The 51,660-nt window shown below is 56.5% G+C and overlaps 3 protein-coding genes and 1 pseudogene across 3 annotated transcripts; 3 read left to right on the forward strand and 1 right to left on the reverse strand.

Moving 5' to 3' along the window:
* Positions 1-10,269: 10,269 nt before the first annotated feature.
* COL1A1 (collagen type I alpha 1 chain) lies at positions 10,270-26,447 on the forward strand. Its single transcript, XM_060082261.1, has 51 exons — positions 10,270-10,505; positions 11,989-12,183; positions 12,310-12,344; positions 12,444-12,479; positions 12,568-12,669; positions 13,529-13,597; positions 13,832-13,876; positions 14,036-14,089; positions 14,271-14,324; positions 14,844-14,897; positions 15,015-15,068; positions 15,398-15,451; positions 15,538-15,582; positions 15,699-15,752; positions 15,868-15,912; positions 16,063-16,116; positions 16,366-16,464; positions 16,553-16,597; positions 16,695-16,793; positions 16,923-16,976; positions 17,102-17,209; positions 17,288-17,341; positions 17,609-17,707; positions 17,865-17,918; positions 18,005-18,103; positions 18,727-18,780; positions 18,980-19,033; positions 19,150-19,203; positions 19,303-19,356; positions 19,802-19,846; positions 19,938-20,036; positions 20,310-20,417; positions 20,850-20,957; positions 21,166-21,219; positions 21,434-21,487; positions 21,714-21,821; positions 21,909-21,962; positions 22,064-22,117; positions 22,257-22,418; positions 22,507-22,614; positions 22,744-22,851; positions 22,958-23,011; positions 23,118-23,225; positions 23,650-23,703; positions 23,818-23,925; positions 24,262-24,315; positions 24,607-24,714; positions 24,806-25,088; positions 25,195-25,385; positions 25,673-25,915; positions 26,031-26,447. Exons 1-51 carry the CDS (start codon positions 10,403-10,405, stop codon positions 26,175-26,177), a joined length of 4,392 nt encoding a protein of 1,463 aa, XP_059938244.1. The 5' UTR covers positions 10,270-10,402; the 3' UTR covers positions 26,178-26,447.
* An 8,855-nt stretch (positions 26,448-35,302) lies between these two features.
* On the reverse strand, positions 35,303-44,232 carry SGCA (sarcoglycan alpha). Its single transcript, XM_060081978.1, has 10 exons — positions 44,196-44,232; positions 43,161-43,283; positions 42,903-43,057; positions 42,643-42,715; positions 42,101-42,299; positions 41,509-41,671; positions 40,397-40,605; positions 40,169-40,195; positions 35,687-35,879; positions 35,303-35,383 (listed from the first exon to the last, which is right to left on the reverse strand). Exons 1-9 carry the CDS (start codon positions 44,230-44,232, stop codon positions 35,699-35,701), a joined length of 1,167 nt encoding a protein of 388 aa, XP_059937961.1. The 3' UTR covers positions 35,303-35,383; positions 35,687-35,698.
* Positions 38,917-39,435, forward strand: LOC132478664 (spermatid-specific linker histone H1-like protein). Its single transcript, XM_060081979.1, has one exon. It carries the CDS (start codon positions 38,917-38,919, stop codon positions 39,433-39,435), a length of 519 nt encoding a protein of 172 aa, XP_059937962.1.
* Positions 44,233-48,645: 4,413 nt separating the features above from the next.
* On the forward strand, positions 48,646-49,038 carry LOC132478871 (small ribosomal subunit protein eS17-like; annotated as a pseudogene).
* Positions 49,039-51,660: the final 2,622 nt, after the last annotated feature.

The following is a 51,660-nucleotide window of genomic DNA, read 5'->3' on the forward strand; positions in this document are numbered from 1 at the left end:
GACTCTCAACCACTGTGCCACCAGGGAAGCCCGATGCTATGATTTTTAGCCTACATGCACACAGATGAAGTACATGTGTTTGTGCAAATAGCCACTTCTTCACACTGTGGGGAGTGCCCCTTCCATCCTGGGTCTCTTGGACCTGGCGAGAACAGTGGTTAAGCCAGTGAGCTCTGGAGCCAGGCTGCCTGAGTCTGAATCCCAGCTCAGCCATGTCCTAGCTCTGTGACTTCAGGCAGTTGACTTAGCCTCTCTGTGCCTCTCTTTCCTCTCCTGAAATTGGAGACAATAACGGCACCCACCTCAGAGGGTTTTGTGAGCAGAACGTTAGTTCAGATGCGTGTTACGGCACCGCCTGGTACAGATGTTTGCTGTTATGCCCAGGTCGAGCTGGGCCTGAGGGCTGTGCTCCGCTGCACAATTCCCACGCCTTTCCTGGCTAACAGATAGCTCATCCCCTGGAATAGTCCTTTCCGAGCTCTGACCAGTCTCCCTCAGGCAGGAGTTCCTAGAAGGGTGCAAGCTGGGGCAACATGGCCAGTGCAAGCTGCGAAAATAATCACGCTTCCAGGGAGGCCCCAGGAGGGACAGACATTTTGGAAAGTGAATGTTTATGAAGCTCAGCTCCGGGGCGGGGGGCGGCGCAGGGCGGGGGACAGCGCAGGGTGGGGGACAGCTCAGGGCAGGAGAAGAAGGAGCCTCTCTCTACTCCTCTCCCTTCTCATCCTCCCTCCCACGGAACCTCAGAACAGCCAAGGGACCTCAGGGGGTGGTGGGAGTGGTCTTTGGCAGGGTCAGAGGTCTGACACTCTGAGGTTCAAATCTCATATCTCACTGTTCCTTCCTGCCCTTGCCCTGCCAGTGACATCAGGAGGAGAGACCGCAAAGGGGCAGGAGGGCAGGGCGGTGTGATGGGAGTGAGGGAAGAAAGCAGCTGTCAGAGATGTAGGGGGGCTGCTGCGCCCAAAGGAAGCAGGAGGCCATGTGCACGTGCAAAGGGGAGTATATGTGAGTGTGTGAATGGATGTGTGTGAGAGAGAGCCACGTGAGTTGGTGGGTACAGGTGAGTGCATGTGTGAGTGCCTGCGTGTCTGACTGGGAAGAGAACCGTAGACCAACCTCACCAGCAGGGACTTTTTCAGTCCAGACTCCTATTTTACAGATGAGGAAACTGAGGCTCAGCAGTGGGAAGTGAAAAAAGGCCCAAAGTCACTAGGCAAGTCAGGTCCTAGACCCCAGTCTCTAGACAACGAATCCAGGGCTGAGAAGGAGATGGGGGAAGGTGGGGGCCAGCAGACACATTTGAAAGGGGAGGATTGGAGACTTTTCTGACTCCAGCCCTTCCCCTCCAGCTCCTGTCCACCGCCAGCTGTTTCTTCAGGCTGGAGAAGGAGGCAGGACAGGGCTGCCCAGGAGAAGAAGGAGGGGAGGAGGGGGCCGGAGGCGGCTTTGCAGGGTGCGGGCACCCCGTGGGAAGCGTCCAGGCACCGGCCCCCTCCTTCCCTGCAGACGCGGACTCCCCAGCTCATCCGGGCCGTGTGGTCCTTGGGACCCTCGGCAGTGGCAGCGGCCTCTCTCCAGCTCTCTTGCCAGACCCAGCCTCCAATGTGGGGAGGGCCTTCCAGAAAGAGCTTGGGGGGCTTCCCAGCTTGGCAAAGCTGAGCCCTAAACTGGAGGAGAGGAGCAGCCTAAGCCCACCAAAGTCCTGGCCTTCCCCTACCTGCCCCTCCTGCTTCCCCACGTGGGAAAGGGAGAAAGGACAAGAAAGTCGATCTGTGTGTGATGTGCGAGGTGGCGTCTGGGGGAGTCCCTTAAGCCTCTCCTCCCAGCACTGGCGGAGCAGGGCCTCCCTCCCCCTCCTCCAGAGCCCCCTGCCCGGGAGGGGCTCCCTCTGCCCTTTGTCTGGGGGAGGATGGGAAAGACGGTCCACGCCGGCGAGGACGCTACAGCCAGAGCAGGCGCTCCCGATGACTCACAGGCCCGGAACGCCTTGGAGAGAGGGAGCCGCGGCGGGACAGCCCCCTGTTCAGCTGGGGCCGCTGGAGAGGAGCCAGGGCCTGGGGGGCGGGGAGGCGAGGGGGAGGCGGAAGGTCAAGAAGCAGAGCCCAGGAGAGGCTGCAGCCTGGAGCCAGGACTGAAGGAAAGGTCACTGAGAGGTGCCCGAGGGAGGGGAGACAACGCGCCTCTCCGCTGCCATCCTGGCCATACATCCCACTCTCTACAAGCAGGAGCGATGAAGGCGCCATAGAACAGAAGACGCCCCCGCCTGGCCTTCAGGAAACTCCCTGTCTTGAGAACCGTTTGAGAAGAGGGCCATGTCCTGCGCAACCCCTTCCTGGGTCTGAGAGTGACACCTCCGGTCCTGAGGAAGCAGGGGGGCTTCAGTGACCTCCCTTGCTGCTTACCCACTCCAACATGCTCCCCTCCATTTACGGGCCTCTTGTTTGGGAGGGGAAACAGGCCCAGAGTGGCTTGGGGACACAGGGAACACCACTGCTCCCCCAGGTCTGCCTGACCGGGCAGAGTTCTGGGCTCAAGGGGCCTGTGTCCTTCTGCTCTTCCTCTCCCAGGCAGAAGATGCAGCTAAAGACTTCAGTCTACGTGGCAGGCAGAGGGGGGCCTGCGAGGGAGAGGAGCTGGGAATGAGGTCAGCGGGTTGGATAGGCCAGGCCGTGGCTGTGAAGGCATCTGGGCTGCAGCAGTCTGGAAGGTAGGGGCCCCTGGGCCAGGCCACTCCCAGACCCAACCCGCCGTCCACCCGCCCACCATGGCCTCTTTCCCGTCTGCCGCTCCTCCCCTCTCTGCAGCCCGCACTCCGCCCAGGCCAGATGGTTCACATCAAGCATCTTCCATGTGGCAGTTCCACCCTGCCCACCATGCTCCCTTCCCCCTCTAGCCACATGGCTCAGTGTAGGGTTGGGAAGCAACTCTCTTGCCCGGCCCCCCCCAACCCCAGGTCTGGGTGGGATCCCTGTATCGTATCCCTGTATCATGTTAACCTACCCCCCAATCTCAGCTGCTTCCCTGGCCCCTCCAGCTCCTGCCCCCCCACGCCTCCCCCACCACCACCACCGCCTTCTTGAAGTACAGCAGAGATCTTACCTCTAATCCCTTAATCTCAGCTGTGTGACTTTAAGTAGGCCACTTCCCTTCTCTGGGCCTTGGTTTTCTCCTCTGCAAAGAAGGGAGGACAGGGCAGAATAAGCTCAAAGTTTCCTTCCAGCTGAACATCTATTGTTCTATGATATTCCCACCTTGAAACTATAAGGCTCTGGACCTAGTGGAAATTGAACACCAACCTTGGAGGGGTCATCTGGTCTACCTCTTTGCCTGTGCCCAAGCCATATTTTCTTGTTGAGCTGAGATCCACAAATCTCACTCACTTACCTTGCACATCCTCCTCTTCCCACGGGCCACAGCCTTCTAACTTGAGTTTGTCTGCTGTCAAGGTGTAGGTTCTCTGGACAAGTCCTTGGCAAAAGGCTCACAACCATACCTTACTCAAAAGCAGTAACTGGCTCTCTATGGCCACCAAATTGATTATGAATTTCTCTCCTTGAATTCCAAGCCTCTAGAAGTTGGCCCCAGCCTATTATTTTTTTTTTTTTTTTTTTTTGCGGTACACGGGTCTCTCACTGTCGTGACCTCTCCCGTTGCGGAGCACAGGCTCCGGACGCACAGGCTCAGCGGCCATGGCTCACGGGCCCAGTCGCTCCGCGGCATGTGGGATCTTCCTGAACCGGGGCACGAACCCACGTCCCCTGCATCGGCAGGCGGACCCTCAACCACTGCGCCACCAGGGAGGCCCCCAGCCTATCTCTTATGGCCTTCTCTTCCACATCTCCTCTGCCCAAGGTGCGTTCTCTCTCTCTCTGTATGTGTGTGTGTGTGTCAGCCTTCCCAGGTTTGGGGTTGCCTTCCCTCCCATTCCAACCTTGCATTTCAAACCCTCCCAGGCCCAGCTCAAAAGCACACACTCCTCCAGGAAACCTCCCTTGTCTCCCACTGGCATCCTCATCATCCCTTGCAGCTCTCTGGAGGCTTCCATTTACCTTGCTGGATGAGGACGTCTTATTACTACCCTATTTTACAGATTGGGAAATCGAGGTCACTTACTCAAAATCACACAGCCAGTGCTGCTTCGGGTGAGAGGCATTTTGGGGTTTATTTTATTTCCCTTCCTGACTCTGCACTCTCTGAGGGCAGAAGCTGTTGTCCCAGAGCTCTCCCCAATGCAAGGCTGGCCCCAGGAGGTCTGCAGTAACCATGCACTGAATAGAATTGACTAGAATGTCTGCCACAGGCAGCAATCTCAGGATCATCTTCCCTAAACAGGGTCCCTGTCCAGCCTCCTCTCTTCCAGGGCACCATACCATTCAGTCTCCCTGGTCAGAAGAACAGGGGTCATCCCTGCTGTTCACCACCACACTCCCTCATCCAATCTAATCCCAATGCCTATAAATTCTGCCTCCCAAACCCCTGTTGAATCCACCCCCTTCTCTATCTTTATCCTCTTCCACCTGGTCCGGACTCTCATCAGCTCTCACCTGGGCACCTGCAGTAGCCACTTTCCATCACAGCCATCTTTCAGTACCTGCTCCCCTGAGTGACCATGGTGACCTTTGACAAATGCAGACCTGATTGTGACCGTCCCTGCTTCAGACCCTCTAGTGGGGCCCAAAGCTGTAAGGACAAAGACTAAAACTCCTGATGTGGCTTCTTTGGCCTGCCTGGCCTTTGCTTCCTGTGCTCCAGCCACACTGTCCTTCTCTGGATTTTATTAGCATCTAGAACTTGCCATGCTCCCTCCTGCCTGAGATGCCTGCCAGTCAGAGCTCTGTGTTCCTTTCCTTCCTAACCTTTACGGTTGCAATTACATGTTTATTTACATGACTTCATTCATGTCTGTCTCTACTAGACATAAGCTCCATGAGAACAGGCACTGAGTGCCCAGTGCCTAGCAAAGTGCCTGGCATATAAGGATGCTGAACGAATGATTCTGGATCCTTCCTGTGTCCAAGCCAGACTCTGTCTAAAGGGGTGCTCTGCCCAGAGCTGGTGCAATTGAGCAGAGTGGGGTCCACCCTTGCTCACCTTCCCATCCAGGCAACTCCAGAATCCCAGGTTTGCCCAGAGGAAGAACTGGTGGCTGACGTAGACGAGGAAAGACACCAGATATCTGTGGCTGGGGATTCCTTGTGGGAATATGGGAGTGGAGGTGAAGTAAGAAGATCAGGACTTGGACAGGTGCCTCTGGCTCACACAGGCTGCCCCTTCATTCTTTTTTTTTTTTTTCAAATCCAAGCGTCAAAGAAACCTTTGCATCTAGCCCCTGAACACTGCAACCAGACAGCCGGTGGTGATGCAAGCCTTACCCCACCTTGATCCCCCCTCCCCTAGACTGCTGAAGCTCTCTCCTCTGGTGGAGAGCATGCACACAGGAGACAGCCACCACCCCCCAGGAATGGATGGAGCACCGGAGATGCCAGAAGAGAATATGAGAGAAACAAGAGGGAGGGAGAAGCAGTGTGTGGTGGAGGGGTGGGCCAATGGGACAGAGGCAGAGGAGAGAAAGAAAAGAACGAAGAAAAAGAAGAGAAATAGGTGAAGAGGAAAAAGGTTAAAAGGTGGGGGGAGATAAAGGAACAGAAAAAAGAAAAGAAGCAGGGGATGGGGTAAAACAAGGGCAGAGGTGAACCAAGCCAGAAAGGGGAAAGTAACAATTCAATTGATTCACTCACTCAGCCTTTAACAAGAATTGACTCTGTCTTCAGACACCGCAAATGGGTCCAGTGATCTGATGATGACCTTGACAGGTCCCTGCCTGGGGAGCTCACACTTCAGCAGGAAAGATGGGCTTTGACCCCTCACTTGTGATCACAAGAGTGGACACTAGGACTGTGGCCCCCAAGCCTGACAACATCCCCATCCAGCACATTATTCTCACTTGGGACCTGGCTGCAACCTGGTGGGGCTGGAGTGGGCCTGGGGAGTCCTAATGCCACCTAAGGACCATGCTCCATCCCTTCTCTCCCAGCCTGTCCCAGCTCCTTCCCTGGCTCCTGTGCCCCAATTTCTCCCTCTTGGCCTGGGCGGGGGGGTCCTGGAGAATGTGACGGGATCTGCAGGACTAGAAAGGAAGCATCCTCTTTAAGAGCATGGACTGAGGGTTCGCTCTAGAAGAAAATGAAGTGGAGGCAGGGACTGGATGTGGATATTTGAGAAGAGGGAAATCGAAAAAGTCACCCTGAAAAAGAGCTCTAGAGAAAGAAGCCGAGTCCCATGAGACAGAAAGAGGAGGGAGGCCAGGGACAAAAAGACAGACAAGAGTGGGGAGGGGGGATGTCAGGAAAGAAAGGAAAAGAGAAGGAAGGAGGGAGGGAGGATGAGGCATCTTACAGCTCTCCTCCCTTCAGAGCTAAACCCCTCCCCTTCAGAGCTAAACTCCTCCCCTGAGCTGTCTGCACTCTGACCCCGTTTCCGGGCCTCCCACTCACTCCTCAGCCGGCTCCAGCCGAGCCAGGTTCCTCGTCTGTCACTCCACCAAAACAGCTCACACTTAGGGCACCAATCACTGCCATGTTGCTTAACGCAGTGACCATTTTACTCCCTATCATACTAAGTCTCTCTGCAACATATAGCTCTCCCTCCTTCTAGAACAATCTCCCCCCCGCATACAGGACACCCCCAATCCTCTCCTCCTGGCCCTCCTACTTCTCCCACTCTCGTCCTGTCTCCTGTGCAGGCTCCTCCTTCCTTTCCCAACCCTTAAACCCTGAGGGTCCTCAAGGCTCAGTCCTAGCCCTTCATATTCCGCCCCCCGCCCCCCGCTCCCTACTTTCTCGGGAGATAACTCCGTCCACACCATCACCCTATGGAGGCGGGGGTCCCACATGTGTCTCTCCTCTGGACTCCAGACTCAGATACCTAAGGGTTCCCTCCATGTGTCTGACTGGGTGTCTCATAGACACCTAACACTCAACAGGGACAAACTTAATTCATCATCTTCCCTCTAAGCCTGGAAAGGATGAAGAGATGAAGGGAAATCTCAGGCCAAAGGACTTGGGTTGAGGCTGAGGCATAGAAAGCTGTGCCTGGAATCTAAGGCCCCTGGGGTCTGTCCCCAGCTCTGCCTGCAGGGGTCCTCAATACAAAGCGTGCGGGCTCCCTGATGGGGACCCATGGAGACCCAGTTCTTTCCTGCAGGCTCACTCTTACACCCCCTGCCCTTCCCTGTCCTCAACCCCTCTCCCAGGGACGCTCCCAGTCTGGGGCAGGGCATTCTGAAGGGTCAGATCAGGGAAGGAGGGCAACGGAACCTCAGCAGGGGGACCAGAGAGCTGGAAAGGGCTGACCAAACTGCTCACCAGGTACACCAACACCTGGGCTGCCTCTTCTCTTTTACCAGACACCATGCAGTCCAGACCGGGACTTGAGGGGCTCCGGGGGGAGGGGGAGCTGGGGAGCACAGGCGCATTGAGGGAGGGCACTTGGGGAAATTTGGAGAAGGAGCGAACTCAGAGCTCAGCACTTTCTTCCTTCTGTTTTTCTTCTTGAGGAATTTTTTTCCCCTAAGTGCTGATGACTTTACCATTTCTTGGGGGTGGGGGGGGGAGGAGATTTTGGCTTTTCCTCCCCCCACTCCAAATGCCAGACAAAGTCTTACATTCCACAAGAAGCCAGAGCTTCAGAGTTTCCTAAAGATGAGGTGGCGTCTCCTCCCCCTCCGGCCTCAGCTCCTGCTCTCCTTCCTCCCCCACCAAGTCTCAAGCCCTCAGTTCTGGCCAAGGAGGCCCAGCCAGGCTGGGAGGAGACCCCAAGCACATTCTTCCTCTCACTGTCATGCTGCAGAAATTAAAGACACATCTTGGGGCTGGGCGCCCGCCAAGCGTTTCAAGTCGAAAAGTGGCAGAGGAAGCCCTGGGCCTCAGCTCTGTGCCACGTGTAAAGGATGCTTGGAAACCTTCTGCCCACAACCCCTGGGATGGGGGTCTGAAACTGGACATTGGGGCGGTGGCTATCGCACACCATGCGCACAAAGCCCACCCCCCAATCCTAGGGGTCGCTAAACATTCTTCAGAACCACAAGCCCATGATGTAGCAAGTCCCAGTCCACGTCTCTGAGTCTTAACCTCCTTTAAGGTGGTCAAGTGAGCACGGCCTGAACAGGGAGCATGTGGGGAGGGGGCTGTAGGTGGGAGTACTTCTGGCTGCAAAAACGCAGCAAGCAGGGAGGTGGGCAGGTCGCAGCAACCCTCACCTCCAGCCTGCGACTCTCCACCCCAGACAGCCATTCCAAAGGGGTGACCACTCTGAGGGGCAGGGCTCGTGTCCCCCGTTGGGGAGGGGGTGCTCCTTGTCCCTGACCCACACGGGAGGGGGCAGGAACTGCCATCTCAGCACCTCAGCCCCCAGTCCTGCCCTGCAGTAGCTGGCACCAGACGGGGGCAGATGCCGGGCCACAAGTTGCTACCACATGGTGGGGATGATTGATGAAGGCCCCGTCGCTCCATTGCCGTCTCCAGCCCTGCCTCTCTGGAAACTCTATATTTTCCCTTTAATTATAGCCCCTGCCGTCTCCCTCTGCCGCCCCACCCGCACGGCTCATCCTGGCTGCCCACGGCCAGCCGGCCAGCCGACGTGGCTCCCTCCCCTTCTGTTCTCTGGGTCTTTTTTTTTCCTTTGCCTTCGTTGCACAAAAGCAGCTGGGGGAGGGCGTGGAGAGGGGCAGGGGGAGGCAATGGAATCTTGGATGGTTTGGGGGAGGCGGGACTCCCCACTTCCACGTTTGCAGCTCTGGAGTGGTGGGGGTGGGGCTCTGCAAAGGAATCCTCGTTGCCTTCTCTTGGGTCCACAGATTTTGGCAGGATCAGCGGCCTGGATAGATTGGGGTTGGGGTCGAGCATGGTTAGGAGGCTGGGACATAGAGAAGGGAGGACACTGGCTTCTGGAGGCATCTCCTCCAAATATAGCCTGTTGATGTTGGGGTCCCCACTGCCTTTCAGGGTGTAGATGATTCTCTCCTGGTTCCAGGGGCAAAGAGCAATGCCCTGGATTTTCAGGAAAAAGGTGAGGCTGTGGGAAACATCCTCTAAAATAAGGTCACTCACCTGCAATCCCATCTCACACTCCCAAGGCAAGTCTCCCCCAGACACCCAGATTCTCCCATATGTTCCCAACCCTGAGTCCAGGTACAGACAGAGACAGATCTTTAGGCAGCCCCCAGAAGGAGAACCCTCTCTCTGGCCAAGTGCTCTCCAGCACAGTTCTCTCCCGTTTGGCTGTGTCGGGTAGAAGGGTCTCTAACCAGGGCCTGGCCACTGGCCATGACAGACCCTAACACAGGACCCTTTTCTAAGTCGCCAGTGACCACAGCCCTCCCCATGCACACGTACTCCCCCCAGCCCCGGGGTGGATGAGTTTTAGCAATTTCCCGCCACCACACTGCTGCTCCATCACTCAACACCAAAGCTTCCTTCTGGAGAGACCGCGGAGCCACATTTCTCAGCCAGTGCCTCAGCCTCCCCACCCCATCTCTCTCAATCATGCTGAGGTCTGGGGAGAGCATTTCACTTCATCGTGGAGCCTCGGGCATGGCCGAAGAACTGACATCCTCAAATAAAAACCCTCTTGCTAGCACCCATCCCCAAGAATCTGATCCTTAACGTCTACAAATGAGTCCCTAACTTGTTCCCCCAATATTCCTAAGTTCCATACCCCAGCCACACCAGAAGACACCCCTAAACAGGCACATCTTTTTTTTAGGTTCTCCTGCTTTAGAGGGGTGCCCAGCTGGCCTCTTCATGCCCATCCCCTAGCTCTTGCCAACGGTGTCAGGAGGGTGAATGAGGCATGGCCAGCAGGACTCCCTGCCAATCACCCCCAATCCTTCCATCTTTCAAAGGTTCCCTAACCAGCTCCCCAATTCCAGTTCCGCCCCCCAGGTCGGGGGTCCCAGGAAGAAAGCCGAAGAGGCGCCCCTACCCACTCTTTAGCCCACACTATATTGAGGACCTAGCCGCATCCCAGCGGCATCATCTCTGGCCCTGGCTGGGCTGGGGGGCTGGGGAGGCAGAACTGCGAAGGGGGGGAGGTGTGCGGTGGACTCCCTTCCCTTCCCTTCCCTCCTCCTCCCCCTCGCCATTCTCACTCCCAAATTGGGGGCCGGGCCAGGCAACTCTGATTGGCTGGGGGACGGGCAGCCGGCTCCCCCTCTCCCAGGGGCAGGGTTCCTCCCCGCTCTCCATCAGGATGGTATAAAAGGGGCCCGGGCCGGTGGTCGGAGCAGACGGGAGTTTCTCCTCGGGGTCGGAGCAGGAGGCACGCTGAGTGTGAGGCCACGCATGAGCGGACGCTAACCCCCACCCCAGCCGCAAAGAGTCTACATGTCTAGGGTCTAGACATGTTCAGCTTTGTGGACCTCCGGCTCCTGCTCCTCTTAGCGGCCACCGCCCTCCTGACGCACGGCCAAGAGGAGGGCCAAGAAGAAGGCCAAGAAGAAGACAGTAAGTCCCAAACTTTTGGGAGTCTAGGGCTGCTTGGTATCTTGCCCTGCGTTTGGTCCCAGGGGTCCGCGACTTAAACTGAGACTCGGGATGCTCCGGAGGCTCAGGAATGGAAGGAAGTTGGTGAGGGCTCGTCCTCGGCGCCCTGGGATAGAAGGGACCGCACTCTGGGTCAGGGTGTAGATGAACGCCCCCCAGGAGTGAGAGGGGAGGATGCTGCACGGCGCGAGTTGGCACAGGAGGAGTTCTGAGCGCGCACTGTGAAGTACTGCGGGGAAAATGGGGTCTGGACGCCGGGTGGGGGGAAAGGACGTCGAAGATGGGATGGGGGCGCCGAGTTGGGAGTTTGGAGCCCAAGCTATGAGTGATTAGAAGGGCTATGAGATGATTCATAAGGAAAGATTGTTTACCCTCTCTGCAGGCTAGACAATGTTCCTGGGGCCGCGGAGGTGCTGGGCGGAGCGGGGGAGGGGGCGCGGAGCGTGGGCGGGATGAAGGAAGAGAGTCTTCGGCGCGGACTTGGTCAGGCAGAGTCCTTGCGCCCTCTGCTGACCTACACTGGGCAGTGCGCCTCCTTGTCCAGCGCTTCCCCGCGCAGGAGCCGGAGCGGGAAGACCGGGATTGTTGCCCGGTGTGGACCCCACCTCTAGACCCGGAAAATAAAGTTGGAGATAGGGTAGCCCCGTCTCTAGAAGAAGTAGCCAGTCGGGGGAAATTGCTTAGTGTCGCCCGCCACCTAGTGGCCGTCTGGGTAGACGATCCGCGGTGGGCGTGGTTAACTAACTTCATTTACTCTTTGCGGACTTTCTGGTTCTTTGGCTAAGGAGTGACCCAGAGGCACTGGCTGGCTTTGGGAAACGGGGGTTGTCACTGAGAGAGGCCTTTTGAGATATCTGGGCGCTGGAGGTTAGGGCATATCCTACTTTTACGGTATGCTTCAAGTCTCTGGGCGGGATCCCACGCCAATCAGCCCCTCCCCCATCCTCCTAGCCCCGCCCACGCCATCCCACCTGCGCCGGGAATGGGGCGGGATCCGGGCTGGACCTCTTGTCTCTCCTGCCGTCCCCTCCTCCTGTCTCCACCCAAACCACGCCCCACAAGCCTGCCCTCTGGTTGGGGAGCCTCTCTTCCCACTCCTCCACCCCGCACTCTCCCACCCAATGGCTTTTTATTTCACTTGGCTTCAGCGCAAATGGTCTGGGGTTGGAGTTGGAAGCAACCCCGGCCTAAAGCTTTGTTTAAATCCCTGAGAACTGGAAGAGTTATAGCCGCCCTGGCCAGGCGCCTCGGCCCTGTCACTGGCGCTGATGAGGAGCAGATGAACGTTTAAGGATTGGGGGAAAGGGAAGGAGAGGCGGGAAAGGGGAAATCTAAACGTGCCTCTAAGACCGAGGGGAAGGGGCGGTGGGGTTGGGGTACCTGGAGCCCCGAGGTGGGGGACTCGCGCGCCGTTGACAGCCCCCATCTCCCCCTCTTGCCCCAGTCCCACCAGTCACCTGCGTACAGAACGGCCTCAGGTACCATGACCGAGACGTGTGGAAGCCCGTGCCCTGCCAGATCTGTGTCTGCGACAATGGCAACGTGTTGTGCGATGACGTGATCTGCGACGAAATCAAGAACTGTCCCAACGCCAAAGTCCCTGCGGGCGAGTGCTGCCCCGTCTGCCCGGAAGGCGAGGGTATAGCTCGGGGCCTGGGCCGGGGCGGGGGCGGGGGCTCTCCCTTGCCCCGCGCAGGGGAGGCGTCTGTTGCCGGAAGCACCTAGAGCAAACTTTGCCTCTAAGCCGCGTCTCTTTCCCCCCTAGCGTCACCCACGGACCAAGAAACCACTGGAGTCGAGGTAATCCTCTGCCCTCGACTTTCGCCACCCCGCCCAGGACTCTGCACGGTTCTCCCTCTCTAACCCGCTTCTCTTGTTTCTTCTGCCCCAACCCCATAGGGACCCAAAGGAGACACTGGCCCCCGAGGCCCAAGGGTAAGCGGTGCCCTCTCCCGGCTGTTGGGGCTGGAGGTGGGCGTGGCTCCTGGCCTGCGCTCACCCGGCCCGCCCTCTCCCGCTGCAGGGACCCTCTGGCCCCCCTGGCCGAGATGGCATTCCTGGACAACCTGGACTTCCCGGACCCCCCGGACCCCCAGGACCTCCCGGACCCCCTGGCCTCGGAGGAGTAAGTGGAGAGTCGAGGCGTTCGTGGAAGGCCTTATGTCACCTCACCCCCACCCCCACCCCCCCACCCCCGCCACCGTGGGGTTTTTGGTTTGTTTGTTTGTTTGTTTGTTTTGGCAGATGGCATACTTCATAGTATGAAGTAACTTCAAACTCACAGGGAAAAAAAGAGAGAAAAGTTGCAAAAATAATGCAAAGAACTTTCACATATCCTTCACGATTTGTCACATTTGCTTTATCAGTTTCCATGTATAAATATAATTATCTGGGGTTTGTTTTTTTTTTCTAAACCATTTGAGAGTAAGTTGCTGGCATTATGTCCCTTTACTCCTAAATACTTTAGCATGTATCTTCTGAGAGCAAGAACATTCTCTTAACATGAGCATTGCACAATGACTACATTTTGGAAATTTAACATTGATACAGTACTATTTATTATCTAACATGCAGTCCATATTCAGACTTCACCAATATTCCCAATACTGTCCTTTATAGCTTTTTTTTTTTCCTGTTCCAGGATCCAAGCCAGGATCATGAATTGCATTTAATTGTCGTGTCTCTTTAGTTTCCTTTCACCTGGAACATTCCTCGGACTTTCTTTGTCTTTTATGACACTGAAATTTTTTGAAGAGGCCTGTTGTTCTGTAGACTATCCCTTAAATTGGGTTTGTTGGATGTGTCTTCATGATTACATTCCAGTGATATGTCTTGGGCAGGGCTATGCCACAGGTCATGTTGTTGTCCTGCATAGCACGTCACATCAGGAGGCACATGATATCACTTTGTCCCATTACTGGTGATATCTTCTGCCTTTCAACTCACTGCCCTGACCCTGCTTTCTCATGCACTCTCTCTTCTAGAACTTTGCTCCCCAGATGTCTTACGGCTATGATGAGAAATCAACAGGAATTTCTGTGCCTGGCCCCATGGTGAGTCACCAGCGAGGGATGTAGAGGACAGGAGAAGAGCAGATGAGGATCCAGACAAGATAGGCCAGGGAAGGGCTGTGGGGTGGCGTAGATAACTTAGGAGCTCAAGAAGACCTTTGGGACCTCAGAATCCAGAGAGGGTGCCAGGCAACTGGGTGGTCTGAACGGGAACCATGGGAGATAACCTTTCCTACAGAGGCTTCATTATGGCCTCCCTTTCTTTTTCTTCTGTAGGGTCCTTCTGGTCCTCGTGGTCTCCCTGGCCCCCCTGGCGCACCTGTGAGTATCCAGGATGTCTACACCGCTGTGGGCTCTGGGCTTTTGGAAAGAGGATTGGCATGAGGGCAGGGAAGGTGCTCAGAGATCTCTTGGTGAGATGGGGGACAGGTTGGCAGGTACCTACTCTTCTAACCCTACTCCTCTCTCCCTGTCTGCCAGGGTCCCCAAGGTTTCCAAGGCCCCCCTGGTGAGCCTGGCGAGCCTGGAGCCTCAGTAAGTGATCCCCAACTTGTACTCTCTATGCAAATACACACTCCCTCTACAAATACATGGATTCTCCTATTGAAGGACCACCATCTGGGGTCTTTCTTTCCTCCTTCTTCCAATCCTAGCCTTGCCCTTCTTTTTTCCTTATCCTGGCCATTCTAACATCCTCTCTTCCTGTCTCCTCTAGGGTCCCATGGGTCCCCGTGGTCCCCCTGGCCCCCCTGGCAAGAACGGAGATGATGTAAGTAGCCCTGGTAAAGAGATACCATCTGACCCCCACCACCTCTCCATGTGTTAGGTCCCTGTAATCTCTACCCCAGTGCCCCCACCACCTTTGGGGGTGATACCCAGAGAAAGGAGGGCATGTTCTCCTTGATGCGTGGGACTGCCCTTGAACAAGGAGCCTCCTGGGATGTTTCCCCATCTTCCTAACAGAGGTGGCTGTCCCTCCCCTCACCCCAGTCACCTTAAAGCAGTCCCCAACCCCATCCCCTGATGTGAATGGCTTCCCTAGGCTTAACCACTCTGGGTACCTCAGATTCTCACTCCACGTGGTCAGATTAAGATGCTGGTGACAGAAATAAACAGAAATCCCTTTGGAGGGAAGCAAAATTCAAGCAAGGGTTGCGTGGTAGATGTAAACTGAGATAAGATTCTGGGCCCCTAAGCCTGACCCTCAACAACCCCAGGAAGACCCAGGCCTTCCATACTTTTCCAACTCAGGGGGCACGGGCACGATGGCCTTTTCTCTTCCTCTCAGGGTGAAGCTGGAAAGCCTGGTCGTCCTGGTGAGCGCGGGCCTCCTGGACCTCAGGTGAGCAGGATGGTGTGGCTGCCTCCAGGCTTTGCTGCATTTGGGCTTCATTTGGGAGCTGTGTCCACAGTGGTGTCTTCTAACAGCCCTGCCTTTGTCCTCTTCTTTTCTCTCCAGGGTGCTCGGGGATTGCCCGGAACAGCTGGCCTCCCTGGAATGAAGGGACACAGAGTGAGTCCCCTTTGTGTCATCTAAGTTCCCAAAGTCCCAGCATCGCATTCCAGCCCTTTCCCCAAGGGATCCTGGTGTGCGTCGTGGTGGGTGGCAGCTCTATAAGTTCCAAGGGATAGAGAGTAGACATCAAAGGGAACTTCCCTCCATTGGGAAAGAAATCCCAATAAAGGGATGCAGTGAGATCTTGGGCCACTTGGGGTTTAGTCGAGCTCAGACACAGGGAGATAGCTGTGATGACTTCCTGAGGCTCCTCCTCAGGTCTGGGTGGCTGTCGAGGTTGTCCACAGTCTCCACAAGGTCTCACTTTGGCCCTCTCCCTACCTTAGGGTTTCAGTGGTTTGGATGGTGCCAAGGGAGATGCCGGTCCTGCTGGCCCCAAGGTAAGTGGCTGTGTGACTGTCACGGTCCCCCACCCCCCCGCAGTCCCACCATGAACGAATTTCTAACTCGATTCTCTGCTCTGTAGGGTGAGCCTGGTAGCCCGGGTGAAAATGGAGCTCCTGGTCAGATGGTGAGTGTGTCCAGGTGTAGAAGCAAGAGAGGGAACAGGACGTAGGGGCAAGATGGGGGCTTGGGGAGAGGGGTGTGTCTCCTGTCTAACTTGGCTTCTCTTGGTGTTGTTGTCAGGGCCCCCGTGGTCTGCCTGGTGAGAGAGGTCGCCCTGGAGCCCCTGGCCCTGCTGTAAGTACTCCTGGCCCCTTGGGGGACTCCAGGCTCTGGAAGGGGTTCCCCAGGAGCTCAAGGGACGGGCCAGTGCTCAGTGAATGTAACCGGGGCTTTCCCCTCTCTCCTGCAGGGTGCTCGTGGAAATGATGGTGCTACGGGTGCTGCTGGACCCCCTGTGAGTCCAGCCCTTAGACCTCAGTGCCTGGGACTGCGGAGGGGTCTCAGTGTCAGCTCTTGGGTCTGATAGCGGGGGCAGGACTGAACCCCAGGGTGTGACTCGCAGCCGCCATCTTCCTTCTCACTAACATCTCCCTTTCATTCACAGGGTTCCACTGGCCCCGCTGGTCCTCCTGGTTTCCCTGGTGCTGTGGGTGCTAAGGTGAGACCCCCACCCTCCAATGAGCAGAGGTCCCACAGGCCAAGGGGTGGGCCTCTCCCTGCTCCCCAAACCAGAGGGACCCAGAATCAAGAGAGAAGCCCAGTCCCCAGCACCTTTGTCCTGGGGTCCCCTTCTCTGATCTTGGAGTCCTGACTCTTGGTCTCCTGTCATGGCCCTTCACCCCCTGCCATCCAGACATGAGGTTGGACTCCCAGGGTGGCTCCTGACATGTTCTTTCTTCCAATCCAGGGTGAAGCTGGTCCCCAGGGATCCCGAGGCTCTGAAGGTCCCCAAGGTGTGCGTGGCGAGCCCGGCCCCCCTGGCCCTGCTGGTGCTTCTGGCCCTGCTGTAAGCGTCACCCCCTCAGTACCCCCCCGTGCCTCTCCCTAACTCAGAGTCCTTGCCTGTCTCTCACCCGCCTCTCTCTGGGTCACAGGGAAACCCTGGTACTGACGGACAGCCTGGTGCTAAAGGTGCCAATGTAAGTATCCTGCAGGTTTCAGAGCCGCCCCTGGTACGCACCTTCCCCCCACCCTGTGCCCTCCACTCCTGGACTCAACTTGTCCTGCCTCCCACAGGGCTCTCCTGGTATTGCTGGTGCTCCTGGCTTCCCGGGTGCCCGAGGCCCCTCTGGACCCCAGGGTCCCAGTGGCGCCCCTGGTCCCAAGGGTAACAGCGTAAGTACTGCTCTCTCTCTCCTGCCCCACCCCATGAGCTGGTTCACGCGGCCCTGGTCTGGGAAGTAAGAAGATCCAGGCCAACCGAGCATCCCCACTCTCCACTCACCTTCCTCTCCTCCCGCTCAGGGTGAACCTGGTGCCCCTGGCAACAAAGGAGACGCTGGTGCCAAGGGAGAGCCCGTAAGTCCCCCAGCAGCCCCCTGGGGGAGGTCCAAGGAGCAATGGGGGCCCTGGTGCTGGCCACCCAGCCTCAAGCCCGCTCGGGAGCAGGTACCAGGCCGCCCCCTCCTCTCTGCCCTCTCCAGGGCCCCACTGGTATTCAAGGTCCCCCTGGCCCTGCTGGGGAAGAAGGCAAGCGAGGAGCCCGAGGTGAACCCGGACCTGCTGGCCTGCCTGGACCCCCTGGCGAGCGTGTAAGTGGCCCCTTCTCAGCCCCAGTGCCGGCCTGGTGCCCACGTGTCTGAGCTCACTGACCTCCTCTCTGCCCACAGGGTGGACCTGGTAGCCGCGGTTTCCCGGGCGCAGATGGTGTTTCTGGTCCCAAGGTAATCTCTCTTCGTGGGTGGGAGGCTCGCCCTGCTGCTCCCTGGGCGTGACCTTCCTCTCCCAGATGTGGTCAACCGCCTCCCACTCCCACCGCCCAGTCGTTAGTGCCCCTACTGGGGCTGCAGACCTCTCTCTTCACACTTAGCCTCACCTTGACCTTCCTACCACCACCAATGCCTCTCAAAGCACCCCCCACAGCCCAGGAGGCAGCAGAGGGCAGCCCGTGATAAAGAGACCCTAACGGTCGCTGTGACTCCCCCAACCAGGGTCCCGCTGGCGAACGTGGTGCTCCTGGCCCCGCTGGCCCCAAAGGTTCTCCCGGTGAAGCCGGTCGACCTGGTGAAGCTGGTCTGCCTGGTGCCAAGGTGAGAGCCCGGCCCTCTGCCCAGCTTGGCCCATGACCCTGCCCATCCTACGAGGGTTCTGGAGCAGGGCCACAGATCCACCTTCTAGAATGTCCTCCACCCCAGCCTCCACCCTCCTTCTCCCCCTCCCCACTCACACCTCTCTGCCTCCCCCTAGGGTCTGACTGGAAGCCCTGGGAGCCCTGGTCCCGATGGCAAAACCGGCCCCCCTGTAAGTGTCACCCCCCCCGGCCCACACCGGTCTCCTGACCTCTCACCCGCTGTCCTCACCTCCGCTTCTGTACCTTCCATCCTCAGGGTCCTGCGGGTCAAGATGGCCGCCCCGGGCCCCCAGGCCCTCCTGGTAGCCGTGGTCAGGCCGGTGTGATGGGTTTCCCTGGGCCTAAAGGTGCTGCTGTGAGTATTCAGTGAGGCGTGTCACAGGGACAGACACACTTGGGGCGAGGGTGGGGGTGGGGGGAAGAGTCCTCGCCGCGGGCCCAGCTCTGCCACCGACTTGCTGTGTGGCCTCAAGCCACTCATTGCCCCTCTCTGGGCCTCAGTCTCCCTATTCCATAAAATGAGAGACCTCTCCTGGCTTTACTACCATTGCTCTATCCCTGGAAATAAGTATCGTTGGCCCCCAAACACACACACACACACACACACAGACACACACACACACACACACACACACACGGATAGGATGGGCCTTTTGCATGATAGTCAGCCCCAAATCTTGGTGGGTTCTTTGAGGTTCAAAAGGAGATATCAGAAGAGATGAAAGCCCTTTGCAGCTCAGGTCACCAAAGGCATACAGTGGAGGGAGGGGCCTAAGGGGCAGGTCGTCTGGGAGGAGAGGGCTCAGGGAGAGGCCAAGAGATGGAGCAGCCGAAGCCAGCAAAGGCCTTCCTCAGGGGCCAGAGCTGATTGATAGATTAAAAAGCTCCTTAAAAATTCCACCAAAGGAAACGGGAGGGACCCAGGAGGCCCCGGTTTTCCACTTCAGCTTCCTCAACCCTCACTCTCTCTCCCCACAGGGAGAGCCCGGCAAGGCTGGAGAACGAGGCGTTCCTGGACCCCCCGGCGCTGCTGTACGTTTCTCCTCTTGGTCCCCGTCCCCTCCCTGCCTCCGCCCGTGTCTCGTCCCTACATCCTGCAGGAGGGATGCAGGAGGCTCCAGCCCACCCCCAGGGCGTCAGGACCCCCCGCCCTCAGGCCCCCCACCTGTGCTCTCTTCCTCAGCTGCCCGCCCACCTCACACCCTGGCCTCCTTTCCCTCTCTCCCCATAGGGTCCTGCTGGCAAAGACGGAGAAGCTGGGGCTCAGGGACCTCCCGGACCTGCTGTGAGTGTCCCTGACGGGGAGGCCTGGGCAGGGGTGCTGTGGGGCAGGAAAGGGGAGAGAGCCCCCGTCCCTCTTCTCCTGAGCCTTCCCGTGACCGCAGCATTGCCTCCGTGCAGGGCCCTGCCGGTGAGAGAGGGGAACAAGGCCCTGCTGGTTCCCCCGGATTCCAGGTGAGGCCTCGCGGCTGTCAGGTGTTGGGAGAGGGGCACGAGGAACACCTCTTCCAGATTCTAATCCCTCGTTTCCCGCCCCCCATTTCCCACCTACAGGGTCTCCCTGGCCCTTCTGGTCCTCCTGGTGAAGCAGGCAAACCCGGTGAACAGGTAAGGGGTAGCAGCCAGCTGAAGAGATGGGGCGGTGCAGGGAACACAGAGGGAGAGTCCAGCCCCCGCAGCCAATCAGACAACCTGCAACTAGAGGGATCAAGGTTAGACTCGAGGAAGGACTTCCCATCATGAAGGGTGCTACGCAGAGGGGAGCAAAGAGCTGCACCTCAGCATGAGAGGATCTGGAAGGAGCTGCGTGGCTGCTGGTCTGGATGACTTCTTTTTAGAGCTGCTGGACTACTCTGGCTTTCCCTCAACCCCAAGTTTGGCGAGGGTGACGCATTCACGCAGAGCAGTAGAGGGATACTCCCGGCTCAGTGCTGAGGAGGGCTTGGTCTCCAATCACAGACCCCAAGGGCTAGCCCCGAGGTGGACACGTATTCTTTCTAGTTGGGAGGACCGAGGTGGGTTCTGCTCACTGGTGTCCCTCCCTCCCGCTCAGGGCGCTCCTGGAGACGTTGGTGCCCCCGGCCCCTCTGGAGCAAGAGTAAGTAGAGCCTCTTGCTGCTTCCACCGACGTGCCCCGTGCTTGGCCCCGTCTCTGCAGCCACCTCATGGGCCCTGTCCTTCCCTTCCAGGGCGAGAGAGGTTTCCCCGGCGAGCGTGGTGTGCAAGGGCCCGCCGGTCCTGCAGGTCCCCGTGGGTCCAACGGTGCCCCTGGCAATGATGGTGCTAAGGTAAGGGCGGCACAGGGACCAGGTCTCACCCTTCCTGTGATGGGGGATGCCTGGCTGTGGCCAAAGCCAGCTGGATGTTGGGGAGGGATGGGGGGACAAGACTGGGGTGGGGTCCATGTGCAGCCTGCATTTCTGGGCTGTGAGCCTTTCCCCTTCGCTAGTACCTGTCCTTGGCCTCGGAACCAAGCCTGGGAGAAATTAAGAGGGGGCTCAAAGCTGTGACCCACTTCCGAGACCCCAAGCCTCACTCGAGTCTTCTTGGTTGTCACACAGGGCGATGCTGGCGCCCCTGGAGCCCCTGGTAACCAGGGCGCCCCTGGCCTTCAAGGAATGCCTGGTGAACGAGGTGCAGCAGGTCTCCCAGGCCCTAAGGGTGACAGAGTAAGTCGAACCCCCCTCCCTCGAACCCTGTGTGGTTCCCGTCTCTCGCTGCTTCAGATCCATCAGCATCTCCTTCTACTCCCTTGGGTCTTTCCCTCTTCTCCTTAATCCTGCCTTCTTCTTCTCTGGCCTCTTGGCTGATGCATCCTTACGTGTAGTCCAGGCCCTACCCTTCCCATGTGTTACCATGGCAACAAGAGGTGGTGGGGGGTGCCTCCTGGACGAGGAATCCCTCTACACAAAGCGGGAGCTTCTTAATCTAAGTTCCCCGGAATCCCCACACAGACACCTTTCCCCCGAAAGATCTTGAGTCCTTGGCACACATCGGGGCAGGGCAGACACAAACTGGGGAGGGGTCCCAGACACAAGCGGGATGCTCTAGGTCACCTCCTTGCCCCACACTGGAAGTCTCAGGCTTTCCCGTGTCTTTAGGGCGATGCTGGTCCCAAAGGTGCTGATGGTGCTCCTGGCAAAGATGGCGTCCGTGGTCTGACTGGTCCCATTGGTCCTCCTGGCCCCGCCGGTGCCCCTGGGGACAAGGTGAGATGGCTGCCTCCCCACCTTCTTCCCCAGCACACAGCTTCCCCAGCAAGCCTGGGCACAGCTCTGCAGGGGAGGCAGCTCCTACCACTCCCAGCTGGTGCTCCGAAGGTGGGGGGGCCAGGAGGGGGGCGGACTCTCCTGGGTTACCTGCCAGGAGTATTCAGCTTGGGCCCCTGACCCCGAGCCTCTTGTCCCTCCCCCTCAGGGTGAAACTGGTCCTAGCGGCCCTGCTGGTCCCACTGGAGCTCGTGGTGCCCCCGTAAGTACAGAAGACCCGGTTAAGGCTCCATACTCCACACCTCTCTCCCTCCATACTACCCCTGGCCCTCTTTCTGGCCCTCCTCCACCTTGGCTCCCACCTGCTCTGGTCCCTGTGGAGTGCTCCTCAGGCCCTCCTTCCCCACCCTCCAGCCCATCCCACCCCACCTTCCCCCAGATCAGGGCATCTCTCCACGTGCCTTCTTTTCTTCTAGGGAGACCGTGGTGAGCCTGGTCCCCCCGGCCCTGCTGGCTTCGCTGGCCCCCCTGTGAGTACCAAGATCCCTTTCATCTTCCATCTCCAGCTAGGCCCCGGGGCCTTGAGTGACCGGATGAGGACAGAGGCATTGGCCTGATTCAGAGAAGGAGGGGTGTTGGGGGGTGGATTGTCTCCCATTCACGCATCTTCCTGCCCGGACTTCCTGTCCTTCCTCGGCTGACTTCCTAGGCTGGCACAGCCCTCTCCTCCACTCACCGCACTCCCTCCGCCCCCAGGGTGCTGATGGCCAACCTGGTGCTAAAGGCGAACCTGGTGACGCTGGTGCTAAAGGCGATGCTGGTGCCCCCGGCGCCGCTGGACCCACGGGGCCTCCTGGCCCCATTGTGAGTATCTCGCCGTCGAGGCCCCGAGCTGGCAGCAGGCTGGATCCAGGACGGGCCCAGCCGTGACGCCTCTGTGCTCCCCTACAGGGTAACGTCGGTGCTCCCGGACCCAAAGGTGCTCGTGGGAGCGCTGGTCCCCCTGTGAGTACCTCACTCTGATCCCCGGCCTGTGCTTGGAGGGGGGCAGCTGGCCAGGTGAGGGGCTCTTCTCCCTCTGATTGCTTCTTCGTCCTCTTCTCCAGGGTGCTACTGGTTTCCCTGGTGCTGCTGGCCGAGTCGGTCCCCCTGGGCCCTCTGTAAGTGTGTGTGGTGGAGACTCCACCGGTCTGGGAGGGTCTGGGGCACAGGCCGCCGGGAGCGCGGTGGGCCCGACTCCGGCTCCCGTAATGCTCCAGAATCCGATGGGTTCTGACAGCCCCAATGCTCCCCACCCAGGGAAATACTGGACCCCCTGGACCTTCTGGCCCTGCTGGCAAAGAAGGCAGCAAAGGGCCCCGTGGTGAGGCTGGCCCTGCCGGGCGTACTGGTGAAGTCGGTCCTCCCGGTCCCCCTGGCCCCGCTGGTGAGAAAGGATCCCCTGGTGCTGATGGACCCGCTGTAAGTGCACTACGCTCCAGAGGGGTCCAGAGTGCGGGCAGCATCCCTGGCCACTGGAAGTCACCTCACCCCCACCTGTCCCCCACAGGGCGCTCCCGGCACTCCCGGACCTCAGGGTATTGCTGGACAGCGTGGCGTGGTCGGCCTGCCCGGTCAGCGAGGAGAAAGAGGCTTCCCTGGTCTTCCTGGCCCCTCTGTGAGTGCCCCCTCACCTTGAGGATCCCGAGAAGAACGGTCGCAGGACTTGGAGGGCGCAGGATAGGGGTGGCGGGTCCTAAGGCCCTCGCCCACCCCATCCCTGGCCTGACTCTTTCTTCTCCCTCAGGGTGAACCCGGCAAGCAAGGTCCTTCCGGAGCAAGTGGTGAGCGTGGCCCCCCTGGTCCCATGGGCCCCCCCGGATTGGCTGGACCCCCTGGCGAGTCTGGACGTGAGGTAAGCGGTTGCCGGCCCCATGCCAGTGCCCTCAGTGTGGTCATCTTGGCCTTGGCCTGAGCCTCCCTCCCCTTGGCTGGCGCTCACCTTCCCCCGCTCTCTGCAGGGAGCCCCCGGTGCTGAAGGATCCCCTGGACGAGATGGTTCTCCGGGCCCCAAGGTAAGACGGCTGCACCCTGGGGCCACAGCCCCACCTGCCGCTCCACCTGGCCCTCTCAGCTAGGGCTGACCCGGATTCCCCTCCTCCCCTCCTCTTCCCCTCTCAGGGTGACCGTGGTGAGACCGGCCCTGCTGGACCCCCTGGTGCTCCTGGTGCCCCTGGTGCCCCCGGCCCCGTCGGCCCTGCCGGCAAGAGCGGCGATCGTGGCGAGACTGTAAGTAGCTGGGCTCTGGCTTCACCGTTTCTGCTCAGGCCAGGGGCTCTCCAGGCGGGCCGAGGGGTCTGCAGGTGGACACCTGACTTCACCTAAGCAGGGGGGAAGAGGAGGCCTTGCAAGATGTCTGGGCCCCTGGCCTCCCTGAAAACACTGAGCCACAGCTCAGCCTCGAGACCCCTCCTCCAGACAGTCCCGTTTCCCCCGAGGAATGGGGTTTGTTCCCAGCTGCTCGCCCCAGCTTACGTGAGGCCTGAATTTACATGAAGATTCACCTGGGGTCAGGAGTGAATGGATATGGTAGGAAAAGATGAGAGGAAAGAGGGATTTGGCCAAGGGGAGGCCTCCCCTGCAGCTCAGGCCGTGCCAGCCCTCAGCGGGGCTCTCCCTGACCAGGATCTAACGCTCTCCTTGCTCTCCCCAGGGTCCTGCTGGTCCTGCCGGTCCCATTGGCCCCGCTGGTGCCCGCGGCCCCACTGTAAGTGCCCTGCTCTGGCCGTTGTGTCCTCCGAACCCTTGTCCAGATGTGGACTGCACCCCCTCAGTGCTAACAGAACTTCCACCTGACAGCCTGTCCCCATCTCTCTTCTAGGGACCCCAAGGCCCCCGCGGTGACAAGGGTGAGACAGGCGAACAGGGCGACAGAGGCATTAAGGGTCACCGTGGCTTCTCTGGTCTCCAGGGTCCCCCTGGCCCTCCCGTGAGTATGCCCAGCCCCTCCCCAGCCCCCAGCTGCCATCTTGCCTTCTTTTATCGTCTCCCCAAGTCCTGCTGTGTGATGGGGCGGGGGGGGGACACTTTGCCTCGGTTTCCCTCTCTGGACCGTCCTTCTCCTCCCTGGTGGGGACTGGGGTCTGAAGACTAGTGGGTATTTCCCAGTAGCCTCTGAGACAGTGAGGAGTGCACAGCGAGGTGGGGTCGTGGGAGGGGCCTCAGCCTATGGACACCCTGGGGCTAGACTTCCAGAGTAACAAGGTGGCCGGCAGGGGGGCCGTGGCTGGCCCCATTTGACCTACACTCCGCATCTCTCCTTCAGGGCTCTCCTGGTGAGCAGGGTCCCTCCGGAGCTTCTGGTCCGGCTGGTCCCCGCGTGAGTTGCGTCTCCCGTTTATCTGCTCTTCCTGGGTCCCTCGCCTCTCTGGAGAAGGGTCTGGGGCGGGGGATGAAAGAAGGGAAGGGGGCTCTGGACAACCTCACGCAGCCCTCGCCTCCCCCTCCCCGCTGCTTCCTCCCACAAAATTTCCTGGCCCAGCTGTGGGAGTGAGCCATGATGAGGCTGAGGAACCAGAGCCAGGCAGAGTGGGTTGTGGGCTTCTCTGCCAGAGCTGGGGTGGGCCCGTGCTCTCTGGCAGGCTTTCTCCAACCAGCTTCCTCTCTGCAGGGTCCCCCTGGCTCTGCTGGTACTCCTGGCAAAGACGGACTCAACGGTCTCCCAGGCCCCATCGGTCCCCCTGGTCCTCGTGGTCGCACTGGTGATGCTGGTCCTGCTGTATGTGGTCCCCCACCTTGTCTGCCCATGGCCCTCCAGCCCCGAAAGCACTGAACCCCGGTAATCCCCCCTCTCCTCCCTCTCTGCGCAGGGTCCCCCCGGCCCTCCCGGACCCCCTGGTCCCCCTGGTCCTCCCAGCGGTGGTTACGACTTCAGCTTCCTGCCCCAGCCACCTCAAGAGAAGGCTCAGGATGGTGGCCGCTACTACCGGGCCGATGATGCCAATGTGGTCCGTGACCGTGACCTCGAGGTGGACACCACTCTCAAGAGCCTGAGCCAGCAGATCGAGAACATCCGGAGCCCTGAAGGCAGCCGCAAGAACCCTGCCCGCACCTGCCGTGACCTCAAGATGTGCCACTCCGACTGGAAGAGCGGTAAGGGCTGGCCCAGCCGCGCCTCCTCCTGCCGCGATGGGGCTGAGCCCTGAGGTGCCCACATCCCGTACCTCCCCTGACGCCATCTCACCCTGCCCCACTGCAGGAGAATACTGGATTGACCCCAACCAAGGCTGCAACCTGGACGCCATCAAGGTCTTCTGCAACATGGAGACGGGTGAGACCTGCGTGTATCCCACTCAGCCCAGCGTGGCCCAGAAGAACTGGTACATCAGCAAGAACCCCAAGGACAAGAGGCACGTCTGGTACGGCGAGAGCATGACCGGTGGATTCCAGGTGTGTGAGCTCGACCCTGTAGCCACTCTTAGGAGATGGGCTGGCCCAGGGCTCAGAAGGGCCTGAGGGTAGGTCCTGGGTGGACCAGACCTCTGCTAAGTGTGATCAGCTGGGAGGCAGGAGACCTGGGTCCTGGATACGGCGTCAAACACAGGGTGCCTGGGGGCAAGGGGTGCCACCTCTGGATGTAAGGTTCACTAGGATGCTCTCAGGGGGACCCCAGGGAGCGAGGCCAGGACTGGAGGCTCCAACACAGCCGCTCACTCCTCGCTCTTCCGCTCCCACAGTTCGAGTACGGCGGCCAGGGCTCCGATCCTGCCGATGTGGCCATCCAGCTGACTTTCCTGCGCTTAATGTCCACCGAGGCTGCCCAGAACATCACCTACCACTGCAAGAACAGCGTGGCCTATATGGACCAGCAGACAGGCAACCTCAAGAAGGCCCTGCTCCTCCAGGGCTCCAACGAGATCGAGATCCGGGCCGAGGGCAACAGCCGCTTCACCTACAGCGTCACCTACGACGGCTGCACGGTGAGTCCAGCAGGGCCCCCGCTCTGGGCTTTGGCTTTCCGGGCAGGCCCAGTCCCCCCACCCCCTCACTGCTGCTGGGTGACACCCCTCTCCCATTGTCTCCCTTTCACCCCAGAGTCACACCGGAGCCTGGGGCAAGACAGTGATCGAATACAAAACCACCAAGACCTCCCGCCTGCCCATCATCGATGTGGCCCCCTTGGACGTTGGCGCCCCAGACCAGGAATTCGGCATCGACGTTGGCCCTGTCTGCTTCCTGTAAACTCCCTCCACCCCAACCTGGCTCCCTCCCACCCAACCCACTTGCCCCTGACTCTGGAAACAGACAAAGAACCCCAACTGAACCCCCCAAAAAGCCAAAAAAATGGGAGACAATTTCACATGGACTTTGGAAAATATTTTTTTCCTTTGCATTCATCTCTCAAACTTAGTTTTTATCTTTGACCAACTGAATATGACCAAAAACCAAAACTGCATTCAACCTTACCAAAACAAAAAAAAAGAATAAATAAATAACTTTTTAAAAAAGGAAGCTTGGTCCACTTGCTTGAAGACCCACGTGGGGGTAAGTCCTTTTCTGCCCGTTGGGCTTATGACACCCCAACGCTGCCCTTTCTGCTCCTTTCTCCATGCCTTCCTGGGGCCTCCCCTCCACTGCTCCCCAAATCTAAGTCTCCCCAAAAGACACAGGAAACAATGCATTGTCTGCCCAGCAACCAAAGGCAATGTTGAAACACCCAAGTGGCCCCCACACTCCCAGCCTACTCCCTTCACCCAGAACCCCCAAGCCCTGGGGGGACCCGGAGTTCTCAGACTGCCAAAGAAGCCTTACCATCTGGCATCCCTGTTGCCCCGGCAACACAACCCTCTTTGTTTTTGAGGGGAGCGTACCAAGGGCACCACTGGCCCTTCACCACCGGGTTTGGAGAAAAGTCAGGAGGGGCCACGACAGAGCAGAAACGTCGGATTTGAGAAACATGCCAACCCCCCCGCGCTACCCGGCTGGGTGGGAGAGACCGCTCTGATCCTTGTGTAATTGTGTTGCTGAAAGACTACCTCGTTCTCGGCTTTGGTCTTTGTGTGTCACCGGGGCAACTGCATGGGGGGCGGGAGGGGGGCAGGGTGGAAGGGGCTCCCCATTTTATATCCAAGGTGCTACATCTCTGTGATGGGGTGGGGTGGGGAGGGAATCCTGGTGCTATGGAAGTGGAAACGCACCCCCCCTTAGGCCAGCAAATGTTCCTTTTTGTTCAAAGTCTTTTTTTATTCTTTGTTTTTTTTTTTTTTTTTTTTTTTCTTGTGGATGGGGACTCGTGAATTTTCTAAAGGTGCTATTTAATGTGGGGGAGAGCGTGCCGGCTCCAGACAGGGTCACTTGCTCTCCACCCTCTCTTCATCCCCCTCGGCGCCTCTCACCACCTCAGGCCTCTCTCCTCTCTCTCCCCACCTCTCCCTCCTCTGAAACCCTCTCCTCAGCTGCATCCCGTCCTCACGGCCTGTCTTTTAGTCTGTTCTGCGTTTCTCTCTCACTGGGTTTCGGAGCACAATTTCCCAAAGCACAAAGCAGTTTTTCCCCCTAGGGGTGGGAGGAAACAAGAGACTCTGTACCTATTTTGTATGTGTATAATAATTTGAGATGTTTTTAATTATTTTGATTGCTGGAATAAAGCATGTGGAAATGACCCAAACCTATCTGCAGTGGCCTCCTAATTTCCTTCCTTGGAGTTGGTGGAGGGGCGTCCTGGGGAGGGAGCTTTGGGCGGTGGGCGGGCTCTCCCTCAGTGTCCGCCCCTTCCCTCCCCCTGTTCCTCCAGCCCCTGGATGGACCCTCCCCCTCCCTCTTGCCTTTCTTATGCCTTTACCCGTTCTCTTAACTCTCTCCTTCCATCTTCCTTGCATGTCTCCCATACCCTCTTGTCCCTTACAGTGCCAGACAGGCAACCCACTTGTGCATCAACACACACACACACACACACACCCCTCCCTGCAGGTCCTGCCCTGCCCAAACCTCATGCCCATGCCCATCAGTGCCATCAACTCTCGCTGCTCCCCCCTACTGCTGGGGGCATCCTGCAGGGTTCGGGGGCTGTGGTCAGGGCTCTGGGAGGCCCGTGGTTGGGGGAGGGAGGTGGGGCAGGGAGGGGTCCCTGGGAGCCCCCCTGGGCAAATGCCTAGGGTCATCTGGCCTCTTCTCCGTCCTAGCCCCCTCTGAGCTCCTCCAAGGGAGCGATGATCAGTACAATGTGCGACAGGGTCGCTGAGCCTGCCCTGAGGGCCAGAGGAGACCTGGAGAAAGCATGGCTTCCTTCTCCTTTTTCTGGTCTCCCCCGGGAGGGAAGGAGGGAACCACCAGCCCTCAGGAAAACCTCCCCAGGGCCTTGGAGAGCTGCAGTCCAGGTACTTACCAGCTGCAACCAGGAAGGTGACAGGCCTTCCTGACCATCCCTCTCGGCCTTCTAAGTCCCCCAAACATGACCCCTGGGTGTGTGGTGGCCTGGGGAGGTCATTTTGCCCAGCCCCTGCCTCCTGCCCTTTCCTTCTGTTTTAGAAATTCTTGCTTCCTCTTCCTCCTTTCTCTCCCTCCCTTCCTTTTTCCCTCACCCTCTGCCTACCCCTGCCTGCTGACCTGAGAGCCTGAGGCCCCCACAAGGAAGGTGACTGGTCAGCTCCCCAATCTCAGGGAAGAGGGACAGCCGTGTGCCGTCCGTGGGCGCATAGAGGATCCAGGGAGTCAGACCTCCGGAGCAGACCAGGCGCCCAGACACCTAGAGACGGGGAGAAGTTGACAGCTGTCCCATTCCTGCCCCCCTCCCAAGGTCTCAGGACCTAAACCTTTGGGCAGGAAGGGCCCTCATCCCTCCCTCAGGTCCACAGAGAGATGGAGCAGTCCTCAGAGGCCATTGTCTGCAATACTAAAACCTTGGCTGTCCTTCAGTAGTCATGACTGTTAACTATGGCCTTTAATAATTCATCATTAGCACTTCTTCCACATTCAGGAGAGTGTAGTACTGGAATTAGCCTAAAGAGGGCAAGAAATTGTGGCTTGTAAACAAAAGTTTATTCAATATGCAAATTACCCCAAGTTACCTCGGGATCCTTTTGATCAATCCATGGAATGATTGCTGATGCCTGCCTGACACCAGCCTAGGCAACTCCCACCCACCTGGACCTCCTGCCCCCTGAGGCCCTTGGCTGTCGTGGTCCCATCCCTATCTGCCCCTACAGGGGTTTCAGAAGCAAGTCAAGCCTGACATCCAAGCTTTACCTGGCCGCTACCCACCTGTTCATTCTCACTCTCTCCTTCCCTGCCCACACCTGTCGCACCGGCAGGTTCACCACGCTTCTCAATTTCCAGGCCTTTCTTTTTTTTTCTTTTTTTGCAGTACGCGGGCCTCTCACTGTTGTGGCCTCTCCCGTTGCGGAGCACAGGCTCCGGACGCGCAGGCTCAGCGGCCATGGCTCACGGGCCCAGCCGCTCCGCGGCATGTGGGATCTTCCCGGACCGGGGCACGAACCCGCGTCCCCTGCATCGGCAGGCGGACTCTCAACCACTGCGCCACCAGGGAAGCCCTGTAATTAATTTTAATTACAGCCATGTGGCTCATGGCTACCGTATTGGGCAGCACGGTAAAGGAGGGCCTATGCCTCTCACTACATATGCTCAACTCTACACGTGGGTACGTGTGTGCACACGCACGTATGAGGGCACGCCAGGTGACGCCGAGTGTCAGGGCGGTGGTGTTGGCAGAGCCCCGCTGTGCAGCCCCGCCTGTGTCATGTGGTTTGGGGCCAGAATGTGGTTCCAGAGTGTGTGCAGGACAGGAGGGGAGGGGGACAAAGGGGCCATTGTATCACATTCCCAACTCGAGCCCTCCTCCCCGCTGACATCACAGCTGCCCTAAATACAGCTGCCCAGACCCTCTCCCCCAGACCCGCTGCCTGCACGGAGGCACAGCGTGGACTTCCCACCCTGCTGCTCCGTGGGCTCACATTTGCTTCTCTGTGAGGGACTGGGTCATGCTCCTGCAGCTGATTTTTCAGTCAAATCCAGACCGAAAATTCTAGACAGAGGAGGCTTCATTTGGATTTTTTACCTGTTTGCTCTCTCTCTCGGAATCGTGGGTCCATTTCGGGCTCGACCCCGTCTCCTGGCAGGATTCTCTAGAACCGAAACGTGGCGGATTTTCCCTCTTTTTTTTCCAGCTCCTTAACTGTCAGCTGCCCAGGTGCCTCCAAGACATTCCTAGACAGAGCTGGCTGAGGTTGAGAGGGGCTTCCCTGTTGAGCGTGGGCACCTCGGGCCAGGGGCACACAAGGCCCGGTGGGGCTGAATGTGGGGCTCTCAAAGCCAAGACCCTCAGGAAGAGGGAGGGCCAGGTGGGCTCCCCCGGCCTCCCCTGAGCGGACGAGAATGCGCCCACCCACCGAGGAGTAAACTGCGTCGGTGTCCAAAGGGGCCCTGTACCTGGGCGGGGTCGGGGGGGACGGTGGGGGGTATGTGTACGTGCAGACTGCTTCCACACACAGGTGGCGACCTGAGGGACGGGCTAGGTGTTTGAGACGTGTGTACATAGGCATGACAGAGGGCACAGGAGAGTCTGTGTGATGAGGATGAAAGGGGGGCAGTAGAGCAGAGAGGAGTGGGGGGGGATGGGGAGAGGCTGGAGGGGTGGGGCACCACCCTCAAGTCCAGGGCCGCAGGGCTCTAGTGCGGGTGAGCAGCTGTGTCTCTGTGTCTCCTCCCAGGTGTGCGATCCGGAGGGTACCAAATAGGGCTGAGAGATGTCCGTGGATCAGGAAGCAAGACCCTGGAAGGAGGATGGCTCTTGTCTCGGAGGGTAATCAGGCCCTTACACACACAGAGGTTCAGTGCTTTGCAGAGGATGTGCATGGCAAGGCCCGGAGGGAGGTGAGTTTGGTGCACATGGGTGCTGGAGAGAGTGGGGTTTTTTCTGCATAAGACAGTGGAGGAAAAGGAAAATGGGGGAGGGTGGGGACCAGAGCACATTTTATTTTATTTATTTATTTTTTTTGCGGTACGCGGGCCTCTCACTGCTGTGGCCTCTCCCATTGCGGAGCACAGGCTCCGGACGCGCGGGCTCAGCGGCCATGGCTCACGGGCCCAGCCGCTCCGCGGCATGTGGGATCTTCCCGGACCGGGGCACGAACCCGTGTCCCCTGCATCGACAGGCGGACTCTCAACCACTGCGCCTCCAGGGAAGCCGCAGAGCACATTTTAGAACAAGGAGGCCACATATTCAAGTGCTAGGTGACTTCACTGCTGTGAGGCAAACGCCTCCCACTCCTCAAGGCTTCTGAAAACTCTGACACATGCAGAGGCCTGGTGTGAGGAGGTGTTCTGGAAAGTGCCTGAGTTCTGGGTTTGGGTCGATCTGAAGTGGAGATACAGGAAGGACCATGAAAACAGCACTGCGGTGGTGGGCTGAATTGGGAGATTGGGATTGACATATATACACTAATATGTATAAAATATTAACTAATAAGAACCTGCTGTATAAAAAATAAATTTAATTTAATTTAAAAATTAAAAAAAGAAAAAAAGCACCGCCCGATACAAATACAAAGTGAGGCACACATGTGATTTTTCATTTTCTAGCAGCCATGTTAAAAATATAAAAAGAAACAGGGGATGTCAATTTTTTTTTTTTTTTTTTCTTTTTGCGGTATGTGGGCCTCTCACTGTTGTGGCCTCTCCCGTTGCGGAGCACAGGCTCCGGATGCGCAGGCCCAGCGGCCATGGCTCACGGGCCCAGCCGCTCCGCGGCATATGGGATCCTCCCAGACCGGGGCACGAACCCGTATCCCCTGCATTGGCAGGCGGACTCTTAACCACTTGCGCCACCAGGGAGGCCCGGGGATGTCAATTTTAATAAGATATTTTATTTCACCTAATATAACCCCCAATATTATCGCTTCATCAGTACATTTGCAGCACATCTCAGTTTGGAAGCCACATTTCAAATGCTCAGTGGCCACAGGTGGCCAGCAGCTGCCTTACCAGACAGAGCGGGATTGGACAGCAGGTCAGAGCCAATGAGCAGGCGAATTTCAAGCTCCACCCTGATTCACAGGGAGAGCTTGAACTTTTCGTAGAATGGAAACTGAGTCCATTTAATCCGGATCTTAGGGGACAGGGAGATCTCACAGACCCCTGGTTTTGGGGTGACCCTGTGAGTGTTTGTATGTCATAAAGTCTCCGTTCTTGGGAGCTGCCAGATGCCAGGCACTCACCTAGTTCTCCCAAATTCTCACAAAAGCCTCAAGACAGTTATAATTAATATCTATGCATCACATGTCAGAGCTGTGATTGGAACCCTGCCGTCTCTGGCTCCAAATCCCAGCAGATACACCAAGGGAGCCCTCTGTAACACGGGGTCTAAGTGTGTGCGTGCATGCATCTCAAGAATAAGGAAGAAGTGTGCAGGTGGGGGCTGAGGCCAGCTGTAGGGGTCCCTGTGTGCCCACGTCTGGCAGAGGGCCTTCTCGCCAATTTGAGAGGTGGTGAGCTACCATCTGGAGTCAAGCCATGCGCGAGGGCTGTGTCTGGGATACAGGTGGAGACACTGGGTCCTGTGGGCATTGTGGGTATGGCACTGGGGAGGATCAAGTCTCAGGGTGGAGGGGAACACAGCGGCTATTTGTCCTCGGCGTGAGGGGCTGGGGTGTGACTGCCAGGGGGAGTCTTGCCCCCTCGCCCTCCCCGCGAGCTGCCAGGATGGCTGGGAGCTGCTCCGCAGTCACGCCATGCCCCCAGCCCCTGTCTGGGCCACTTCCTCCCGGCCAGCAGCCAGGCTCCCGTGTGCTCCTGGTAGCTGAGCTGGGAGGGAGGCGCTGCCAAGATCCCAAGGCAAAGTCGCGCAGCAAAGGGAAGTGTGGCGCGGGCCTCGGACTCTCCCATCCTGGCCAGCACAGGAAGAGCGCCTAGGCCGAGGGTGGGAGCGTGAGACTCGGAGAGGGCGGTCCCCTCCTCACGGGGTGGGGGTCAGGGATCAGGGAGGAGCCACCCCAGACAGCCGGCTGACCGAGTGGAGCTTCCAATCTGAGCGGATTCTGTGCAGCTCCAGGTTGCAGCCAGATGAGGGGCCCCGGGGAAAGGAAATTGCACATGAGAAGTCAGAAGGCTCATGTGGTTGGGGGTTGTTACCTACAGAGTTCTTCGGCCAACAAACGTTTACTGAGCACATACTCTGTGCGAGCCCGGGCGCCTTCCTGCCTCCACAGACGCTTCTGGGATTAACTAACTAACTAATGGGTGTGGGGTGGCCAGCAGGGAAGGGGGAGGCACCCACAAGATCATGGTAGAAGCTTTGGCAATGGCCTTGCTCACCTCCCCGCCTTTGCCCAGAGAGGAGGAGAAACCTCCTTAAGAGCTCGGAGTGGCCCAGACCTGATGGCTTCCCTTCACGTTCCTTCAGAGCAACCTTCCCGAGTGCCTACTGTGTGCGGGCACTGCACCCCCTGGGGGCACATGGAATCTTGCCCTCCTGGAGCTTACATTCTAGGGCCAAAGCGGACCCCAACAAGGTGCTCATACAGGGCACATCCTATGGGAGAGCAAGGAGGCTGGGCAGAGGGCTCTCTCTGAGCAGGGGAAAGCCCTCTGTAAAGACCTGCCATTTGGGCAGAGGCCAAAATGACTGCACTAAGGGGAAGTTGTGTGGACATGGGGGCTGGGGATTCCCGACAAAGGGAAGAGCGGGTCAAAGGCCCTGAAACAGGGGTGTGTTAGAAGGTAGCGCGGCTGGAGCACACAAGCAGGAGGAAGGGTGGTGATGAGGTCAGAGGGGTGGACGGGGTCTCTACGCCTGGCCAAGAGTGTGGATTTACTCTCGGTGTCACGGGAAGGCAGAGGAGAGTTGACAGCAGAGGGGCGAGACTCCCTGATTTCTCTCGTTAAAGGCTGGGCCCAACTGGTGTTGGAGGCGAGACTGAAGGGGCAGAGGAGGCAGGGAGGCTGTGTGGGGGTCCGGGGTGAGATCCTGGAGCTGGCCTGGGAAGGCCGTTGTGGAAGCCGTGAGATGTGGAGGGATTCAGGACAGTTTTTGAAGGTGGGGATTCTGGGAAGTGAGAGAAAGGAGAGGGGGTCCAGGAGCAACCTGGGGTCCTCATGACCCCCGTGCCTATACATGTCTGAAGAGCGGGATGCAGTGTTCAGAAACTTGGCCCTCCTCTGGGGTCCTTGGCTCTGGGGGCACCACCATTAGACTGGGGGCTGCTCTGGCTGTTTCAGCCTCCCCTCAGCCCCCAGGTTGGGCCCTTGCCTCCAGGTGAGAGAAAACTCCCATGCATCCCCCCTACCTTCCCCCTCCACACACACACACACACACACACACACACACACACACACGGGGAAACGGGGTGATTAAGCATCAGCTCCAGGACAGTGGGTGGGGCCCAGGCCTAGTGTGAGGGGCTTAGAAAGGGGTGGAGAGGCCTCAGGGTGGGCTTGTCTGAATTCTCTTGGAGCTGCTCCCGGGGTCAGGGGCCTGGGCCAAAAGGCCCTGCTTCTCCCTCCCCCTCCTTAACTGGGTCCCCTCTGGGGCTTAGTCTCTGGCCTGTCCTCCCCAGGGAGCATGAGATGTGAGACTGGATGTGCCCTGGATGGTAGGGGCAGGGGTGGAGCCGGCCTGCTTTGGTTGCAGCCACCTGAGAAGAACAAGCTGTGTCTGCTTCTTGGTCAGCCAATCTCTCCAGGGCTCACGTGGGGACCAAGCTAAGCTGGTGACACCAAGCTCAACGAGGGCTGTGCAGTGTCCTGCGGACCTCGACCCTGTCCCTGAGGAGCGCACCAGGAGGGGTCGCTGATCCGGGTCACTGATTCAGGGTCCTGCACCCCAACTCCCTCTCCATATCTAGGTTATGACTCCCAAAGGGGCCTCCCCCCAGGAGATCTAGATGGGTGAGAGCCTGGATCTCCTGCTTCCAGAACCCCTCAGCCCTCCAGAAGGCAGCGTGGAGGTGGACATGCCAGGTGTGAATCCAAGCTCTGCCACTTGCCTGCTCTGTGACCTTGGGTAAGTCACTCATTCTCTCTCGGACTCAGTGTCCTTGTCTATAAAATGGGGATAGTGATCCAGTTATCCCTATTAGGCTCATGTGAGGATTAATATCAGGGCTGCATATGCAGGTCCTTACCTCTTACTTTCAGAGAATTTGAGAAACGGCAAAATGCCAAGAGTCCAGAGGGCAAGCTGGCAGCTCCTGGCTACCTCTAAGGGCTCCCACAAGGCAGAAAGGGAGACAGAGGCGATGAGGGTTGGGAAGGAGGCTGCTGAGACGAGTGCACAGCAATAGATGAGCAGAACAGCAGGTTTTATTCTGGGTGTCCTGATCCCAGATCACCCTCATGCCATCCCATCCTCATCTCTCTGCTTATTCCAAGCCGGGGGTCCACTGGGACAGGAGCTGGAGTCAGAAGGAAAGATGTGGCCATGGGTCGTGGCTGCTCTGTGAGTGGGGAGAGAAGGGAGGATGAGGCCAGTGCTGGAACTGGAGCAGCAAAGAGAAGAGAGAGTGGGGGTCTGCGAGGACCAGGCCCCGGTTCTCCTGCCTTCCCCACCCTGACCCTCTGACTCCGAGTGCTTGGCACTGGGGCCACAAACCTGGCACTGCTGAGCACCCCCACCACTGCCTCGGAGGGGCAGACAGGTCTGTGTGCCCTTTCCCATCCGCCCCCCTCACTGCCCCAGCCTTGAGATGGAGGCCACCTTACTCCCAGAAAAGAGGCTGGCACTGCCCAGCCTGACCCACCTGTGTGGGCCCTCAGTGCTGGTCCAGGATGAGAGGCACCCGGGCGCTGTCCACTTGCGGGGGCAGCCGCTCGCCTGTGCGCACGTTGAACATGGGCAGGGTAGAGAGTGGCCGGGGCACCTCTCGGCTGGCTGCCATGTGCCGCAGCTCCTCTGTATTCCCGCGGATGGTGCAATGGTGGACCATCTGGATACTGGGGGCACAGGGCCAGCAGAATCATCAGCTCTGGGAGTCAGCACCCACTTTGGGGTCCAGCCTGGCACTACCTCTGAGCCACCCTGCAGTCTTCCCCACCTACAGTGTGTGGGGAGACACACACGGGATGGGTGGGGGAGGACAAACAGGAAGTTCTATGGTGTCAGCTTAGTGTCCAGTGACTGAGGCATGGGGTCTGGCTGCAGACATCCTGAATTCAAAGCTATGTGTCCTTTGCAAGTTGCTTAACCACTCTGTGCTTCAGTTTCCTCAACTGTAAAATGGGGATAATAATAGAACCTACTTCCTAGGATTGTTATGGAGATTAAATGGGAAAATGCAGGCTGGGTGTTTAGAAAAGCGTCTGGCACGTGGTAAGGGCTCCTGAGATACTAAGACATGAACAGATACCTACAGTGGTATTTATTACCAGAAGCCAGTGTTTGCTGGGCTCTATATTGTTTTTATATTCTGATGATGATCCCCCGTGTCCCTTCTAGCAATCAGTTCCCTCTTCTAATACTCTCTCCCAGCACCGAACATCCGTCCCCTCCCCATCATCCCCACCTTAGTCGGGCAAATCTACCTCCTCCACCTTTTCCTAGCTTTTGCCCAAGTTCTTTCCTGCTGGGCTTTGACTGCCTATGTTTTGGATCCTCAGACCTGGGCTCCACTCCCTCTGTAACTTGACCCCCTCCCACCCTGCCCCAGGTTGTCCCCAGCATTGCTTAGCTCCAGACACACACACAGTCTTGCTTCCTGTCTGTGTTTCGGACCAAGGCTCCTTGAGGCTGGAATGAGGCCCCACCCTCACCAGGCTAGAAGCTCCAGCAGCGCCCAAAGGACTGACCACCACACCCTTTAGTAAGTCCTACCTGAGCTCTAGCTCCAGTTTCCCCTAAGAAGGCTGAGCCTCGTTCTCATCTGACATTCTCATGGGCTTGCTTTCCGCTATGCAGGAGCAACTTTAGTTCATTTTGAGAAGTAGGGTAGCACAGTGGTTAAGCATGAGAACCTGCTTTGGGTCTGAGTGTGAGTTCCACTGCTTACTGGCTGTGTTACCCTGTGTAAGTTACTTAACCTCTCTGTGTCACCATTTCCTCGACTGTAATGCAGTTGTTGTATAAATTGAGTTGATGCAGAAAAAAACATTTACATCTACTGGTCAGCATGCAGCAAAAGATAGCTATTATTGTGGGGATAAACTTGGCCTCCAGTGGAAGGATGTTTCCGAGCCCTTTTACATGAACACACCCACATTTGTGGGCTCAGCCTGGAGACCTTTTCCCAGACTACCTGGTTGCTGGGTCAGACAAACAACAGGGACTTTTCAGTACAGACAATAAGAACTGGTTTTCTTAAAGGGGTGGGGCCCCCAGGCAGGGTGGAAGCAATCCTACTTACTGCTGGATTACTGATCAAATCCGGGAGGGGGAAATGATCCCCACCCATGCCCATGTCTCAAGTAGTGGACACAGACTCCAGCTAGAGCCTGAGAGATCAGACTACAGAAAAGATTTTCTAGCTTCCTACTGAATGTGCTGGGGAGGGTCAAGATGAGCTATTGAGTCTGGAATTTGGCAAGCAGAGTTGTCCAAAACACAAGTTTCCATTAGCAGGCAAGGGGAGGCCGAGAGGGGAAGGGAGCAGGAAGCGTGTGGCGGTGGAGGCAGCCGGGCAGGTAATGATCCCTCGGGTGGGGGAGGCCTTAGCTGATGGGCCTCCTCCCCACTCCCAGCCCCACATCTGGGTCTCATTACGCTAGTAACACACACAGGTGGAAAAATGTTCTGTGGACATTTTTCCAGAGCAGGAGCAGAAGTCAGACCCGTGGTGCCCTCCTCCGTAGTCCTTCCACATCAGCACTTGGGCAGAAAAACCAACTGGCAGACATTCTCACACACACACACACACACACACACACACACACGCGCGCGCGCGCACACACAGCCCCTTGAGCCCTGATTCTGACACACAGATCACAGGAGAGTGTCGTTGGGCTGGAGGTTGGGCTAGAGGATGTTCTGACCAATAAAATCTGACGTAGGTGAAAAACAGGCAGCAGAATCACAATTTTGGATCATTTGAAAAATGAACCTGAACAAGCAGAAAGAAAAAAAAATAGGATTTTGTAGAAAAAAATCAACACAAAATCCAAAGCAACAAGGGCTAATATCGCACACACACAGGGTAAAATGGGTTATTGACTCGAAATTGATGGAGGAAGCATAGTTTCCTGACACCAGCAGAGCTAGAAAGTTGACCCAGGAAAGGCAGACCTGGTGGAAGTAACTGCCCAGAAGAGAATACCCGCAGTGGCAGGAGACGACACTCATCAAATTTGGCACAGGCCCCCAAATTGAGGAATAAAATCCTCCTTGTAAAATTTACATAGAAAATCACTGATCCCAGTGGGGGAAAATTCTACCAAATAAAAATGAAAGCAGAAAAAAAAGCAAATCTTTTTCATTGCCTTGTATTAAAAGTTGATCAAGGAATTCAATTGACTTAGATAGATCAAGGAATTACATTTATGTTCACTCTGGAACATTTATTCCCCATAAAAATTCAAAAATGTTGGTATAATTCTGATTCTAAAAATGTTTGTATTGTTTAACCCAATAGATTTATATGGTGGGGTCAAAATGGTGGGTTTAAGGCACCCTAACACCAGCTGGCGAGAACATACGCACCACGTGGGTCCACCTGCTCGGCTCACTCAGCCACAGCCCTTCTTCCAGGCTCCCTGGCATGTCAGATGCCCACACTACCTGCCCCACCCAGGGGGGAACAATGGGGTTACTGTGACCCTCACAAGATTCTGGTGGCCTCACAATGTTCCCCTGAGGTCACCACAGGTATATAACCTGACCACCCCCTGCACCTGAGGCACAGCTCTGCTGAGGCCAGAGCCCTACAAGGAAGCCTCTGAGGGAACCAGGAACTGGGACGCACCTCCCCCAACTCGGGGGAGACTTCCAGCCGCCATCCTGGAGGTCCTCGCACCCAGTTCCCTTCACCCACCCCAGGAAGAGATGCAGGAAGAGACTTCGCTGCCACCCCCATCTGGGCCCTTGGCCTCAAACACTGCCCTGGATGCAGTCCAGCGGGCCAGCACGTCCGGACTCCCGAGCAAGAGAGGGACTGGGTGCCATGCCTCCTCCGAAGCCCACGGGAAGCCCAGCATATCCAAGGTGATCCTGGGGGTCATGGAGAACAAGGGGGCGCGCAACCGCGTGTCCCTCGTTACCCTGAGGAAGGCCGTTGCCACCAGTGGCTACAACATGACCCGCAGCACCTGGCACTTCAAGCGAGCGCTCAAGGGGCTGGTGGACGAGGGCATGCTCAAGCACGTGACAGGCAAAGGGGCCGCAGGCTCCATCGTCATGGGCAAGAAGCATGCCTCCAAGTTCAAGCTCAAGGCAAAGAGACGGCAACAGCAGCAGCAGCGGCGGTCTGGGCAGCAGCGGCGGTCTGGACAGCGCCGGTTGCCCATGGGCTCCAAGCAGGGGCCCAAGAGGCTCACCAAGGGGGTTCGCGGGGCGGCCAAATGATGCCGCAGTTAACCAGGCAGGCTGGGCAAGCAGGGAGGGGTGCCAGGCCCGCCACAGGTTCAGGGCAGTGGGAATAAAAGGAGCTAACTTATTTCACACCTGCCTCCTGGAATCTCGGGGGTTCAAGGGAGAGGGAGAGAAAGAGGTCTGGGGGCACAGAGGAAAGGTAAGGCCATGGGTGGGGAAAACCTGGGCAAACTAAGAGCGAGATAGATTTGGGAAGGGCTGGAGGAATTGAAAGCATCCAGATATTAGCTGGTCCAACCGCATCATCTTGCAGGTGAAGAAACTGAGGCCAGAAAGAGTCACAGTAATTGTGTGGCAGAAAGCAGCCTAGAACCCAAGTGTCTGACTCACAGCGAATCGTGGTTGTGTGTGTGCGTGTGTGTGTGCGCGTGCGAGCGTGCACGTGCACGCACTGGAAGCCTTTTAAGTTGCTTTGTAAAGTTGCTTCTCAAACCCTTTCTCCCAGGGTGGCGGCAGATCCCTGAAGCCTGGCTAGGTCCCCTCTCCTGTGCCACTTTAGACTCCTCCATGGAGACCAGAAAATGAGAAAGCCAAGCCAGGATAGGTTGGGCCCAGCGCCCAGCCAGCCAAGGGCTGGAGCTCCCAGGCCAAGGGTAGCTTCATCATCCCAGAGTAATTTGGTTTGTCTGCTGCTCATGGAAGTTGGAGGGTCCAGCGTGATAGTCTAGGAGGCCTCCCACCCAGCCCACAGATTTCCCGTACTCACTCAGAGGTGGCCAGGTCTCTCTTCAACCTGGAAAAACAAGGGAGGGGATTAGCTATTATCCACAACCCCTCCTGGTGCCAGGCCAGGCAAGGGGCCCTTCCTCCTTCCCTGGCTGAGGACTCCGCTCCCGGAGGGATCTGGGTCTCCACGTGGTACAAGTGCCACAAGGAATCCCACAATGTGAGCACCAGCCCCAGTGCCCTCCCTGCCCTCGGACCCCACACTCACCGTCCCTCCCGCCGGCAGCACATAACATAGGCCAGCAGCAGGGTGAACAGTAGGGCCACCAGCAGGGGCACCAGGAGGGTGACCAGTGCGTCGGTCAGGAACTCTCGGGCTGTGGCCTCGGTGGGTGGGCAGAAGAACGGGTCGTGCTCCAGGATCCCATCACCTGGCGTGGGTGCCTCATCTGCAGGCTCTGGCACTGACTTGTCCACCTGCTCAGAGAGCCCAGGGCTGACCCAGGAGTGGATGGCTAGACACAGAGAAGCTCAGGGCGCAGGGCAGGAGTTCTGGGGCCACCCTGCTCCGTGCAACTGCAGGGATTCCTCCTGCCTGGCCTCCCCCAGCTCATGTGACTGAGCAGCACAAGCACTGGTCTAGGTGCCAGGAAAGAAATTCTAGGGGAGGCAGGACCATACAACGGTTAGCGCACAGCTCTCAAGTCTGACTGCCTGGGTTTGAATCCTGTTTCAGGCAAGTGCTGTGCTGCAATGACTTACCTCTAGGTGCCTCGGTTTTCTCATCTGTAAAGGAGGGACGCTAACGGTGGTACCTGTCTCCTGGGTGGTTGTGAGGATAAAACATCTTGATTGCATCGTGCGTCGCCCATGGCAAGTGCCCAAGCATGTTGATTACCAGTTCCTGCCTGTGCTGTCGGTCAGGTCACAGGAAGGGCTCCTAGCCCTGGGAATAAGATCTCTAGGGACCCTAGACACCTCAGCTCAATATCCCAAAGAGCAGTAGTGAGCATCTTTGGTTTATAACATGGGGGTGAGAGCTATCTGTCCCTTATTTTAGGCCAATTTGCTAAGTGACACCTTAGAGGAAATAGAGCTGTCCCACAGAGGCCCTAGGTGGAGAAAGGAGTTTGGAACCGTCCTGTGGGAGTGATTGTTCTAGCTGTTCCGTCGGGCACAGCTGGGGCTCCAGGAGCTGGTGATCCCTTGTCTGGATTATGGGCTCTGCTGCCCTCTTGTGGGAGAAGGTAGAACATGTGTGTGCGCACGCGCGCGCGTAGACAATTGAAGAAACAGGGAAATGGGATGGGATGGGGATGGAGGAGACCGTGACGGGGGCCATGCCCCGCCCCCACCCCTAGAACCAGGGTCCCTCCTCACCAACGACACATGGCACCAGTCAACTCGGAAGTGAGGCGCCAAGGTGTCATAGCAGGACAGCAGTGGAGGCTGGCCCTGGGCACAGCGAGCTTGGCTGTCGGGGGATGCCACCATCTTCAGGCAGGTGGAGAAGGGTGAGGCGGAGCCCACCTTGATGTATACCCTGGGCCCAGAAAGAAACCACTATCAAGAAGTTGGGGATATCACTGGGCACTGGAGATTTGAGGGTTACGGCCACCCTGAGATCTGGGGTTCTGGTGAGAGTACACAGAGCACCCCAGTCTTCTGGTGGCCTTGGCCCCGAGGAATGTCCTCTGATGGATGGATCTATCGTGTCCTTATGGGCACCAGAAAGTGCAGAGTTCAGGGTAACTAGGGTTTGGGCCCAGGAAGGGCAAGGGGGAGGAGATGAGGGGGTGGCCGGAAGGAAGTGGACAGTGATGTGATGTTGGGAGGTAAAGATGCGCATGGTGAGCATGCAAGTGGTAAAGCCCCACTTGGAAGTTAGGGAGACCCATGTTCTATGCCCACCACCTAGACAAAAGGCAAGCTGCCCCCTCCTCCAGGAAGCCCTCCTGGGCTGCATGCCTACCCTTCCTTGCGGCCCTCGATAGGAAGGGGGACTCGGCCCCCACGGTCCAAGGCAGAGGTGATGTTGAGCAGCTGGAGTTCCCCTGGCTCCCAGAGCCCCCCCAAGGCTGTGAGGAAACGGCCGGCAGGTGTCGAGGGCAGCACCTCCTCTACATCATGGCTGCGCACAAGGAACTCAGCCTGGTATGGTAGCAGGGGGCCTGGGAGGGCCAGGTGGGCACCTTAGGCCGCACCCAGCCCCCAGCCCTGCATGGATCCTTCCTAAGCCTCCCCCCATCCAAACTGGTCCCCGTATCCCCTCAGCTCCCTTCCTTCCTCCCTAATACCCCTTATATCCCAGGCCTCAAATGCCCTTGCTCCACACCCACAGCCTCAATTACTCGCCCAAGGCTCCACCGCCTATCAGCAGAGCAGCCGAGAATACAACTCCAGAGTCTTTCCAGGGTGCCCTGCTCCCCACTACTCACTTCTACACCCGCCTTCCAGGGGAGATCCCCCAAGACTGGCATTGGTGGGGTAGGGGTGGGGCGGGGCTGGTGGTACCTTCTGGGTCTCCAATCAACAGCACCAGCCTCTGCCGGGTGGTGGCAAAGCTGTCCCGATGGTAGGCTGTGACCTGGAGGACGGGTAGAGGGCTGAGAGGTGGGGTTAGGAGAGAACCTAACTCCTAAGCCCGGGTGGTGCGGCTGGGCCTGGCAGGAGAAGACTGAGCCCACCAAATTAGAGGCATGTGAGTCATGTACATGAGTGAACACTGGGTCCCTGTTGCATGCGACACAGCCCACTGGGGCCCCTACTGGTACCTCAATGACCTGGCGTCCGCGATCTGCTGGGGTGGCGGTGCCGTAGAGAAAGCCAGGCTGGTGGGGGCTGCGCTGGGCATAGCGGAGCCACCTGGGCAGGTCTGGGTGTCCCTGGAGGTGGGCATGGTAGGTGATAGGGACGGTGGCTGGGACAGCTGGTGGAAGGGAGGAGAGGGGATTGGAGACACAACAGGAGCCTTCACCAGCCCTGGGCCAGGCGCCCCCAGCCCACCCTGGTGCCCCTCAGGCCCCTCTCACCGACGACGAGCTCAGGAAGGTGCAGGAAGTTTTCGTGGTCCAGGGTGTGTACAAAGACGCGGCCCACGAGCGGGTGCAGGGTGGTCTGCTGGGCCTCGGTGTGCCCCAGACCTGCCAGGAGACCTGGGGGGACCCATGACCCCCAAACACACGGCCCAGCCTCAGTCCTGGCCAGGGAATAAGGTCCCCTTTTCCACCCAGCCCCTAGTGGCCCTGAGGGAGTGGAGAAATGTGTGAGAGGAAGCGGATGGGTTTGCTGGCTCCCAGGAAGGATGGGTTGGGGCCCTGGCTGTGCCGCACACTTTAGTCAGTGACCAGACCCAGACCTTAGTTTGGTTTGGATTCACGGAAGCCCCTCACTCCTCATTTTAGGCCTCCATCGAGGGTCACGATGGGCAGGGACTGATGTCTGGCTGAAAGGGGTGTGGGGTGTCTGAGAGTGTGTGTGTGTGTGTGTGTGTGTGTGTGTGTGTGTGTGTGTGTTAAGAGCACTTGGAAAAGAACCCCAAGCTGACTGTGGGAGGCTTTTTGTGATGATTTTTATTAGTGGGTGTGTTTTTCGAATGTTGAGAGGTAAGCACCCCTTGGAGGATGCAGGTAGCCACTCTGGGGCCCCCACCCGCCTCCCCTAATATACAGAGGGGAGAGGGCCCACACTAGAGGCCACTAGGAGCCGAGCAAAGGGGAGCCTGAGCCCAGAGCCCCAGGGAGAGGACCTGCCCCAGTGACCCTCACACTCTCCCAGGGCCAAATTTAGCCTGGACCCAGACAGAAGCCAGCCCATTAAAGGGCCCATGGCACTCTGAGCCTGTGCAGTTAGGCCCGGCCTAGCCTAGGACACCTCACCCCTCAGAGTTCCCAGCCAGCCCCCCATATCCCAGCTCCCAGCCCCAGTTCCCTAGAGCCCCATTGGCTGTGGAATTTACACCCCAAAGTCCCTCTGGCCCCTGCCTCACCCCGACCCCCAACCCCTCCCCTGAGGAACTTCTCACGCCCTCAACCCGGGCCTCTGCCCTGAGGAAGACCCCAACTTACCCACAAGGAGAGAAATCCGGATTAGCACTGCCGCCATGGCTGTCCCAACCTGGCCCTGCCTGTGAGTGACAGAGACAGGAGCAGGGAGCAGGGAGGAGGGAGGAGGGAGGGGGAGGGACGGGAAGATGTCCCAGAGCAGCTGGGCCCGGCTTCAGCCAGCGGGACCCTCCCCTGCCCCACCCAGAGCAGGCACTAAATCTAGGGTGGACACCCTCCTCACAGGATGAGGTCCCTCCAATCATCCCCTTCTTGGGGCCAGAGTATATTTTCTAAACCACCAACCTGACTGCCTGAGGCCCCCCTTAAAACCCTAATGGCTTCCACTGCCCTGAGCTCCGCAGCGGCTGATGGCTTTCAGGCCCTGCCTGTACCGGGCCATCCTGTCTAGAATCCCCTCTCCTCCTCCTTAGCCCCTCCCCGCACACACACACTACCCCAGGCGTCCACCCTGCCTCCCTCTGCTGCCCCCCAAGCTGATAGTCTCTCCTGAGTCTACACCCCTTTGCGTGAGCTCTTCCCTCTGCCTGGAGCTCCCTTCCTGCCCTCATCCTACCTGTCATCCTACCTTCTACTCACCTTTCAAGGCGCAGCACAGGCATCCTCTCCTCTCTGAAGCCTTTCTGCCCTCCCTCCTGTGGGGCACAGCCAAGCACACAGTGTTGTGGGGTGGCCTGGAATCTTATGATCTTTGCATCTCTGGACCTGGCACAGGGCCTGGCAACTAGTAGGTGTAGGGGGCGAGGTGACAGCTTCATGAACAGCACATGAGGGCACCCATTCACCCAGCCCTCTCCTCAGACTAGGCACCCCCAGCATGCCCCCCAGGTCTGGGGAGAGAGAGAGCCTTGGACAGAACTAACCAGGTAGAGACAAGGAGTAAAGGAGGCCTACAGGCCTGGACATGAATCTCACCTTGACCCATTCACTGGAGAATATGGCCTTGAAAACGTCATCTGCCCTCTCTAGGCTCTGTTTCCACAGCTACAAAGCAGCAAGAACAGGGCTCTCCTCCTGGTGTCCTTGTGAAGAATCCACAGACTCATGAGTTCAGCACATACTTACAGAGCACCTGCTATGTCCCAGGCACTGAGGGGCACGAGCAGCCCCCACTCAGGTGGAGCTTCCATGCCAGCAGGTGGTGACAGCTACCCTCTGCCTGCGACCATGCTGAAGGTTTTACATAGATTTACATATAGTAACTCACCCCATCCCCACGGCAGTTCCATGAAGCAGGTATTATCTTTGTCCCCATTTTACAGATGAGAAAACTGAGGCATGAAGGGTGGATAACTTTCCTGAGGCCACACTATAGACAGCTGAATGCATGTAAAGACCTCAGCCCAGTGCCTGACTCAGTCCAGGATGCCGCCGATGTCCTTGCCGGTGGGGTACCACTTCCCCTTCCTTCCTGCATCTGCCGAAGGATCTCAGGACAGGTGTGATGGAAGCGGTGGGCCCTTCTTCCCCTGGACCACCCATTCAGAACAAGCAGAGGGGCACTCTCCCCAGATGCCCTGAGAAGGAGGCAGGGGACTGTGGGTGCCAGCGTTCCAAAATCCTCGGTACCTGTGTGAGCATTCTTCCTGGGCCTTGAGACATGGGGGGCTGCCACCTCACCCCCATAGGCGAATGCCCCAGGCAAGGACATCTGGGACCTGCCCTGAGTCAGCCTGAGAGGGAGGGTGTTGGCCTGCAGATTGGGGTGACCAGTGGGCAAGTTATTCAGTCCTTGTCCCTTCCTGTCTCTCCCCACATGACCATCCCATCTGTCCTTGGATAGCCAGCAAATTCCAGAATGAGTGTCCACTTAGGCTCTCAGACAGGGCAGGGTATGTCCCAGAGTCACCTTGGTACCTCTCTGTCTTCTCAGAGATGAAGGGCAAGAGGAAGAAAGGAGGCAGAGGAAAGTCAGAGGGCTCTGGGGGAGCAGGTAGAGGTGCCAGAGCCTGGCTAGCTGCCCAGGCCTCAGCCCCTCAGTGGCTTCATGTGATTCCCTCCCTCCCTGGCTTCTGCCTCTCCTGCTATTTTTAGAGCCACCCAATCACACCCTCAGCTGTCTTAAGGTGGCATTGCCCAAACCCAGTGTCACCAGGCCCACTGAGGCCAGCCTTTCTTACTGATCCTTCTCTCTCTCCCCAAAATCAAGGGAACCAGGGACTGGGCCAGGAGCCATCTGGAAGTCCCTTGAAAATCTCCTCTGCCCCACAGATGACCTCCCCACCTCAGAGCTGTCTGGATTGCAATCTGCTGCTATAACACTGAGTGCCTTCTGTTCCTTGAGGCTTAAGGGTGGTGGTGGTGGGGTGTCACAGGGTCTTTAAACCTATTCTGGAAATTTTAAAATAAAACTAAAGTATATAGAATAATATAATGAGTCCCCATATATCAATCAGCCAGCTTCAACAATGATCAACTTATGGCCAATCTCATTTCATCTAGAGCCCTCCCAGTTAATTTCCTCTGTCAATATTTCAGTGTGAATCTTTGAAAGATAATGACTTTTTAAAAATATAATCACAATTAAACTACCCAATGACATTATTTTACCATAAGGTTAATAATAATTCCTTAATATCAGATCTATAGTGCTCAAATTTCCAATTTCTCATAAATGTCTTTTTTTTTTTTTTACAATGTGCTTGTTTGAATCAGGATCCAAATAAGATGCACACATTGCAACTGATTGATAAGTCTCTTTGAAATCTCTTTAAATCTTTGGAGTCCCCCTCCAAACTCTCTCTCTCTCTCTCTCTCTCTCTCTCTCTCTCTCTCTCTCTCTGCCCTTGGGGTAACCAGGTCATTTGTCGTGTAATTTCCCAGTCTGGATTTTGCTGATTGCATCTCTACTGTGTTCTTTAAAATATTCCTCTGACCTCTGTACTTCTTATAAATTGTATTGCCTGGACATTGTTTTTTCTTGTAAATTGTAGTTGGATCGAGAGTCCTGATCAGGTGTATATTCCACTTTCTTTGGCAAGGCCACTTCATAGGTGGTCATAGGAGCCCCATCTTGAGCTCCTGATTTTGTCCAATCCAGCTGGAGCATCCATCTGGGTGAACTGGAGGGTCATTTCTGCATCTGGGTTTTTCTCCGCCTTGTCTCCAAAAGCCCAGCCCAGGTTCCCATGCCTCTGCTTTATTCCTGCTACTCCAGCCCTGACCTCAGCTAGCTGATTCTCTGTCCCTGCTGCTTTGCCTTCCGCACCTGTCTCCCTAGCTTTCTGTCCCATCTTGGCCCGTCAATGTCTCCGTTTAATCCCTTTGGTCCTTTGTCCCTGTCTCTCCCCATCTCAATGAATGTTTGCTGAATAAACGAATGATTGATTGAATAATATATCATCTCCCCAACTCTCTCATTCCACTTCCGTCTCTATGAACCTGTGTTTTTTTTTTTATCTCTGAGAGCCGTATTTTCTTCATCTACATCTAAAACGGAGGGTTAGATGTTGGCACGAGGGACAAAGGAAAGGGCTTCTCGCCATTGGGATCTGACTGTCGCGTCTGCCTCCCAGACTCCACCCACATCTTTCTCCTGCATCCTCTTGGCCGCCTCCAGCACTACAACAAAGGGTGCGATCTGACAGTCTGCCACGAGAGGGCGCATTCGCCGGTTCTAGCCCGGACTTGCGCCTGCGCAATATGGGGCCCGAGCCGGGTGGCCCGTTGGAAGGGCAACAGAGAGCCCCGCCCCAGGCGACGGATACGCGTCAGAGGTGCTTGCTGAGCTCGGCGGCTAGAGGGGGCGACGGAAGAGGGCACCCACGGCCTCTAGCCCTTCCTCGTCCTCCCCTTCCGGGTCCGGAGGATGTTCTTCCAAACAGGGAGGAGAACCCGCGTGGGGGCAGGGGACTGGACGCAATGCCCTGTTTCCCACTCTCCCCATCATTTATATCATTTCTCCGACTTGAAACATTTCCATTTTTCCCCACCCCCACGACGTTTGGGGGCACCAGCCTGAGGACCTAAGTGTTCCCAGAATCGTACCCCCCTTTTATCTGTGAACTTCAGTCTTCAGAGGGGTTCCTGGAGCCCTGTGGCCGCCCAGAGCTATCAATCATGAGTCTGAGAATGCCAGAGACCATCCCTGGCCAAACTTTTTAGCTTAGAGGAGAAACACAGAAGGAGAGGGACTGTCTGAGGCTTCACAGCGGAGTATTCCGCACAGCTAGATCGCTGGACTTGGAGCTTACAGCCCTTCCCTTTCTGTAAAGTGGGGGCAATATGGATCCATGAGAACGGAAGCAAAAGTGCTTTGTAAACTGTAAAGCTCTGGAGAGAGTAAGGGGTCTTTTATTTATAACTGACAGTGCAAGGCAATAGCTGCCCAGGGCCAGCCCACTGGCACAGCCCAAGAGCTGGGAGAGGTCAGATTTAGAAGCTACCACTCAGTGATAGAGGATTAGGAAATAAAAGAAACAAAATCTCACTCTTTTACCAAGGACCTGCCAACATGGGCCGCGTTGGCACCAAAACCGTGAAGAAGGTGGCCCGGGTCATCAATGAGAAATAATACAAGTTCCTGGGCAATGAATTCTGCACCAAAAAGCGTGTGTGCGAGGAGATGGCCATTATTCCCAGCAAGAAGCTTCGCAAGGAGAAAGCAGGCTATGTCACACCTCTGATGAAGCAGTTTCAGAGAGGCCCAGTGAGAAGTGTCTCCATTAAGCTGCAGGAGGAGAGAGAGAGGAGAGAGAATTATGTGCCTGAGGTCTCAGCCCTGGATCAGGAGATCACTGAAGTAGATCCTGACACTAAGGAAATGCTGAAGCTCTTGAACTTTGGCAATCTGTCCAATCTGCAGATCGCTCAGCCCACAGTTGGGATGAATTTCAAAACACCATAGAGCCAGTTGACTCTGCTGTGCTGTAATATTTTCACCTTAAACCTTGGGACCAAAAAAAAGGAAAAAAAGAAAGAAACAAAGACTCAGGCTTTTTTTTGCAGATGGTATGATTATTTATATAGAAAACCCAAGAGATTCCATAGGCATGTTGTCAGAGCTATTAAGAGAGATCAGCAAGGTTGCTGGACAAAGTTTAACATCCAAATACAAATAAAATACAAAATTCCGCAGTGTTTCTATACACAAGCAATAATTTATTAGAAACTGTAATATCTTTTTAGAAAGAAATCCTTCACAATAAAATTACAATTGTACAGAACCCAGAAAACTATTAGAAAAGATATTTGAAGATATTTGTGAAGAAAAACTTTAGGCTATAAAACCATACAAACTATAGGCTAAAAAAAGAATAAATTGAGAGATGGAGAGATGTATTAAGTTTAGGGATGAGAAGCTTCGATGTCACTAAGACAGTTCTCTCCATATAAATATGTCGATTCAAGGCAAGTCCGCTGAATATTCTAACAGGAGTTTTCAAAGAGCTAGGCAAAATGATTCTAAAATTCATATGGGATTGCTGAGGACCAAGAATAGACTAGACAATTCTGAAAGGAAGACTTATTTGAAAGTGATAGTAATGAAAACAAGGTGGTATTGGTGCTGGGCTAGACAAAGATCTCAATAGAATAGAGTGCCCAGAAACAGATCCAAGCATATGTGGGAATGTGATTTATGATGGCAGTGGCATTGCCACTTAATGAGAGAGAATAGGCAACTCAATAAAAAGTGTTGTGACAGTTGACTTTTCATCCATAAATATTAATTCCAGATGGATTAAAGACCTAAAAGTGAGAAACAAAACTTTAAAATAATTAGAAGAAAATGTCGGAGATCTCAGAGTAGGAAAAGATTTCTTAGATGAGAGACACAACTCACCAAAGATTGATTTCATTACATTACCAAAAAAAAAAAAAAAGCTTTCTTCTATGAAAATGACATTATAAACAAAGTTAAAAGACAAGCAACAGCCTAGGTGATAATATCGGCAGCACATAAAGCAGATAAAAAGTTAGTATCCAGGATATATAAAGACCTCCTGCGCATCAATAAAGCAAGCACAGAACTTTTGAGTGCCACCCCAAATGTCAGTCTTTCCCTTATTCCTTGCTAACAGAATCCTGATTCAAAAGTCAGGGGTCTAGGCTTTGGGTGAGGCTGGGCCTTCCCCATCCCCATCAGGTGAACGGTGATTGGTCTAAATAGAGCATGATAATACAGTTCCTCTGGTCAACGATTAGTTTAGGTGTGGACATGTATGCAGTTCTGTCCACTGAGACCAGAAGGAAGAGCTCCTGTGGGCGTCTAGGAAAAAAGACACTGAGAAGAAAGCATCCACTTTCTTCTGCCTCTGGACACTGTTGTCTGCGTGAGACACCCGGAGCTGAGGCAGCCATCATGGACCATGGTGGGGCCAGTCTAGGAAGCAAACCAACATGATGAGGAAGGTCTTATAGCAAGATGGACAGAACCTCTTCCTTGATGTCATAGTTGAGTCTCTAAATGAACCAAACCTAGGACTCCTTGTTATGTGAGATAATAAAATTCCCTTTTTTGCTTAAACCACTCCTAGCTGGGCTTTCTGTAACTTGTATCAACAGCTGCACTGGAGAGCAAAGGATGTGGACGTAAGCAATTTGCCTGGAGGAAACCCAGATGGCCAATAAGCATGATAAGATGTTCTACCTCAGAGGCAGGGAATGCAGATTCAAATGAGGTACCACTTCACACCCATCAGATTGGCAAAAATAGAAAGTCTAACGAGAGCAGATGTTGGCAAGGATGTGGTCAGCCAGGACATCTTGTACAAATGCTGGTGGTGAAAGCATAAACTGGCTGAGAGAGCAGCTTGGCAGTACTAGTCTCGGTGACAGGGTGCCTGCAACCCTGGCTTCCTGCTCCGAGCTGTACACTCCAGAGATGGGTTAGACAAGCACAAGGGTGCTCATCGCAGCCCTGCTTATAACAGCAAAACATAGAAACAACTAAAAGGCCCATTAGTAGAGGAACTGGTAAATAAGTTGTGGCTTATTCATATGATGACATAGAAAACAGAAGTTGATATGAGTGAACCAAAGCCACATGTATTAATGTGGCTGCAGCGTGGAAAACACCTCAAGTGAAAAAAAGACACAGAATGATACACACAGCATGATGGTCGTTATATACATTTTAATAATACAGAAAGCATTACCATATGCTGCTTTATGAATACTTAAATGTGTAGGGAAAATATGAAATTATGGGCTAGACTTAAAAGGTAAGGAAATTCTGACATATGTTACAACGTGGGTGAATCCTGAGGACATTATGCTATTTGAAATAAGCCAGTCACAAAAGGACAAATACGGTATGATTCCATTTATATGCTGTACCTAGAGTAGTCAAATTCATAGAGACAGGAAGTAGAATGGTGGTTGCCAGGGGCTCGGGGGTGGGGGCCTGGGGAGTTATTGTTTAGTGGGTAGAGAGTTTCAGTTTGGAAAGATGAAAAAGTTCTGGAGATGGATAATGGCGATGGTTGCATAACAATGCAAGTGTACTTAATGCCAATGAACTGTACAC

This window comes from Mesoplodon densirostris, chromosome 18 (assembly GCF_025265405.1).
Source record: "Mesoplodon densirostris isolate mMesDen1 chromosome 18, mMesDen1 primary haplotype, whole genome shotgun sequence".
Lineage (NCBI taxonomy): Eukaryota > Metazoa > Chordata > Mammalia > Artiodactyla > Ziphiidae > Mesoplodon > Mesoplodon densirostris.

Coding starts and splice junctions, on each gene's coding strand:
- COL1A1 (XM_060082261.1), top strand. CDS start 10,403: ATGTTCAGCTTTGTGGACCTCCGGCTCCTGCTCCTCTTAGCGGCCACC. Junction 19,034..19,149: donor AGGGACCTCCCGGACCTGCT/GTGAGTGTCCCT, acceptor GCCTCCGTGCAG/GGCCCTGCCGGTGAGAGAGG. Junction 20,037..20,309: donor CTGGCAATGATGGTGCTAAG/GTAAGGGCGGCA, acceptor GTTGTCACACAG/GGCGATGCTGGCGCCCCTGG.
- LOC132478664 (XM_060081979.1), top strand. CDS start 38,917: ATGCAGGAAGAGACTTCGCTGCCACCCCCATCTGGGCCCTTGGCCTCA.
- SGCA (XM_060081978.1), bottom strand. CDS start 44,232: ATGGCGGCAGTGCTAATCCGGATTTCTCTCCTTGTGG. Junction 43,058..43,160: donor CCTTCCTGAGCTCGTCGTCG/GTGAGAGGGGCC, acceptor CCCTTCCACCAG/CTGTCCCAGCCACCGTCCCT. Junction 40,196..40,396: donor TGCTGCCGGCGGGAGGGACG/GTGAGTGTGGGG, acceptor TTGTTTTTCCAG/GTTGAAGAGAGACCTGGCCA.